Source organism: Hyperolius riggenbachi, chromosome 5 (assembly GCF_040937935.1).
Source record: "Hyperolius riggenbachi isolate aHypRig1 chromosome 5, aHypRig1.pri, whole genome shotgun sequence".
In the NCBI taxonomy this organism is placed as follows: domain Eukaryota; kingdom Metazoa; phylum Chordata; class Amphibia; order Anura; family Hyperoliidae; genus Hyperolius; species Hyperolius riggenbachi.
Genome location: NC_090650.1, coordinates 278,918,846 through 278,990,934, shown reverse-complemented (window position 1 = coordinate 278,990,934; position 72,089 = coordinate 278,918,846). Strand labels below are relative to the sequence as shown.

The 72,089-nt window shown below is 44.3% G+C and overlaps 1 long non-coding RNA gene across 1 annotated transcript; it reads right to left on the bottom strand.

Annotated features, from left to right (window-relative positions):
• Positions 1–13,581: 13,581 nt before the first annotated feature.
• Positions 13,582–67,561, bottom strand: LOC137517659 (uncharacterized). Its single transcript, XR_011020612.1, has 3 exons — positions 67,343–67,561; positions 38,396–38,591; positions 13,582–13,934 (listed from the first exon to the last, which is right to left on the bottom strand). It is a non-coding gene; the product is annotated as an uncharacterized lncRNA (long non-coding RNA).
• Positions 67,562–72,089: the final 4,528 nt, after the last annotated feature.

The following is a 72,089-nucleotide window of genomic DNA, read 5'->3' as shown; positions in this document are numbered from 1 at the left end:
AAAATATTTTTGAAAAACATGATGTTATCATCAGGAGATTTCTTCAGTACCATTGGAATTATGTGATTCTGTGCACCTGTGTGAATGTACATTACACATCTTTTTAGCTTATAGAAAGTATTTTAGCAAATCAATAGCAGTAGAACACTTTCTATTCTATAGGGATCAGGGTGTTTGAATCTTATAAGCATCTTTAATAACAATATTTTAAGCAAGATACAGAGAGAGGAAAAGAGAAAGCGAGAGGGAGAGAAAGAACAGTAAGAGAGCAAGCGAGTGTGTGCCCGCGCCCACGTGCATGTGTGTGCATCTGTGTAAAATTTAATCGATCAGTTAAAATAAGCTTGCCATTGACTGATAATGTTACTTTAGAAGATCTTGTCCACTGCTACCTGGTTAGCAATTCAAATTAATAATTGGGTTTTATTATTATTTTATTGCACCAAGTTAGGCATAAAAGAAATGTTTTGGATATGCATTGAAAGGAGGGAGACAGGGAGATGGGTCACTCATGCATTAACTCATAATATGAGTTCTCTAGCTCACAATCATTATGAATAAATCCCATGGTGTATGCATAATTAATGTGTAAACATTGCTTTCAAGGAGTTATTTAGCTGTAGATTTAAATACATATTTGAGAAGCAAACAGCAATGTCTACCAGAGCGTGAAATGACAGGTTTGCAAATGACATGAACATGTTTTCAGAGAAATTTCTCCAATACTGAGTTAAGCCCAGTCCTTAAGGTATATTACTTTGAATGTCCATGAATTTCTGCCAGATCTACTTCTCATCCAGCTTTATTCTCAGCAGGATTGTTGTGGGCATTGATTTGAGTCAGAAATTCTCTGAGTAGACCCCAAGGCCTCTGTCTCATCAAAGAGGGGGAATCTAGGTAAAATGTGCAATTGTCTGACCTTACATTGTGATTGGGAAATAGCAGAAGCTACAGAAACCTTAGGAAGGAACAATATTTCTTCTTAACCATCAAGTCAATAATGAAACTGAAATTCAACTCCCCTGTTACCAATACTACCCAAGCAAGTATGATCAAAATATTTCAAAGCAATGAGTTATTTTTACCTAGTCTTTGATGAACGACCTTCAGCTAATCTTTAAAAAGCTCAAGAAATGTTTGGTACACAATGGTAATTGGAATATTATGCCATTACTCTTATTTTCACAGGTATTAGTCATTATAAACTGCCTTCAAGAATAATAATACATTAAAGTTTCTGAAGTCTGATGGGGAAAAAATATTGCTTTTATTTATGCGATTGTACAAGCCATAGAATTATAACTTTCACCAGGTCGGCACGCCAGCAGTGATTGTTATTGTGAATACCATGGCAGAATTATTTTAAAGGGAGTGCTGACACGCCTACAGCAAGTGTTATTAGAAAAGCATTATTGACACACCTTTAACAGACATTCATTAACAATCCCGAAACGTACAGGAGAATAGATTCTATAATAATGTCCACACTACTGTATATCCTCAACTAAACTAATTTCTGAGTCTTTCAATGCTCTTGTTTTTCCCATTGGACTAAATATTAGGAATCATAGAACTACAGAGATCACTTCCTGTATAGGGCAGCGCTCTTATTGGATACAGTAGCTGCCCTTTACAACATGTCACTGCTAATCTGCGGTGTGTGAATTATGCCTGGAGTAAATAGGAGCATGTGGATTTTCTGCAGGACGGGGCCAGGACCGGTGGCAGCGGCGAGGTAAAGCAACTATGTCCCAGAGACGTCAATATTTCAGTAATGAAATGCTATTTCTTCTCCTGAAATATGTGATTACAGATCAAGTAACCTTTTCTAGTAGTAGATGATGAAGATTCCATGTCAGTTTGTGGATCTTCTAAAAATAGTAATAGGGCCTACCTTAAAACTAACATGTAGGCAGTTAAACTTCTATCAAACAAGCTACTTTAAGTAATACAGGTCTTGGGAAAGTGGACCCACTGTGTCACTAGTTTGGTCTGACCTGGGCAGGCACCCTGTGCAGATTAGCAGCCGATTAGCAGCTGATTAGCAGCCTGGGTAGATTGCTAGTGTAGTTCCTGTATTAATCAAAATATTAAATACATTGTTGTCTATATACTGTAAGAACCTGTAGTGAGAGGAATATGGAGGCTGCCATCTTTCCTGACCTCTATGCTAATGGTCTGACTCTGTTACTTTAAGCCTCAGGCCCAAAATGAACATGCAGATCAGATGCTTTAGCTCTGGTCTGACACCACTGGCTGCATGCTTGATGCAGGTGTGTGACTCAAAAACAACTAAAGCCAAAAGTTCAGCATGACAGCCGGGTAACTGGCATTGTTTTTTTCCTACAAGTTCCTTTTCAAGAATCCACTGTCCTTTCATGTCATACATATGTGTTTGATGCAGGGGCATGGCTGCAAAACTTTTAGGGGGCCCTCCTTCTCACATTCAGACCTCCCATCCTCTGGTACCCTATGAGGAGGAGGGCCCCAAACTTCTGCCTTCCTCAAGGTCTGATTTTCACTGCACGTTGCCCATGTCATGCAGAAGATCCAGAGGTAGGCAGAGACCAGAGAAGACAGTGACACCTAGTGGCTGCAGCAGGAGTGCTAAAGAGTCCCAATGGTGGTACAGGCAAGCCCCCGGAATCACTACTGCCACAGCGATCTGTGGGTATGACAGCAGCAGTGTAGCACGGGAGGAGAGCGCATGGGCTGCTATCCTGTAGTTACACCACTGCTTTCATTTTTGGTCCTGCGCCAGACTATTTATCAGGTTTATTGCATAAACTAAAATTAAAGCTGATAAGTATAACACTGTTCCTCAAATCTGTACAAATATCTTGTTCTTTCTGTTGTAAAACTTAGGCATTTTCAAAACACCCAGGCCTATGCAATATGCATGCGATTTCTGAAGGTAGTGAACTTTTGTACTAAAAGCCTCTTGCTGAGAATAAAACATATCATGCTCAAGCTATTTTGTAAATGCTGGGGCAAGTGGGCAGTTCAAAGCTTGCGCTGACCTTAGAAGCCTTTATGATCTCACTAATTGGAAGCGGCTAACAGGAAGATCTGATAAAACAGAATGATTGCCAGGGTGAGCAAATGAGCATTGAAGCTGCCAAAGATTCCACAGGAAACAAGATCGCTCAGCACAAACTTGTATGCACTCAAACTCTGCAAAAACTATTATAGAGAGGAAAGAAAATATTGTTTTGTGATAAATGACATCCCTGTCCCAGATTATCATATGACTGTTTACTTTTGCAGTCATTCCTATGTATGTTACAGGACAGGACATTTAAGTGAACCTGGCACAAAACCAGAACACCCTTAAAGTGTTTAAAATAGTCTGATAAGTTTATTGTTACTTGTTTAATTTTTTTTTTTTCAAGAGTAGTCTCATCAAATGTACCTGTTTACACCATACTGGATGCTGCTGTCTTGACTACAGCAAAAAAAGTATTTCTCAAAATAGCAGACAGCTGCAGAGAGCGTGTACTTATAGATGAAATATGTGAAAGAGAGCATTACAAAGGATTATGGCTGCTGGAAAGGGAAAGGGGGGATAATAAAGTAAAAAAATAAAAAAATGGTATTATTCCCTTTGAATAATGAACAAATATCAAGGGTGAATTTTGCAGTGCTTTAAATAAGACTACTAGTTAAAGCAAGTTTGTTTGTTTTAAATACATTATTCCCTTGATTATAACTCACTTTGAAAGATCATTAAATATCACTTTATATGTCACTGATATGTTAACGATCAGGGTTTTAATTACACTTAAAGTGGACCTGAACTCTTGTACAGGAGAGAAGGAAAACAGAGAGAAATGCACCCTGTATGTATTTATAGAGTTTAGCCTGTCTAATTCCCTCTCTTCTGGGACTAATCACAACTGTAATTTGATCACTCAGTCTCAGCAGAGCAGCTAATTTGTAAACACAGGATGGTAACCCTATGTCTGCTTCCATGAAAGCAGGAAGTAGACACTGCAGATTTATTGCAGGATTTGTATCAGCTGTAACAAAGAAGCGTTTTTCTTTAAAGGTTATTATGCTGTTCCTTATCTTTTAGAGTAGAGAGGAAGTTCTGAGTTCAGGTGTGCTTTAACCACTGTATAAGTACATTACCACTTTGGGCCTTTAAATGTTTGGAAACACCAGTTACTAAACATGCAAATGTATATACATGATGTTCTCATCTCCAGTTGACTGTGGGAGATAAAGAAGGTTGTAAAACTCTAAAATACAGGCTTAAGCAATACACTTTCTAATTCGATATTGGGTATTAACTGGAGAAATAAAAAAAAAAAATGTATTGGTATTCCAAAAACCAAGGACTGCTATAATTTAATATATTAACCTTCCTGGCAGTAACCTCAAGTCAGGCTCAGGGTGGAAAAAGCTATGTGTCTTCCAGTCCTTGCAGGCTATGGGTCCCTAGGGTGAGAACATTGTTTGTCATGAAGACAGATGGCGATCTCACTTTAAGGTTACAGCGCCAACTGGAGGACGGAGGGAGAATTTAAGCGCTGGATCCCAGGAAAAATTGCACAGCTTTTAGACCTTAAGACCCCAAGATCCGGAAATAATCATACTGCCAGGGAGGTTACATTTTAAAGTACATGTCCCTATATACATATTATAATAGAGCAAAAAGAAGTGGCTGTGGCGAGTGCACTGCATACATATGCCATGAACAACATACAATTAATGGTGCAACATCCGGAATCAATGTAGAGATTCATTCAGTAACGCAAAGAGAGAAAAAGCAATTCTAGGAGCAACTCATCCAGTATAAAATTTCAGCTTTTAATCATCTTCATTTAAAAAACATGACAACGGCATAAAAATATTGCATGTGAAAAGCAATGATACTTATCAGGTCACTGCAGTGGCATAGAGGTGCGGAGGTGTAGTCGACGGCCGTTTCGCCCCAAAATCAGGGCTTTCTCGACACCGAGCACCCCATAACTGTGGCAAGCAGGGCCTTATACCATGGGTCCCGCCCCCTCAATTACATCCACACCTGAGCGATCTGCCTGCCGGTAGTGTCTCCAACCAATCATATGCACGGAACATGCTGGGTGGAACCACACTCACCTGTATTGATCTGCTGTCCGTGAGCCAGCCAATCAGCTGGCTAGAGAGGCATTCACGCTTGCAGAAGCGCGGCAACGAGGCGCATAGTCAATAACATGACCATCCCCGTCGGGCCAGTGCGTCTCACCATATTTCCGGTTCCGCCTAGTTGGAGCGCATTTGCGTTCCACATGCTGCCCACCGAGTTACGTCAGTTAATGCGTCCAAAGGGTCGCATACATATACGTACTTAATGAAGGTTGCCACTAGCATCACCTAGTGGTGAAATAGCTAACTGATGCAAGGGGAATTAGGCTAGGAACACCACAATAACCACATAGGGACATACAAACATGAAAGTATAACACCACAATATCTGTTTAAAAAATACAAACAATCATCCTAGAAAGGCTAAATGTGAGGTCATACAGAACATTCAATTACCACTTTAGCTGCAACATGATGATGAAAAATTAAAATGTTTTGTTATTTAAACATGACAGGCTGTATCCATGGTCTATAAAAAACACACTTAACACCCCATGGTACATAACACTTTGCTGTGCATCCCCAATGCCAAAAAGGCTACATGGGGGTGGCATGGGGGGACCGCCACCACGCCAGGGGCGGCGGTGGACTACATCCACCCGCCGACTCCGGGACCGCAACTGAAGATCCTCCAGACCATAGGGTAAATAAACTTCCATCACATGACAACTCACAAAAGCATATACATTTGCACAAAAATGAAGAGGAGTTAATGAAAACATACTATATATTTTTTCTACATCTATATGGGGTGTCTCAATTTGCGACTGACCCGGGGGACATCTCCCGGGAAAAACGTCACCTTTTATCATAGAATCACCCCTCACAGTCATACTACATAGCTAATCCTATTGTAACGATCGGTGTAACACAGAGAGGATCTGATTACCGGTGATCTGCAGTATCACCGAGAATGCAGATATATACCCGATTATTGATGATCTGCAGTATCACCGATAATCAGATATATCTCTAACCTCTGGACACCTGAGTAATATGAGTGTTTGGTGCAACCGTATACTTTGAGGAGAGCACCCGCGTAGAGGGTGCTGGGCAGTACTAGATACTGCTCAGAGAACAGGTTCCTTCCACTGGTCCCCAAGGGGCGGAGCCAGACGGAGAGTGGGAAGGATGAGAAACTGAGTGACACCAAGGTGAAATGTCACTGACAGTACTGGGAACTATCTCCCAACAGGGAAGATAGTTCTCGAGGTCGGACAGGCCAGGTCGTTAACACACAGACTGATAAAGTACAGAGACAGGAGACAGAAGCGGAATCCTAAGACTAGCAGAGTTTGGCAACAGAGTATCAGATATAGCGAAGTACCTAATCAGAGATCAGAAGAGTGGTCAGGAAAGCAGAAGGTCATAACAAATAATCAACAATGCCTAGACTTGGGTGTGAGCTCCTAGATCATCAACACCCCGGAACTGGTCTAGATAATAACACAGATAATAACACAGATAATAACAGGATTCCTAGACTAAGGTGTGAGCTCCTTGGTCATCAACACCTTGGAAACTGATCTAGATAATAACACAGATACTGACAGAAGGTCTGAGTGCTACCACGTAGTGATCGCAACGCCAGACACCAGAGAAATGACCAGCACCCAGTATATATACACAAGCGCTCTCCGGCGCCACCCCTAAGTGCTGGACCAATGAAAACTGCTGGAATTGTCAACCTCCCGGCTTGGTCAGCTGACACCCTTCTGACTGTCATAAAGGCTCTGCCTCTCCGCGCGCGCGTCCTCCTGAACCTGTGTGGACTATCAGTCCTAGCCACACCAGACATGTGTTGTACTGTTTCTGCTGTGTTGGATGCGGAACCAGCCGCACCGCTGTCCAAGCATGCGGCAGTTCTTCCGCGTTCAGCAGTACTGTCAGAACTATGCCTATGTGTGCCAACATCCGCGTCTGACGCGGAATCCGCTGCCCTGTTCACAAAGCATGCGGCGGTTTCCTCACGCTCCGTCATGCCAGTGGATGCAGACCCACGCGTGCAACCTGCCGCGTTGGACGTGGAATCAGCCGCCTTGCTCTGAGTACTCACGGCGGCTTTTCCGCGTTTTCTCACACCTATAATGGGGAACAAATATCCATTAAAGAATGGCAGTCAGCAGACTCAAAAAATTGTCATACAACAGGGCCACATCAATTAGACCCTACGATGACCAATATCATTGTACTGCATAAATACACAACTGCCAGGTGGGACAAGAAAGAAACAGTGAAAAAACAACAATACACAAACCTTTTTTCCTTTTATTTCCCCCAGGTAGCCTCAAGAAGTGACCCACAATGGAGGATAAACCTCCCAGGGTACTCCATTATCATAGTGCCACCTATTACAAAAAAAAATGGCCATATCTAATTTTCATTGAAGCCCATAGGGCCTTCTGTTTGTAGTCTCATTATCCACTTGCTTTCAATTTGTAAGAGTAGCCGGTCGTGATCTAAACTTCCCCTAGAGTTTGCTACTACTTTGTCCACTGCAAAAAACTTCAGACAGCCTGCATCTGCATTATGTTTTTCTCTGACATGGTCAATCAATCTTTTTGCTCCCCTCCCATTCCTGATGGATTTGTAATGCTCCAAGAACCTCTCCTTTATGGCCCTCATGGTTTTTCCTAAGTAAATTAGATTGCATGGACAACTTATTGCATATACGACCATTTCTGTTGAACAGTTGAAAAAATGTTTACTCCTATATAGTCTGTTCATATGTGTGAAACTTTTTCCACTCTTCACATATCTACAATAGATGCACTTGGTACAGGGGTATGTACCCACAACTTTAGACTGATTTAACCAAGTCCTTTTTTGAGATGACTTGAAATCACTCTGTACCAGCTCATCCCGTAAGTTCTTGCACCTCGTGTAGGATATGCAGGGGAACTCCGCACACTTATCTCTTAGCATAGGGTCAGTCTGTAAGAGACCCCATGTTTTTTCTTATTGAATCTGCAATAATATCTTCCATTGATGAATGTGAAAAATGCATAAAAAAACCTTTTTCTTCTTTTTCTGACTGGGTTGCAAGAGGGCCGACCTATCTACACTATGTACCCGATTTAAAGCCGTTGTTAAAGAGACACTGAAGCGAAAAAAAAAATATGATATTATGATTTGTATTTGTAGTACAGCTAAGAAATAAAACATTAAGATCAGATACATCAGTCTAATTGTTTCCAGTACAGGAAGAGTTAAGAAACTCCAGTTGTTATCTCTATGCAAACAAGCCATTAACTCTCCGACTAAGTCGTAGTGTGGAGAGGGCTGTTATCTGACTTTTATTATCTCAACTGTAAGTGAACTGTTTACTTTTTCTCTGCTAGAGGAGAGGTCATTACTTCATAGACTGCTCTGAAAGACTCATTTTGAATGCTGAGTGTTGTGTAATCTGCACATAATATAGAATGATGCAATGTTAGAAAAAACACTATATACCTGAAAATAAAAGTATGAGAATATTTTCTTTGCTGCTAATCTTTTAGTAATTATTCATAGTACACAACCAATTCACTATATCATATTTTTTTTTTCGCTTCAGTGTCTCTTTAATACTTGGTCCTCACATCCTCTCCGAGAAAACCTGTTTTTGACCTCAGTTATCTGTTTTATCCCCTCCAATGGATTTGAATTATTCCGTTTCATCCGCACCATCTGGCTATACAGCAGACTGTCCTTCAATTTTCTGGGGCGGAAACTTTCATCATGCAAAACCATATCAGAGGCCATGTTCTTTCTAAAGGTTTTCGTAGTTATTCGGTTAGCAATAGAGTTGGGCCGAACCTCCGATTTTAGGTTCGCGAACCTGGTTCGCGAACTTCCGCGGAAGGATCGGTTCGCGTTAAAGTTCGCGAACCGCAATAGACTTCAATGGGGATGCGAACTTTGAAAAAAAAAATTATTATGCTGGCCACAAAAGTGATGGAAAAGATGTTTCAAGGGGTCTAACACCTGGAGGGGGGCATGGCGGAGTGGGATACATGCCAAAAGTCCCGGGGAAAAATCTGGATTTGACGCAAAGCAGCGTTTTAAGGGCAGAAATCACATGGAATGCTAAATGACAGGCCTAAAGTGCTTTCAAACATCTTGCATGTGTATACATCAATCAGGTAGTGTAATTAAGGTACTGCTTCACACTGACACACCAAACTCACCGTGTAACGCACCGCAAACAGCTGTTTGTGTAGTGACGGCCGTGCTGGACTGGTGCGCACCATGGCGAGAGTATACAGTGGCGGGTTCACAGAACAGGTGTGCAGTGGCAGGTTCACTGAACACAACAGGTATGCAGTGGCGGGTTCACAGAACAGGTATGCAGTGGTGGGTTCACAGCACAGGTATGCAGTGGTGGGTTCAATGAACAGGTATACAGTGGCGGGTCCACTGAACAGAACAGGTATGCAGTGGCAGGTTCACTGAACAGGTATGCAGTGGTGGGTTCACAGCACAGGTATGCAGTGGTGGGTTCACAGAACAGGTATGCAGTGGTGGGTTCACAGAACAGGTATGCAGTGGTGGGTTCAATGAACAGGTATACAGTGGCGTGTCCACTGAACAGAACAGGTATGCAGTGGCAGGTTCACTGAACAGGTATGCAGTGGTGGGTTCACAGCACAGGTATGCAGTGGTGGGTTCACAGAACAGGTATGCAGTGGTGGGTTCACAGCACAGGTATGCAGTGGTGGGTTTAATGAACAGGTATTCAGTGGCGGGTCCACTGAACAGAACAGGTATGCAGTGGCAGGTTCACTGAACAGGTATGCAGTGGTGGGTTCACAGCACAGGTATGCAGTGGTGGGTTCACTGAACAGGTATGCAGTGGTGGGTTCACAGCACAGGTATGCAGTGGTGGGTTCACAGCACAGGTATGCAGTGGTGGGTTCACAGCACAGGTATGCAGTGGTGGGTTCACAGCACAGGTATGCAGTGGTGGGTTCACAGAACAGGTATGCAGCCAGACAGGAACAAGTTAAGCCTAACTAATCTTTCCCTGAGAGACAGTCTGCAGCAGCTCGCCCTACTCTCACTAACGCAGGCAGCACACGAGTGACCGTAATGGCCGCCGCTGCCTGCCTGGGTGGGGCTCCAGGGGCTAGTGTAGCCTAATTGGCTACACTGGGCCTGCTGACTGTGATGTAGAGGGTCAAAGTTGACCCTCCATGTGCATTATGGGGCGAACCGAACTTCCGCAAAGGTTCGCCTGCGGGACGCGAACGCGAACCACTGAAGTTCGCATGGAACCGTTCGCAGGCGAACCGTTCGGCCCAACTCTAGTTAGCAACAATTTCAATTTTCAAATCTAAAAACTCCAGGTTGTTACCGCCCCAATTTGAGGTTAGGTGGAGATTAATATCATTTTGATTCAGGATGGATATCCAATTCTCGAATTCATCTCGCTCACCTGCCCAGATGATTAAAATGTCGTCAACGGACCCGAGCGGCAACTCCCCCCCATCCCGGAATTTTTTTTTCTAATTCCCAGCGCCCCATGAAGAGGTTGGCATAGGTGGGGGCCACAGGGGTCCCCATCGCAGTGCCAACCTCCTGATGGTACCACTGGCCGTCGAAGAGGAAGGAGTTGCTGGTTAGGACCGCCTCCAGGCCAGACAGGACAAACTTATTCTCCTCTGGATTCTCCTGGAGCAGAGGCAGAAAGGACTGCACAGCCTTCAAGCCATCTTTATGGCGTATCCTACTGTACAACGAGGTGACGTCCACACTGGCCAACTGGAAATGATCTTCCAATTCTATTTCTTCAAGTTTATTAAGTACTTGCGTAGAATCAAGAACAAAAGAAGGTAGGGCATCCACTAAAGGTTTTAATTTGTAGTCCAAGAACCGCGACAGGTTCTCGAAAACTGAGCCAATAGCTGAACAGATTGGTCGAACCTGGAGGGCAGGATAAATTCTTATATACTTTTGGTATACAATACTATATTGGTTTCCTGGGATTAGGCGGAATCAATTTATTGGCAGAATTCCAGCTCATCACTCCTTCCTCCACAGCATCCCTCAAGATTGATTTTAGTTTACTAAGGTGTTTCTCAGTTGGGTCGCCTCTAAGTTTACTATATGTTACTCCGTCTTCCAGTTGGCTCATACATTCATTTATATACATAGATATTGGCCAAAGTACAATGTTGCCCACTTTATCAGAGGGTTTTATTATCACTTCCCTCTGTGCGTTCAACCATTTGAGTGATTTTTTCTCCTCCTCAGTGAGATTGGGCTGTGCTTTTGGATAGACCAAGGCCCTTACATCCTGCCTCACTTTGTTATAGAAGAGTTCCAATGCAGAACCTGGAGTAAATTGCTAAATCTAGATTTTGGCCCGATATGTGACGGAACCTCTAACCCTTTCTGGGACCACACCTCTTTGTCCACCCCTTCAATCTCGCACATGTCCCTAATCCAGTTTGTTCTTCAATGGAAAATTCCTCACTTAGAATCATCGGGACAGCTATCTTCTCAGGGAGCACTGGGTCCTTATACAGGCCCAACTTCTTTTGGGATTCAAAGTACCTATGGCATGCAATCTTGCACACATTTTTAAACCATTTAATTTCAAATTCCACCTCATCAAATTCCACTCCACACTAGGGCAGAAATTTAAACACTTCTTGAGGAGTGAAATGCAAGATTGATTCAATTGCAGTTCAGATAAATTGATGATGTTTAAACTCTGTTGTTGTGTCGTCTCTGTGACCGTCTCAACTCCTTCTGATCCCATGTAATTTGGCTCTTTTTCAAGATACCTTTGCCCCTTCCTCTGCCTGTTGGGCCTTCTATGCCTCCTACTACGCCTTGTGTGTCTTCGTCCCCCAAAGGGGAGTCCTCATCAGAACAAGATCTGTTGTCAGGGCTGGTAGTAGGACTGCCGCACCAGGCTGATTGGGGAGAACTGTCCCCCGATTCAGGATTGGGTTTCCTAGGGTTCTTTTTCGGATTTTCCAGATTTTTAAGGGGCGAAAAGACTGTGGTCCTCAAGTGGTTAAGTCAGTTACCTACCACACACCGAGACCTGGGTTCAATTCCCAGCCAATGTGAGTGGCTTTTGACATGCTACAAATCCTTAAGCTTGCTAATTTTTCTCTTGGATTGATCATAATGGTACATGCTAGGCTGGCTTCAGCATGTAGTGTGTTGGTGGTGGTATAGTGGTTAAATCAGTTACCTACCACACACTGAGACCTGAGTTTAATTCCCAGCCATGGTATGTAAGCTGGCTTTTGAAATACTACAATTCCCTGTAAGATGAGACCCTCCTCCCTCTGCGAGGAGGGAGGGAGGAAAATAGATAGGTGAGGAAATAAATTTGAATTCCGTAAAATTCTGCGGAATTAAAAAAAATTCCGCGGAATTCCGTTTTAGAGCTATAGCAATTCCGTTCCGACCGGCGGAATCGGAATTGGCCCAATTCCGGCCGGAATCGCGGAATTTAGAATTCCGCGGAATCCAGCGAGCATCCCTATTTAAGAGATGCTCCAAACTACTGCTTTACTTTTTGTTTTTGTGGCTATACCAGTTATGAATGTGAAGAGTATCAGTGGCGTAGCTAAGGAGCTGTAGGCCCTGATGCAAGTTTTGCATTGCCTCCCCCCCCCCCCCCCCAAGCACTCTATACATAACAATTAATACAGCGCACCACAACCTGCCAATGGCAACTACAGTGTCAGAGGTGCAAGAAGGGGATGGGGAACAGTTTGTTAATGATTACCACTGTTCAATGTATCTATAGAAGTGATTATTATGAGCACAGGACCAATAGAGAGCTAATACTGTGTTTGAGGGGTGGGCCCCTCTGGCCCAAGGGCTTCGATGCGGTCGCTACCTTTGCATCCCCTATTGCCATGCCCCTGAAGAGCATGATATCCACACTTGTTTTATGACCCTTGCAAGATGAGTCCCCAGGCTGTGAGGGTCACAAGGAGAAGACAAGGGAAAGGTTGTGAATGTTGGGTGCCGGGGGGGCATCAAAGCTTTGCTGGAGGGCTCCATGACTTATAGTTATGCCCCTCCCTCAAGTAACTAAATAGCAGTTCAAATCCAGGCTTTTCTATATTTGGTGCACCAGCCTAGGAAGAAGCTAAGAATCCCTCCGTGAAACGGTCGTTAGGCCATGCACGACAGGCGCCCACTGCACCCTTCACAATCCCAGCACAGCAGCATCTTGTACACACAGATAAGTGTCAATTTACTGTGCACTTGTTTGATTTCATGCAGCATTTTGGCCTGAACGGTCGGCAGTATGCTGTCTGAATCACTGCTATTAAATTGCATAGTGCCGAATCTCTGTTTCTGTTTGTGCTTTTTTTCTATATTTGCCTGTCCAAACTGGAAGATAATAGTGAAGATACATGTACCCAATAGTGCATTGCTATACAATTAAATAAATAAAAAAAAAACCATTATATTTCCACAAGGTTCATCCATCAGACTCTGCATTTATTATTTATTGTCACATTGCATATTTTTTTTGCTGGGTCTGAAGTGTCCCAAAACATTTCAACAATTACTGGCAAATTTCTATAGTTCCAACTCCACAACTGGAAATCAAACATTTGTTATGTTTATGGCTCTCTTGAAAATAATATTGTGTTAATCATTCTAACATTTAGGTAATTGGGGGCCAATTCTGAAGAGGCTCCAGCAGTGTTTAATAATTATATGGTTGATTTGTTTAGCCTCCAGTCTCTATGTAATAATCAGACTTTGTTGACAACGAGTTTCTTTTCTGTTCCAGCAGACATGTGTCGATGAAATCTGGGCAATAATTCACTCCTATCTTCCTAAAGAGTTTTCAGGAAAAAATTATCTGTTAGACATGATCTTTTTTTTTTTTTTTTTTTAAATGTTCATATAAGAAATATACATTGAGCATCCAAAGCATCTCAGCAAAATAACTTTACTGAATTCCAATATTATGTCCACTGAATGAGACTGCTAGTGCATGTGAAATGTTTTGCGTTTGACCATATTTACCTGCTGTTATTGCAACAGATGTGTGCTGGTAGATTCTTTTACGTTTACCTACAGGGCCTGATGTACTAAGGTTCTCCAGGACTGAAGAACCCTAGATGGCAGGGAAGAACCTATGTGATCTGCATTATAGACTAGAGTTGCAACCATTGACAGGATCATAACAGTGTAAGTTAAAGTGAATATTGCTAATAAATAATTGAAGTTGTGGGTGTGTGATGTGGTCACCAGTGATGTTTGGATTTGCTGAATTCCAAATCCAACTAAATTTTGACATTTTGCACAGAAATCAAAATAAATTCCAAAATTTGTGGTTTTCGAGTTTGCATTGCGAAATTGTTATATTTAGAATGTTTTTGCTTTTACTAAACATTTTTTATGAGTAGTGCAAATTTGCATAAGTATGTTCACAATAGGTTGCAATTTCGCTTAGGCCTGGGACCCACAAAAGCAGTTTTGGCCACGTTTTTGGACCACTGACAATTGTATTTCAAAAATGCTTTGCTGATGAAGGTGAATAACGGTGAACCCACTAGAGCAATTGCAATTTGAGCTAATCACAATGGCAGAACATGCAGAATTTTGTGAATTCTAATCAATGTAAAGAATTTGAGCACCAAAATTGCTTCTGAAATCACTAACAAAATACTAGCAAAAAGTGTTTGCAATGCGCAATTCCTATTGGGTCCCTGGAATTACAACATTTTGCTTTTTTGCATAGAATTTTTGCATTATTTGCATAGAGGTTTTACATTCATGTCCCTTGAGCATGCTTAGTGGGGATGAGCAATGAAATTCATGGAATTCTGAATTTCTCAGTAGACATTATTCCTTATTTATGTAAAAAAACCTTTTATACATTACGTGAATGTAATTTAGTGGAGCGTTCAGAATTTACGAGTCAGAATTCCATGAATTGCGACTTTTAACTTTAGTTAGCAAAATTTGTAATTTGGACTCGTAATTCTGTGAAATTCATGTGTTTACCCCTGGCAAGTCACATGTACACACCGCAATAACTTTAAATTAAAGCCCACGTAGATTTGTTGCAAACGTTTCTTAGTGCTGGTGTGTACATCGGTCTTTGTATAGTCTGCTGTGATATTTGGAGAATTATAAGGACGTTTGGAGGAGACAGTGGTGACACTTTTTCTGGCGTACGTTAAAAAAGGGCGTCGGGAAAAAAGGGCGCAGGGTTTTAAACGATAAGCATGAATAACCTTTAAAAAAAATGTGCTATATTTATATATATATTAAAAATAATGTTTTATAAAGTTATAAATCATTAAATAATGTGTATAAAATCGGCAATTGTAAAAACGTTAATCTTCCCTGTTTAAAAAGTGAAATGTATAATAACGTTTTATAAAAGATTATAAAGAATTTTACTAAAGCTATACCTAACCCTACTCTCATACAGAACCCTCCCTGTACCTACCCCTAACCTCTAGACCCCCCTGGTGGTGCCTAAACCTAATACCCCCCGGTGGTACCTAAACCTAAGACCCCCCAGGTGGTGCCTAACCCTAAGACCCCCCTGGTGGTGCCTAAACCTAAGACCCCCCTGGTGGTGCCTAAACCTAAGACCCCCCTGGGGGTGCCTAACCCTAAGACCCCCCTGGTGGTGCCTAAACCTAAGACCCCCCTGGTGGTGCCTAAACCTAAGACCCCCCTGTGATAAGCATTAATAACGTTTGAAAAAAATATTGTGCTGTTTTTCGTTTAAAAATAATGTTTTAAAAAAGATTGTACTGTTTTCCGTTTAAAAATAATGTTTAAAAAATTATAAATCATTAAATAATGTGTAATCATGAGAAGCAGTTATAAAACAGTAAAAGTCTCCGGGCGCCGCTTGTAAAATTTTTCTCCGGCGCCCTTTTTTCCTGTTGGGCGCCCATTAAACGATACTTATTATGGGAGTGAATGGCGGCGCCCTTTTTGTCCACTTGCTTCTTTCTGTGCCTTTAGGCTCATGTACTGTAAATATACTCCTACCTAAACCTACTGTGTTGCATATAACTGTTTGGAATGAGAGTTTGCGTGGAAGTCTTCAAAAGACACTCTCTACAATGCCACAAATACCCTTTTATGCTGACTGCTTTTTGTCTGTTGAGGTACCAAAAGTGTCTTTAAAGCGGAATATAACCCTGCATTTCAACTTTGCTCTAAAACATTATTTACAGTATATTATATGCAACCAGCATTTTTTTTTTACTAGACCAGCATTGGAAGGGTTACACAGGGCTTTAAAGTCCCTAGAGATTTCTGCAACCAAATCCGAACTCGAGTTAGATACTTTTTGTTTACAAATATGTGTTTATTATGACTCATCTCTCTCACTGAGAAGGAGCTTGGAGGACAGCCAAAGAGATGTATCTATTGATAAACAGTTACACACTAACTAAATAGAATGTAACCATCTGAATGTCTGCACGGAACTTAAAACCTCTGTGTTTAACCCTTCCAATGCTGGTCTAGTAAAAAAAAAAATGCTTTTTGCATATAATATGCTGTAAATAATGTTTTAGAGCAAAGTTGAAATGCAGGGTTATATTCCGCTTTAAATATTATATTATGGCTCAGTGCTAGGCAACCAAGAGCATGTACACCAACACAGTGGATAAGATTTATCAAAGCATTACTGACAGTTTTTTCTTCTTAAACAGTTCTAATCAACAGGGGGAACTGTTCTACATGATAATAAGAAAATTCTTAAACCCTACTTAATAGCAGCAGTTTAGTGTGAATTTCTAGACCTGCACCACAGTTAGGAAAAGTGCAAATCCTTCTCTAAACTGCAGCAGATTGAGAAGTGCTTAATAGCACTTCTACAGATTGTGCAACGTGCAGGCTAGACATGATTTGTGAAGTGCTCCTCCCACCTTCTGATTCCTGTGAAGCTGTTCTGTCCTTAACCCTTCCAGTGCTGGGCATTGATTCCCTAAGCTTGATTTTTTTTCAGCTCTAATACATTTATATTATGGGCTTGATTCACAAAAGAGTGCTAACTGATAGCACGGCCGTTTTTCACGCAAATTTTCACGTGATCGCAAATTTTTGTGCGAACTATAACATTTTCGCATGCAAACGATAGCAGTTTGTGCGCACAAATTCGCGTTTATGCACGTAAATGTTATCATTTTGCGTGAAAATTCACGATCGCGCGAAACGTGAAAATTTGCGTTAACAGTTAGCACTCTATTGTGAATCAAGCCCAATATATTTCTCCTATTTTAGAACAGTTTAAGAAGGGAAGTGCAATAGCTAGTGCTTTCTTAAGATGTCTGAGACCGTTCTGCACAAATTTCTAAAAACCTACCGATATTTTGTCTCAGACACTCTTGATAAATGAACGCCACTGTTTTTTATGTTTAGAAGGGCAATTTCAGTTTACTTTTTCCTACATTGATTTTCATACTTCTTGCATGCAATGTCGACGGTGCAGGAATAATAGCAATGGATCTGATCTCCATTGCTGCCCTACTATTATCACTGGACCAGTATGAAAATATAACTTTTGTAAATGATTGTTTTATTCTTAGACAAATATTATGATGAATCTCTTCTCATGTTTTGCAAGTGATTTATTAATACATTCATTTTTCTTCTAAAAAATGAAAATGTTAGGTCCCTGAGGCATGATTCACTTTATGAATAGATTTTATTACATATCTCCTCTTGAACTAGTTCCATCTTTTCTTGTTTTGTTTTTTTTCCCTCTGCCAAGAAAATTGCAGCCACGAAAATTCACATTTTGTCAGCTACATCTGTCAGGTGAGTGTTATGATCCGTAAGTACAACTTATGCTGCCCATAGATGGACCCATTTTTTTACTTGTATAAAAGTCGGATTATATCTTAAAGTGAACCCGAGGTGAGATTTATATGGAGGCAGCCATATTGATTTCCTTTTTAAGCAATACCAGTTGGGCAGAGCTTGGACGCACGCTGCTTGTTGCTGGATGTAGATACACACAGGAGTGTGTCACCGGCAGCAAGAGATATTTTTACATGCACTTGATCAAGTTTCTATCTTGTATGTAGTTATGCAGCAGCGTTTTATACTATTAAAGTACGTTTTAACTTTTTACACTATGGAACATTTTGTATTGGTCCCAGGATACTTATGAGAGGAAGCAATGGCTGCCAGTATCCGCTATAGTTAAAGTATCCTGCGGGTAAGCAGGCATTTTAAGGGGGGTGACTGGCTCCTATCGACTATCCTTGGTGACGGCACCTCAATGCTGTGTGATGTTGCACTAAGGGTGTGTGTTGTGCATACATTATATACTGTATTTTTTGGACTATAAGACTCACTTTTTCTCCCCAAAAAGTTGGGAAAAAAGTCACTGTATCTTATAGTCCAAATGCAGGGAGTTCCTGACTTGTAAACACCTGCCAATACACACCTTCAACCCGCTGCAATGTCGGGGACTCCCTGTACAGTGCCCATGCAGAGGAAGACACAGAGGGGCATTGAGGAGGACACAAGGGTGATACAAAGCGGCATCAAGGAGGACACAAGGAGGACAGAGGTAGACACATGGGGGGCAGAGGAGGACACAGGGAGACACAAGAGGTACAAGGGGGCATGAGGTACAAAGGGGGAATAATCCACAAGATGCCCCTTCTGTTATGATCGCTTCTGCAGCGTTTTCTGCTGACTGCAGTGGTATTGCAAACCAAGCAGTTCTAATGTCATTACATGCATTTGCTTGCATAGTTTGGTTTGCACTTAAACTAGTTGCTGATTCCATCTGCAGTCGCTCTGAAGTTAATGACAGTTTAATATGCTTTTGTGTAAACAAACATTGTCTGCTGCAGTGGAGGGGCGGTCCCTTTCCTGCAGGCTGCATATCATTGTCTGCCTTTTCCTGCTATCAGCCTGTGATTAATTACCATTCACTTGTGTGGGAATCTGCAGGTCTGCTCCCATTGGATGACCTCAGTATAAAGAACTGCTTCCTGCAATGCCTCATGGGCTATCATAGTTTCAGACTATCTGTTACTCTGCTCGTGCCCCACCTCGTTCCTGGTCCGTGTGGACTGCGCTGACTCCTGCGAAGGGGTCAGCGAGTCCTCCTAGTTCTGCTCTTGTTCTAGAAATTGCTACTTGCTTGTCTTGTGTCATATATTGGTTCATCGCCAATATATACGCATACTTGCGCATTTTGTTATTTTCCTTGTATTCGTGTTACGTTAATATATCAGTGTCGCTGATATATACGTACACGAACTGTTTATTTCCTATGTTCAGTTAGTCAGTTTTCCAGCACGTTTTGGTAGTTTGCGCGTATCGTGAACACCCGTGCTGAGCTAGTTATCCTGTTCCTGGTCCTGTTTGTGGATTGCGTTCATCTCTGCGAAGAGATAACGAATCCTTCTGAATCCTGTTCCTGGTCCTGTTTGTGGATTGCGTTCATCTCTGCGAAGAGATAGCGAATCCTTCTGAGTCCTGTTCCCTGTATTACTTCAGTCTTAGTCAGAGTTCCTGCTTATGTCATATATCGGTTCATTGCCAATATATACATATGTTAGTCAGACGTTACGAATAGTTTCATTGATAGCTGTAATTGTAATACGCTAGGAAAACATACTTATTGTATATTTATCTGTGTTACGTTCATCTATCTCGATCCTGCTATTTCCTGTCTCTCCTGTCCTGTCTTTGTGAGGCACGCCATCGCCGCAACGCATTGGCTGCCTCATTCCAGTCTGTCTGGTTTTGGACGCTTGCTGTCGCTAAGTAATCGCTAGCTAGCAAGCGTTCATTCTGTCTACCTGTCCTGATCTCCTCAGTCCTGGTTTATGCGCTCAGCGCTACTTTGCGCTGAGACGTTATTACGAAAGTGTTTGTGGCTGTTCAGATCTGCACCGGCTCTGTGCACCACAATCTCCTATTGGAGTCAGTCCTCTCCTCCACTAAACTGGGGATATCCTGATTCCTTGTGCTGGTGTGTGTACCTCCTTCACGTCAGCTTATGTGTTGTATGCTGACTGTGGAGATTACACCCCCAAGCTTAACATTATGATAGCCCCATTACCAATCCCCATTGTGGGGGGGGTTCCCAGCAAAAATGACACTGTTTGTTATGGTTCCTGTACCTTTAAGAAATTTGAGAAGCTCAATTCTGAAACAGAAAATGATTTTTTTTCTGAATGTGCCAGGTTCCTGGCCAATCCTGAGCTCCAGGCTACTCCTGTTTCAACGTGGGCCCCCCAGCTAGTTTATGTTTTATTTAAGGGAAGATTGTTTCAGTGGGCCTACGATGTCTTGGATCATACCAATTTAAAAGAAAGACCACTGGAATTTCTAGCGTTTGTGATCCATAACTGGCTGCGCAAAACCGATTTGCCTAGCCCTTTTGATAAGCTCCTGGCAGCTTGTCAATCAGCTGCTCCTTCTACTGCCTACAAAAATAATCAGCAAGCAGATAATTGTTCTGATAACTTTTCTTCTGCTAAGGCAGCAGGGTCTAAAGCCAAACGTAAACGCTCCAAAAGAAAAGCGTTACAATCAGCGGAGTCGTTGCCCTTGGCGACTGCGCATCAGATCTGTAATGAGACTCCGCCAGTAGTAGATAATGAAATTCAGTCACCATTCAGGGGAGTCAAATGGACCTATGAAACTACTAATGAACTTTCATTGCTAGCCAGGGAAAATAAAAGTTCTTGTTTAAATGAATTATCTGAATATGATTATGAAGATATATTACAGAGTATTGAACAGATCAATTTATTCGTGCAGCAAGGGAAATTTGCATACACTACAGTTCAATACTTGCTACAGGTATTGGAGATCCTTAGGAATAAGAAATCGGCCAATCACCTGCTAAATAACCCAATGTATGTTTCTGCCACTAACACATTTGCAAACTATGATCAGCCGGAATGCTCAGCTGTTAAATATGCATGGGATCCTCCATTTGAGAAAGGAGAGATGGAAGCCCTGGTCTATGAATGGAAGAAAGATGCAAGTTCATTTTGTCAGTTTTACAGTGCAAAGAGTGAATTAGTATTGAATGCATGCATTCAGTCTGCCTATAACCTAATAAAAACCGGTGTGTGTGGGTATGACTTTGTGGCTCCATTGATCGATGTGTGGAGAATGATTCTGGACGATTTTTATGCGATTCAATCAGTTGATACCAGGGAAGACACACTGTCTAGTGGAGATTGTTCCACTTCCTCAGTTCCTGAGGACTCGCCTGCTTCAGCACCTTTGGCTGATTCAGCGAGTGATTCAGAGCTCCTTTTGTGTGAAATTGAAGTTCCTGTAATTCCACCCTGTACCATGGATAACTCAGTGTTACTTCCCAGTAAGACAGAAATTACTAATACTTCCTTAATCTTGCCATGCACAAATTTCTCAGCAGAGGACCCAGAGGTCCTGCTGACTTCTGAGTCCAGCTTAGCCAGTACTCATGAGTCTTTGTTCAGTGAAACAGACACCAGAAAAATCTTGCCTGTCTCTGCAAATACTTCTGCAGAAATTACCTGTGTTAATAAAGTTCAACTCCTGTCTGATCCAGCAGATGCCAATAGATGCACTACATCAGTTTCTGAGTCCCAGCAATCCTGTCCAGAAATCTCAGAACCCCAACATCTGAATTTTCCAATTTCACAATTGAATGGTGATTTAGATGCGCAAACATTGTGTTTTGATCTTCCTGTTTCTACACCTCACTCTAGTCTCATGAATAACTCACAGCGTCTGCTATGTGAGTCCGAAATCGCAGAATTATTACCGTGTTCAGAAAATGTTCCAGTGAACTTGCCCTGTACCATGAATTGTGCAGTAGATCTCTCCAATGAAACTCAGGTCACAGAATCATTATGCTGTCCAGCAGGTGCTTCCATGGTTTTGCCCTGCAGTGTGGACTGTTCGGTGATCCTGTCCAGTGAAGCTGTGGTCACAGAGTCTTATGCTTCACCCAGTACTTGGGATACTTCAAACCCTCTAGCAGAACAGTCTGAGGCACTGCTTACCTCAGTTGGTGTTACAGTAATATTCACTTGTCTAGCAGCTGTTTTGGAATTACAGTCTGCTCTAATAAAACTTGATGAATTTCTGCCCAGCGAAGCAGAAGCCATTGAAATATTGTCCTCGTCAGCAAGTGTGTCAGATACCTTGCCCTGTACACAGTCTGATTTAACCAATGTTGTTGAGTCCCTCTCCAGTGTTGTAACAGCCGAGGAACTCCAGCCCTGTCCTCTGAATGTTTCAAAAGTCTTGCCCTGTAACATGGATAATTCTGACTCGCTGGAAAAAATAATAGAAATCTCAGAATTTCAGTCCGGGTTAATGAGTGTTTCTGAAACCCAGCCCTGTATCCTGGAAAATTCTGGTTCTCTGGCCGGTGTGGCAGAAGTTCCTGAGTCCCCTTCCTGTCCAGTGAGTTACTCAGTTTTGCCTAGTTCAGTGGGGATTGCTGCACTACTGACTTGTTTTGCAGCCCTTCATGAGCTCCAATCCAGTGTATTTGATGAGTCTCTGTCTAGTCCAGAAGAAGTTATGGGAACCCTGTCTAGTTCGGTGCATACATCAGAAGATTTGTCCTGTCTTGTAAATGCCCCTGAACATGATTTGTTAATAACTTTGCTGGAATCAGAGACATCTAAGTCTAATCCTGCATTTTTTAGTGACAATCCAGTAACTGTGAAGTCTAGTCATGATGATTTTTTTTTGCCCAGTCCTGGTTTCGGTCCTACCTTGACTGACTTTGAGGTTTGCAGTTCCTTGACATGCCCAGAAGTCTCTCTTGTGCCAGTGTGCCCAGATGTGCTTCGTATGCCAGAATGCCCAAGTGTGTCTGTGTTGGCGTGCTCACACGCTTCCCTAGTGGAGACATGTTCTGATGTTGCCGGTTGGCCTGCATGCCCGGAGATGGTTCTGGTCCCTAAAAACCCTGATCTTGATGTTTGTCCTTGTGACCCTGACTCTAGAGTTGCCCTGGGTTCCATAGGGGTTCTTGATGGTTCTCCATGTGAACCTAAGGGGCGTTCTGACCTGTGGGGATCTCTTTGGAGCTTCCAAGTGTTCTGGGAGATCTCTGAGGAAACTTGTCCTGGTACCTTGGACTGGTTCAACGGTGGGTTTTGTGTTGGTGGGGACAGTTCCGGTGGGCATTGTAAAGGCTTTGGCGTTTTTGGACAGTCCCGAGAAGGCGGTGGGTATCGCTCAGAGAGTTTCTGGGGGCTTTTCTCTGGAAGTCGTGGTTCTGATGGGTATCACACTGAGGCTTGTAGTACTGACGGGCATGGTTCGGTAGGTTCTGGTTCCAATTGGTCTAGTTCTGGTGAGACTGATTCGGGAATTTGGTTTTTTCGGACGGATCCGACCTTCATGAATTTTCAGTCAGATCAGTTTGCTGGATTTCCCACTTCTGATTTTTTGGTTTGGGTGGTTCAGGAGAAATATGTCAGTTTTCATAGGCGTCCAGAGGCCGCGTTTAAGGGAGGGGGTACTGTTATGATCGCTTCTGCAGCGTTTTCTGCTGACTGCAGTGGTATTGCAAACCAAGCAGTTCTAATGTCATTACATGCATTTGCTTGCATAGTTTGGTTTGCACTTAAACTAGTTGCTGATTCCATCTGCAGTCGCTCTGAAGTTAATGACAGTTTAATATGCTTTTGTGTAAACAAACATTGTCTGCTGCAGTGGAGGGGCGGTCCCTTTCCTGCAGGCTGCATATCATTGTCTGCCTTTTCCTGCTATCAGCCTGTGATTAATTACCATTCACTTGTGTGGGAATCTGCAGGTCTGCTCCCATTGGATGACCTCAGTATAAAGAACTGCTTCCTGCAATGCCTCATGGGCTATCATAGTTTCAGACTATCTGTTACTCTGCTCGTGCCCCACCTCGTTCCTGGTCCGTGTGGACTGCGCTGACTCCTGCGAAGGGGTCAGCGAGTCCTCCTAGTTCTGCTCTTGTTCTAGAAATTGCTACTTGCTTGTCTTGTGTCATATATTGGTTCATCGCCAATATATACGCATACTTGCGCATTTTGTTATTTTCCTTGTATTCGTGTTACGTTAATATATCAGTGTCGCTGATATATACGTACACGAACTGTTTATTTCCTATGTTCAGTTAGTCAGTTTTCCAGCACGTTTTGGTAGTTTGCGCGTATCGTGAACACCCGTGCTGAGCTAGTTATCCTGTTCCTGGTCCTGTTTGTGGATTGCGTTCATCTCTGCGAAGAGATAACGAATCCTTCTGAATCCTGTTCCTGGTCCTGTTTGTGGATTGCGTTCATCTCTGCGAAGAGATAGCGAATCCTTCTGAGTCCTGTTCCCTGTATTACTTCAGTCTTAGTCAGAGTTCCTGCTTATGTCATATATCGGTTCATTGCCAATATATACATATGTTAGTCAGACGTTACGAATAGTTTCATTGATAGCTGTAATTGTAATACGCTAGGAAAACATACTTATTGTATATTTATCTGTGTTACGTTCATCTATCTCGATCCTGCTATTTCCTGTCTCTCCTGTCCTGTCTTTGTGAGGCACGCCATCGCCGCAACGCATTGGCTGCCTCATTCCAGTCTGTCTGGTTTTGGACGCTTGCTGTCGCTAAGTAATCGCTAGCTAGCAAGCGTTCATTCTGTCTACCTGTCCTGATCTCCTCAGTCCTGGTTTATGCGCTCAGCGCTACTTTGCGCTGAGACGTTATTACGAAAGTGTTTGTGGCTGTTCAGATCTGCACCGGCTCTGTGCACCACAATCTCCTATTGGAGTCAGTCCTCTCCTCCACTAAACTGGGGATATCCTGATTCCTTGTGCTGGTGTGTGTACCTCCTTCACGTCAGCTTATGTGTTGTATGCTGACTGTGGAGATTACACCCCCAAGCTTAACACCTTCATCATGGATGCACCAGGTTTAGTATATATTTTCCCCCCTTGTTTTTGTCCTCTAAACGCACCTAAAAAGATGTGTCTTATGGTCAGGAGCATCTTATAGTTCGGAAAATATGGTACTATGTTGAGTATTTATTCATGCTTCTCTGGGTCTATGACTGTTAAGAGCCAATTGGAAAAATAATCGTATTGAACTGTGTGGAACACAGCAGGATATATTGACAGTGTGAAATTGCCTACTACAGAGGATACTGCTGGCAGCCCAGGGAGTGACTATAGGTACCTTGGAACACTGAGCGCAGCTATACGTAGTTGATTTTAATACCAGTTACCTGGCTGTCCTGCTGATCCTCTGCCTCTAATACTTTCATCCATAGACCCTGAACAAGCATGCAGCACATCAGTTGTTAGTGACAATATTGTCAGAACTGACAAGTTTTTATGCATCAGTAGTGTCTGAATCTCACACATGAAACAAGCATGCAACAAATCCAGTCAAAATTCAGTTGTGATCTGATCTGCATGCTTGGTCAGGTTCCATGGCTAAAAGTATAAGAGGCAAAGAATCAGCAGGACAATGCAGAAAAATATGCATTGTTTAACCACTTAAATACCAGCGGTCTCTGCCCCCTTAAACTCTTGAGGACCGCAGTGTTAATCCCCCCAATGACCAGGCCATTTTTTTTAAATAGGCCACTGCAGCTTTAAGGCCAAGCAACACAGCACACAAGTGATTCCCCACCCCCCCCTTTTCTCCCCACCAACAGAGCTCTCTTTTTATTTATTTTATTATTTTTTTCAACAAATCGGCCTATTTTTAGTTTTATTTAACCTCCTGCCCCCAGCTGGCCAATCATGGCAATCGGCTGTCTTAGGCTTCTACCTATGAGAGCCAATCGCTCTTTAGTGTCCCAGGGGGACAGCCGTGTCACACGGCTGTCCCCAGTACAGCGCTGCTGCAGATCGCAGCACTGTACAATGTAATTAGATGGCGGTTTCACCGTCTAACAGTCTCCCGAGCTGCGATCGCCACTCGGAGACTGATGCGCGCAGCCTGCGCGCGATCTCCGGCACTGCAAGCCCCAAGGACCTTACGCCAATCGGCGTTAGGTGGTCCCGGGGCTGCCGCCGCGGCCACACCCACCGGCGTGACGCAGTCAGCATGCAGTTAAGGACCAGAGACCGCTGGTACAAGAAACAGCGGAATCCCGGCAAATCACCGCACATACCCACTGCAATCGCCTACACCGCCGCACGTCAGGATCCTGGGCCACCCACTCTGCCACTCTCTATGATGGCAGAGTTCTTTTCATTGGGTCCTAACCCTGCCTATCTATGTAAGCCAATGGGAGTGCCTTACATTGATAGACAGGGTCAGGAGCCAATGAAATTGGCTCCTGACCGGCTCACAGGGCTCTGCCATCATAGAGACGGCAGAGCAAGTAAGCTGCGGTGGGGAAACAGCGGCGAGATCATCGGGAGTGACAAAAGCGGCGAGAAAAACGGGCGGCGTCTAGGAAATCTAGATTTCAATCAGCACGGTCCTTAAGTAGTTAAAAAGAAATACATATGGCAGCCTCCATAGCCCCCTCACTTCAAGGCTAAGTTTTTACTCTGTCCACTTTTGATGGACCAGACAGTAGACTCAAAACAGATGAGTTGAAGACTGCAAAGATTTTTCTATGGGGTGGTTCACATTAAACCTGTTCCTTTTGAGTCTGTTAAGTCTTATTGTGGAAAAATCCAACTGCACACATTTTTTCAAACAGTGGATTCAGTTGCTAGGTGCCTTTTCTATAATGGCAGGGGATCCTGTGAAATACCCTATGCACTGTACAGTACATCTATCGGTAGAGATGTGGTACTTCTTCAGCATTGTGTAAATCCAGCCTTTAAAAAATGCCCCATAGTCAACCATGTAAACCTGGAAAACCACTATCCAGTTTCCCTTTGTTTGCTTTTTTTTGTCTGTCCACCCTACCCAATGGTAGACTTCTAGTAAATTAGAAAAACATAATAATGTTGAGCGTGGTAAGGTGATCAGAAGCTGATCATAGGCTGGGCTTTTCTATATCTTCCCTCCTTTCTGGAGATGGGACACTGCATCATCAGTGAAAAATGACTTCTGCAGGATCCTATGGGGGGAAAGGGGGAGGAAGTGTGTGCCCCTGAGGTCAGGGCACACAGAGGATGCAAGAGCTCTCCTGGTGGACCAGATGAAGAGCCCAGTCCATTATCATGAATATGGGAAAAAAAACATCTGAGCATGCACACAGCCATGGTGGCAGTTCAGGAATTCACAAATTGATTCCCAGGCATCACTATGCTGCCATCAATGACTCCAGTGCTCTACCTCTCCTATCTAATTCCACAAGAAATTCTAAGGGATAGTAAGTAAAAGTAGGCACTGTAATGTATGTTTTAGTTTAATTTTCAACACAACATATTTCATTAACCCTTTGCCTGCCAGTGGATTTGTCCTAAACGTGAACATCTACTGCCAAGCAGTTTTTAGACATGTTGCTCTCATTAGGTTTACTTAGGATTTTTGACAAGAAAACCTACATGAATTAGAACATATTACGTATTGCTTTTTCTGTAATGAATTGGGCTTGAACACTGAAACAAAATTTTGTACTTTTTTCTGAAGATGTAACAACATTTTTGAGTGAAATATGTAAAAAAAAAAAGTAAAATAAAAAATAAAATATTTTTCTGTTGTTTTTTTTTTTCAAAGAAGAATTACATTTACTGACAAAAATTTTACTGTTTGTAAAAGACTTGATTTTGCTGAATCCAACAATACCAGATATGTATTGGTATCCCACTTTTCCTCTCCTGGAATAGGTACGCCAATACAGTTAGATAGATATAGGTGCAGCCAATATAGGTAGCCTGGAATAGGTGCTACCAGTACAGGTAGCCAGATATAGGTGCAGCCAGTAAAGGTAGCCAGGAATAGATGCCCCCAGTACAAGTAGCCAGGTATAGTTGCAGCCAGTAGAGGTAGTAGGTATAGTTGCAGCCAGTAGAGGTAGTAGGTATAGGTGCTATCAGTAAAGGTAGCAGGTATAGGTGCCACTGTGGGGAGGGGGGATGACATCATCCTCCCTCCCTCCACATGGGGCCCCCTCTTGTGTACCCCTGCAAAGCTGTAGCGCAGCGGTGTGGTGTGTAATTAACTCACCTGCTCATTCTCCTGCTCATCGCTCCTTGCGATGTGTCCCTGCTGCCATCAGGCTCCTCTCTGGCTGCCCAATCTCTGTATGACACGCATAAGTATGCGTCATGCAGGAAAAAGGAAGAAGAGAAGAGACGGCTGCCGGCGGGGGACATGTGGCAAAGAGCGAATGATCATGTGGGTAATTACACACTAAGCGCTGCTCCAGCTCTGCAGCAATGCAGAGGAGAGGAGCCCATGTGGAGGGAGGAATGATGTTGGCCCCCCTCCCCACTGCTTCCTGGGGGACAAATTGCCAAATAACCTACTAGGTACTTTGATGGCAGTTGGGGCCCTTGCCTGCCAAAACGCAGCTAGTACGTGCTTGGCAGGGAAAGGGTTGAATCAAACACCTACATATGGGTGTATCTGGTCAATTCCTGGTTAAACCCGCACCTAGCCATTAGACCTGACACACAATAAAGGGTGAGGAGGGTATGTCTCCTATACTATGAAGTACAGGCATGCAAAAAGAAAAACGACTTACCATATTTGTTTAAAATGAGCACAGTAGAAACAATGTTAAGGCCTGTAAGAAATCATAAAATGCAATCTCACCCTAATAGGTACTGTGCCAAGCTTGGCACATATTTTCTTTAGTGACTATTTGCAGATAGAATTTTTGTGAGAGCTTATGGTGCTTAGGCATCTTAGGAAAAGTGTTACAGAAGAATGTGCTCTAATACCTACTGTGTATACCGTAGATGCATACATGAAAAAAAGGCATCTGGAGAAAAGGGCGCAGGCAGGCAGTGGTGTAACTACAAATCATGGAGCTCTCACACAGACAGAACATCTCTGCCGAAGCCTAACACAGAACTCTGCCTCTACCAATGCCCAACACAGAGCCGTTCCTCTACCTATGCCTAACACTTAACCCCCTTAATCATCCCCCCCCCCCAGTAGGGCCTAACCCTAAACATTCCCCCCCCCTCCCCCGGCAATGAGAGTAAAGTTGGTTGCAGGGAGTCTAAAATAGTGGGTGCCAAGTTTTCCTGCTGTGCAAAGCTGCAATTTACATAGTGCAAAGTCTCGGCATCCGCTATTTTGTGGGGGCCCTCTCTGCACCCAACTTTACTCTCATTGCTGCAAATCACAGCTTTTAGTGCCTACCCTACCCCGCCCCCCTAGTGTTGCCTTAACCACTACCCCAGTGGCGCCTAACCCTAACCTGCCCCTGGTGGTTCCTAAACCTTAACCCCCCTTCCCTGTAGAGCCACAATTGGCATAGCCAGCAGACTTGGTGCCCGCTATTTATCAGGCACTCCCCTACGCCCAAATCACAGCTTTTATAATATTGATGCACCACAGCTCCCAGTATGCCCGCCATAGAAGCACCACAGCTGACTCTGCCTGGAGGACAACCTGGGGCACCCCAAAATACTGTAGATCTGGGGCATGTGCCACTGATCTTTGGGACTAGCAAGGCCCCTGGTGTTACAGACCACTATACATGTGACTGTTTCTTCCTGACTCATCTGAGGGAACTTTAAGCAACCTATTTTATTGTTCCAGTGATTGGCTGGTGCAGGAACTAGTTTATTGGTATGTTTTATCATCTGCCTGCATTGCAGCCCCTGCAGATTCACAGGGCCAGCTTTCGGTGAGTGATTCCTTTTAGATTGTCAATTTCACATGGTCAGGCCTCCCAGGGCCTTATGCAATGCAGGTGTAGTTGGTACTGGAGACTGAAAGGTATATTGGCCTAACAATCTGTTCTGAGGTGTCAAGGCCTATCTGAAGAGGATCATTCATATACTGTATATCTAATAATCCAGCTTGTGCCATATTCCTGCTGCTGCTCTCCTGGGTGCAGCTTTCTCCTTTGTGAATAACAAATATTGTTTTATATAAGAGCTCCAACTGCCAGTCCTGCTGCTTAGATTAACACTGGCCAGTGTTTAGGGAAATTAACTTAAATGTTTATCTGAGTTTGATTTTAACAGACTGTTTATACATTTGTCATTTACAGTGCACTTAATAATCTACTGTGATGTTTGGGATTTGACATCTTTGGATTTTCTGGTGCTTTCTTGGGCCAAACCCTTCCCAGAGGCTTTGGAGGTGTCATTCTATATTGCATTCATTTGCAAGCAACTGTTGGTATTCCATTGTTGTCATAACTATGTGTTCAGATGCTATGACCTATCTGTTAGAACATATTGCTAAAAGGTAAATTGTTAATTTTATCCTAATTACTAGATCTCCGGATGCAATAAAATGTCTTATATTTTATATATTTTCTCATTATACTGCTAGTTTATGTGTATCACTGGAGGTTGTGGGTGTCACCAGAGTTGGACAAAGAGTAGGACCCATCTAACACAGCTACACCTATGGGTGCACTACACCCATTTGGGGGGCAATGAGAAGCTGGGGCACAATTTTGAGAGCACTAAACAGCTAGGGCACATCGTAGAAAGCACTATAAAGCTAGCTGATATGGTTATTTGTGTTTGCATTTTATCTGCGTTCATAATGTCACTTCTGGCATAAAACCTCACAGAGTATGATTATCATAAACAAACATTTTTAATCTTTTTGGAATGTTCATATTTCCCTGGATGCTCTTTAGAATGTATGGCTTTCCCATATAAGTTCAATAAAGGTTACTGTTTAATTAGCATTGCCATCCTACCCTGACCATTCATCATATATGTCCTTTTCCAGCTGACAGACAGAGACCAATATTAGATTTTTTTTTCCCTTTAACAGATTAATTCAAAATATGCCAAGTGTGGAATTTTCAGAGTTAGCTGCATTAAAGCCTTTCAAGAAAAATAGCACGCTGTGCTTTGCTTCACCACTGTCACGGCGCTAAATAAGTGAAATTAGTATTCCAAATAGAATTGGACAATCAGTATCTTTAATGAGAAATTGCTAGGTTCTAAAGGATTAATATGTTATTAAGTGCCGTATATCATTTCAGCAGCTAGGTTTGGTTTTTATTCCACTTCACAAGAAAATGCATGATTCTAAGGCTAACGTAAAGAGCGTGCCTTATGGAACAGAACAAAAGCGCTGGCGCGCTTATATCTCAACCCGAAGGCACCAATTTACTAAAATGGATTAAATATACTATTTATTCATAACCTCTTTGATCAAAAGAATATCCAATTTCCCATCCCTTTTTTTCTTTGAACTCAGAATAAGGAAAAAGTGATGTTTCATATGTGAAGGTTGTTAAGCAAGAGTCTAATGAAAAAGACGCAGTTTAAAATTATTTTCAAACATTAAAAAAAAGGTATCAAAGTGTGGAGAGGGAAATGTAATTGACCATACTGTGTATAAAAAAAAAAACCTCTCACAAACAAAAAAGATGAATATGAAATGTGACCTTTGTGATTTCATATTGATTCTATTAATAAGAAGGCCATAATGCCATCTAAATCCAGTCAGATATTAGATGAATGCTGGGTGAGGTATGTCATAGTGAAGGAGATTTCCCTCCTTTAATGTTTTTATAAATACAGAAATGTTTTTACAAAAAGGCACTTTCTCATTCTGCAGAAAACAGAGCACATTACATTTTGGAACACTTTAAGCTCCTTGTTAGATTGTGAGCTCCACAGAGGGACATTAAGGTCCCGTTCACATCACAAACGCGGATGGTCATGCGTACGGAACACAACGCATGCGAACGCACGCCATCCGCGTTTGTGTGCGTTGTGTGGCTGATCCCATCACTGAAAAGTGAATGGGACAGCCACGCGTTTTTGCAAAAAATGCGTGCAGCATGCGTCCTGGACCGCACCGGTCCGGAACGCATGCAGTGTGAACATCAGACAGTGCACTCTATGCACTGTCTGATGTCGTGAGTGTCGGCCACCGGCACGCGTTTCCAAAATGCGCCTAGAAACATGTGCAGTGTGAACGGGGCCTTAGCAACATGAGTTATTCAGTGTACTATGTAAAGCTCTGCAGAAAATCTCAGCACTATATACTGTACTATAGATAATATTAACCAGTTCCAGATTTCTGCTACGTATATATGTTACAGCCAGGACCCGAAGTTTGGCCAGAACTAGAAGTGGCCGGCCACTTCGGGTTCTGGCCGGCCAATGTGCGAACTGGCCGCTGCGCTGCGGCCAATGTGAGAAATGCAACAATTCCTGTAAGGTTAATGGGATGTTGTGGCCGCAGCGCAGCGGGCAAATGTATCACACATCTTACTTTATTCAATGACATTAAGCCGACCGGCTTTTTCTCTGCCTCTCTCCTCCCCCCCGCCTCTCTCTCTTCTTCTCTTATGGGCAGCCGGGCGGGGACACGCGTGTCCCTCCGGAGTCGTTCGTCGCGGCAGGGGAATCCTGCCGTTCTTGCAGAGCGGGTGCTGGCGGAAGCAATGTCTGCAGCCTCCCCGCTCTGCTCTCCTGCTGCGACGAACGACTCTCCTGGACACGCGTGTCCCCGCCCAGCTGCCCATAAGAGAAGGAAGAGAGAGAGGCGAGGGGAGGAGAGAGAGGCGGGGGGGGGAAGAGAGAAAGCGGGGAAAAAGCCGGTCGGCTTAATGTCATTGAATAAAGTAAGATGTGTGATACATTTGCCCGCTGCGCTGCGGCCACAACATCCCATTAACTTTACAGGAATTGTTGCATTTCTCACATTGGCCGCAGCGCAGCGGCCAGTTCGCACATTGGCCGGCCAGAACCCGAAGTGGCCGGCCACTTCTAGTTCTGGCCAAACTTCGGGTTCTGGCCGTAACATATATACGCCCCTGTGTTTACCTCTAGCAGATCAGGGGCGTATATTTACGCACTGTTTACTCACCGCCGCCAATCGCGATTCCAGCGCCGTTTCCGCCGCATCCACGTTCTTCTGTGTTCAGGGCATGAGAAGAATCCATTCTCAGCCCTGATCCCCGTGCCGATATGAATGGGAGAGAGAGTATCTCTCATTCATAACCCCAAGGAAACTGTTTCAAACAGTTTCGTTCCTATCTGCTGTAAACAGCAGACAGTGAGCTAAGTGTAGTGCCATCTTGTGGCCAAAAAGTAAAATACAACCATATACACCCCAATATACCATACTACACTCTTACATTCAGACAATTATTTAAATATTTATTATTGTTAAACCCCTTCCACCCCTAACCCATAGTTACCAAAATAAAACTTGTAAATAAAAAAAAAAAATACAACATAAAAAAAAAACCTACATAAATAGTTACCTTAGGGACTTTTTAAATATGTATGTTATGTCGATATATTAATGTTGCTTTTGTAAATAAAAGCCTATAATTATGTTTATAGTATAAGAAAAACACTAAATTGAAAAAATACACCTTTGTTTCCAAATAAAATATTATCGCCATACATTGTACTAGGGATGCAATTTAAGTGTTGTAATAAACGGGACAAATGGGCAAAAAAAATGTGACTGTTTTACCTACAATAGCACTTTTTTTTTTAAACCACAATGGCTGAAAACTAAGAAATGATGAATTTTTGCAATTTTTCTCTTCTTCTTCCCTGTAAAATGCATATATAATAAAATAATTCTTAGCAAAAAGTATTGCCCAAAGAAAGCCTAGTTTGTCCCGCAAAAAATAATATATAGATCGTTTCAGTGTGTTAAGTAGTCATAAAGTTATTGGCGAATGAATGGGAGGTGCATTATGTGAAAATTGCTCTGGTCTTGAAGTGGAAAAAACCTGTGGTAGGGAAGTGGTTAATAATAATGATACAAATCCATGGAGAAAAAAAGGAATCTCCATTCACAGGGGCACAAACAATGTCTTAAATGGACCCTGAACTGAGAGGCATATGGCGGTTACTATATCTATTTCCTTTTAAACGCTACCAGTTGCCTGGCAGTCTGATATTTCTGGCTCAGTAGTATCTGAATCACAAACCTGAAACAAACATGTGGCAAATTCAGTCAAACACCTGATCTGCATGCTTCTTCAGGATCTTTGGCTAAAAGTATTAGAGCAGAGGATCATCAGGAAAAACAGGTCATTTGCTCTGTTTCAAAGGAAATAAATATGTCAGCCTTCATATTGGGAGCAGGAAAAAAGGGCGCGGCTGAGGGTAGACAAAAAGGGCCCCGTCATAGACTTTAATGCAATTATCGTTAATACGGCGAAAAAAGCATGAAAAAAGGGCACTGCGAAAAATTTTGTTAATAAGATTATAACATTATAGTTTTTGAGGTAGTTATCATCTTAGAATTTTATAACGGTATATTTAATAAGTACAGATTTTATGCTTTCAAAGGTATTATCATTAATATATCTAAAAGGGTATTTCTGCAGAGGGAGTGGTTGGTGTTAGGCAACACCAAGGGGAATGGTTAAGGTTAGGCCCCACCTAGGCGGTGGTTAGTTTTAGGCAACATCGGGGGGGGGGAGGGGTGGTTAGTGTTAGGCACCACCAGGGGGGTGGTTAGGGTTAGGCACCATTTCTATTTAAACCTGCGTGCTGGCTGGCGGCGTCACCTGAGGAAGGCGAGGATTCGCTGAAACGCGTTGTGACGCTGCCAGCACGCTCTAGTTTCCTTGGTCAGCCACCCCAGTCCCTTCCATCTGGACCAAGCCCTCAGCAGGCCATGGAGGATGCAGCAGGCGGCTCCCCAGGTTTTCCAGGACAGGGCTTCGCCCTCATCTGATATGCTTGTATGCATCTAATTTCCGGTAAGTGCAATTGTGTTATGCGCATTTTAACTCATTAAAATTGGTTTTACAGTATTGAGCGCTCCTCCGCTTTCCATTTTTGCCACTAGGGGAGTGGTTAGTTTTAGGCACCACCAGGGGAGGATTCTGTGTGAGGGTAGCTTTGGGTTAAGCAGTATTGCCGAAAAACCTTACGACATTTAACGTTAATATTTATTTGTTATTATTAGGGATGCTCGGTAAATTCCGCGGAATTCTTAATTCCGGATGGAATTAGGTTAATTCCGATAGTCGGAACGGAATTGCTATACCTCTCAAATGGAATTCCGCGGAATTTTCCGGAATAACATACAAAATCTCTCTTCTCTCTCTCTTCTCTCTCTCTCCATAGCTGGGATTTGAACCCAGGACTGTAGTAGTAGGTATCTGTCTTACCCACTAGACCATTAACCACACTACATGGTAGTAGGTATCCGCCTTACCCCTAGACCATCAACCACACTACATGCTACACAGTAGCATCAATTCAATAGAAAAAGTTTCTATTGAATTGATCATAATGGTAGTATGGTACATGCTAGGCCAGCTTTAGCATGTAGTGTGGTTGATGGTCTAGTGGGTAAGACAGATACCTACTACACACTGTGTCCTTGGTTCAAATCCCAGCTATAGTATATATACATGCTTTTCAAAAAGTACAAATCCTTAATCATGCTACTTATTCTATTGAATTGATCATAATAGTAGTATGGTACATGCTAGGCCAGCTTTAGCATGTAGTGTGGTTGATGGTCTAGTGGGTAAGACAGATACCTACTACACACTGAGTCCTGGGTTCAAATCCCAGCTATGGTATATAAGCATGCTTTTCAAAATGTACAAATCCTTAATCATGCTACTTATTCTATTGAATTGATCATAATAGTAGTATGGTACATGCTAGGCCAGCTTTAGCATGTAGTGTGGTTGATGATCTAGTGGGTAAGACAGATACCTACTACACACTGAGTCCTGGGTTCAAATCCCAGCTATGGTATATAAGCTGCTTTGAAAATCTGCAATTCCCTACTGGAGAGAGAGAGAGCAACCCTAGTTATTATTTCTCGTTTATTTTTGCAACAGTAATTATCATTAATAAAGCTTGACAACGATGATTCTCGTTAGCAAATTTCATTAATACCTGGCATCAAATTCGTTAATATCCTGGGCCCTTTCTTCACGGCGCTCTTTTTTCATGCACGTTTCATATCCCTAATCAACTAATTTGTGATTTAAAGCTATCCCTATGTTGCTCGAAGAATTCTTGCCTCCACAATCCACATTTACTCCTTTTCATGTCTCCATTTTAGATACAGATCAGAGTTGAAAAACTGTTACAATTACCAAAAAGGAAAAAATAGAAAACCAGACCTCATATATGTTACGGGCAGATCCTGAAGTTGGCCACTTTGGGATCTGAAGCATCAAAGAGGTAGCTCAATGCTACAAACAAAGTGATTAGCAAGACCAGGCATTCAACCAGCTGACCTATATCCACTAAGGGTGTAAATCCAACAAGCAAAAGAAGACTGCTGGGTCTCGACCTGGATTTGGGGTGATTTATTGCAAATACCAAAGTGCAGACCACAATGTTTCAGCACTTGAGAAAGACCATACAGGTCGAAACGTCATGCTCTGCACTACTTTGGTACAATAAATTAGCCAATTGGTCCAAATCCAGGTTGAGGCCTAGCAGTCTTCTTTTGCACTTCGGGATCTGGCCAACCAATGTTAGAAATGGCTGGTCTACTACAGCCAATACTGAAAAACCTTGTTCCTTGTGGACTTAGGCTGGCCAGGATGCAACCTGTCCAAAGCTGGCCAGCCAAGTCCTGAAGAAAGGAGAGGAATTGCCTCTGCGGCAGGTACCTGCAATTTTCCAGGCTTCTCAACTCACCCTGTTGTCTTCTCACCTCTCCATGCTGCCCCCCCCCCCATCCCAACTTCTCTACTCTCCGTGTTCCTCTCACTCTGATAGGAAAAATGGAAGGGGGAGCCCTATAAAAAAGTTTTCATAGGGCAGCAAATACCTGCAAAACATGGGGCTGCAATAACAAGCCAAAGAGGCCACACACAGGTGCACTGCTGGGAGGGGCTGACCTTTGGAATTATATAGATTTCTGCCAGTGGCATAGTATCATTGGGCCCCATAGCAAAACTTTCATGGGGCCTTCAGATGTAGGCACTCTTGAGCAATGCCATCGGCCCCTGCCCTATGGATAAGAGTTAATTGGGCAATTTACATTCTCATGCAATAAAAACTGCATATAGTCCATGGGCACTGAGACAAAGTCAGATGGCCCATGAGATGATGAGATTGGACGTATTGGTTACAGCTGCCCTGTCCTATAAAAAACACACACTAGTTTTGGTTTGCTTTTTCTGAGAAGCATTGCCTGATGTGAATGATTAAGAATTTTTGACTTCCATGCAGTTGGAAAGGGTTATAAAAAGTATCTCCAAAAGCCATTTTGTTTATCACTCCATGGTAAGACAAGTTGTCTATAATGGAGAAAGTTCAGCACTGCTGCTACTCTCCCTAGGAGTGGCTGTCCTGGAAAGATGACTGCAAGAGTACAGCGCAGAATGCTCAATGAAGTGAAGAAGAATCCTAGAGTGTCAGCTAAAGACAAAAGCATATGCTAACGTCTCTGTTAGCGAATCAAATGATACATAAAACACATCAAAAGAATGGAGGTCATGGGAGGATACCAGAGCGGAAGCCAATGCTGTCCAAAAAAAAAAATGCTGCATGTTTAAAGTTTGCAAAAGAGCACCTGGATGTTCCACATTAGTACTGGCAAAATATACTGTGGATAGATGAAGCAAAAGTTGAATTGCCTGGAATGTGAGGAGAAAACAAGGCACAGCACACCAACATCAAAACCTCATCGTAACTGTGAAATATGGTGGTGGGGGCATGCTTTTCTGCATCAGGGCCTATACAGATTGCTATCATTGAAAGAAAAATAAATTCCCAAGTGTATCAAGCCATTTTGCAGGAGAACTTAAGGCCTTCTGTCCACCAGCTGAAGCTCAGCAGAAGATGGATGTTAACCAATATCACTCCAATAAGGAGAAAAGGACTGCGCTCCACAGCACTTAAACACTATACAAATTAACACCAATGTCACCCGTTTGTATTGGGGATCTGCAGACTTCACTCGAGTACACACTCTCCAGCAACGATCAAATCCACATAAGAAGTTGCGATCACAATCCTGCCCTCCCAATAGGAGTATAGAATTTCCCTGTAAAAAAATCGGGATATAGTGCAATATTGCCTGTTATGAACCACCCCGTGATTCACTTCATAAAGTTGTGCAATAAAGGACCTCCACTCAGGTATATAGGAAAGCAAGGGGGATCTTTGTACCCCCTTTGTGAGTCTTACTCACCAGATTCTTTCTTGATCTCTATGCATATAAGCCCTCCATCCTGGGCAGCAACATAAGACCTTCAGATATAAAACGGAACTCGCATAGTGTAAAAAAACTTTAAGATTTATTTCTAAAATGCTTAAAAAATATGCGTACCGGATTTCCAATCAAAAGAGCTTCTCTATGTGTGCCAGCACCGCCGCGGTTGGATCTCCGCTGCACGCCACAGTCCCCGCTCTGATTGCTTCCTCCTTCCGTCCTGCGTAGCTCCTTAAGCTCCGCCCTACGCGTTTCGTCATTCAACTCATCAGGGGCTGAAGATGGATGTTGCAACAGGACAACTACCCAAAGCCTAGAAGTAAATCAACAACAGAACGGCTTAAACAAAAGAAAATATGCCTTCTAGAGTGGCCCAGTCAAGAGTCCTGACCTCAACCCAAGTGAGATGTTGTGGCATGACCTCAAGAAAGCGGTTTACACCAGACATCCCAAGAATAATGCTGAATTTGAAACAGTTCTGTAAAGAGGAATGGTCAAAAACTACTTCTGACCATTTTGCACGTCTGATCTGCAACTACAGAAAATGTTTGGTTGCAGTTATTGCTGCAAAAGTAAGTTCAAAAAGTTAGTAAATCCAAGGGCTCACATACCTTTTCAACCTGCACTGTGAATTTTTACATGGTGTGATCAATTGAAACATGGAAACAGTTAATTCGTTTTGTGGTATTGGTTTAAGCAGACTGTGATTGTCTATTGTAACTTAGAGGAAGATCAGATCATATTGTATGACCAATTTGTGCAGAAATCCATTTAATTCCAAAGGGTTTACACACTTTTTACTGTATATATATATATATATATATATATATATACATATATATATATATATATATATATATATATATATGTGTGTGTGTGTGTGTGTTATTTATTTGACTGGATAGCTCATATAATCAGTTATACTGACAACATAAATATATACATGACTTTTACCTTTCATTACCTCAGACAAGTGATAGCAGGAAAGGGAATGAAATTATACAATGGTCTGGTCTTCTACCACAAAACATGTCAGGGCATAAACTGATGAACTGAAAATTACTTACTGACTTACTGGTGAAGTTCCTCAACTTTATGTTTCATTAACCTGTGCAATTATTGCATACCAAGGTACAATATCATCAGCTATATTTCTATGTGAACCAGTGGACAGTCCGTACCAGTGTTCTGTATATATTTATAGTGTCAGAATTAGAGCAAATTATGTTGCTCAAATTTAAAGAAACACTTTGAAAACACATCAGAACTTGCAGGAAAAAAATATACTGGATATCATATCTGTACTGATATAAACTGGGAATGAATGTATGCCACATAGTTTAAAAGTGCAGTATGGTGTTTTGGCGCTCCACTGTAACAATATCCACACTTCAAATCAAATTAGTTCATCAAGTCAGATCCTTGTGTCTTCCTTAATCCCACAATATCATCCAGGAGCAGAAATTCCGGCAAGAGCAGGGGCGCTGATCATCGCGGGAACGGCAGGGAGATGAGTGGATCCTCTTCTTTCCCCCCTACCGCCACAGCTGTCAAATTGATCACTACGATCCGACGGCGATCGCAGTGATCACGTGATCAGCAGCCGTGCGCAATGGCTGCTGATCACTGAGGGGAGATGGCAGCTGTCATATGACAGCTTAATCTCCCCTCTCCGGTGCGTACGATCGCGTCGGGACGGTTCGTTAGCGTGGACGTTGAATCAACGTCCAGTCAGAACGGTAGCACCAATTGATTCAACGTACTTGGTCCCCAAAAGGGCGCACTTCTCCTGCATAGACTTGCCCGATTGACGGAAGTGCAGGGACCCGGTATCGGAGCTACGGGAAGGCTGAGGATGGTGGCGTGGGAGTGATCGGAGCGTATGGGGCTGGTACACTCCAGCTCTGGTACACTTCAAACACTTAAACAACCAAGAAACAGCGAGAGACAGCTTGGGATAAGGTTTTACTGCAGGAAAGTTCAAAGGATCATTATTTCTGCTCTTTTTTATAGCTTAACCACTTAACGACCGCCTAACGCCGATAGGCGTCGGCAGGTCACAAGTGGTTTCCCATGGAAACTCGTTCGAGCGGCCGTTCCATGTCAGTTCATGGAGGGTGTCTCCGTGAACAGCCTGCGAGCCTCCGATCATGGCTCGCAGGCTAAATGTAAACACGCAGGGAAGAAATCCCCGCTGTTTACATCATACGGAGATCCCCGGCCTCTGATTGGCTGAAGCCTATCGTAGGCGGCGCAGGATGGATCGCCGTCCTGTGCCGCTCACAGAGTGAGGGAGAGGGAGGGAAGGAGAGGGAGGGTGGAAATCGCTGCGGAGGGGGGCTTTGGGGACCCCCCCTGCAAAACACAGATAGCCGGCGGCGATCAGACCCCCCCCCCCCTTCCCCAGCAGGACAACACTGGAGGTGGAAGTCTGGTAGCCCTGGCTGAAACCTGATCTGTGCTGTGGGCTGGAGAACCCACGCAGCACAGATCATTCAGAAAAGCCCTGGTCCTTAAGTGGTTAAAATACAGAGTGTGGTTTGTAAACTGCAAATATAGCAGAATGATGCAATGTTATAAAACAAAGCTATATAATTGAAAATAAAATATCAAAATGTTTTTGTTTGCTACTAATGTCCTATTCAGTATCTGTACTACACATATAATTCATTATATCATAAGGTTTTTTTGTTTGTTTTTTTTTTGCTTCAGGTTTTCTTCAGCTTCGATTTATTTATTCCTATTGTGTAAACACTTGCTGGTTTAATCTTATTATTAATAGCTTAAGATTTTAAACATTTTTTTTACAGTTAATTTTCTATTTGCTGCCGGTTTGCTCTCTTTACTTGACTTTAGTTCTGCCATAAACGATTTGTGATCTGTAAGTGCAGACAGTCTTATTCAAAGAGGCCAAGAGCATTAATCCATGGCAAGCATCAGAGTCCACACAGCAGTGACTTACCACCAAATGAATAAAATGAGATGGGTTACAATGAGTTGTTGCACATTGCACATCCAAGGCTCTGTTTGCTAGCTTATCAAATGAGAGGCTGATAATGAATTCATCATTGCTTAACTTAACTCAACATTTACTTGTTGGTAGCTTTCATTCATGTGTCATAGAGTAAATGTATGTTTTAATTCCCTACTGTTCATCCCTGTTTGCTCAACATATACCTAAAAACAAACACAGTAAATAAAAGCAAGCAAAAGGTTAACAATTATGATATATCATTAGATTGCAAATGGATGGCAGAAGATGAAAATGAAAAATAAAACAACATCAGCAGGTAGCATAGTAGAAATATAGACTGCTGTGAGTAAGAACAGCAGGAGTTTCTTAGCGCTACATATGGAGCCAAGTTTTGGTGATTGTAGAGATACCAAGAGAAATAGGGAAAAACATAGTAATTGATGAATGCGACCTTTGGGATGGAAGAAATGGACAATCCACAGTGCAGCTGTCGTGGAGAACAGGGGATGATAAAGGATGTTGACTGGCATGAATAATTAGAGCCTGCAATAGAAGAAAAGTGCAGAAAACAGCCATCTTATTTTATTTGGCTAAAGCCCAACATTCTCCAAACTAAATAGAATACAGTAGTTTTGTCAATATAGATCAATTGATTAGGCAGGCAGTCTCATCACATGTTTTCCTTCCTTCCAAAAGTACATCCAACCAGGTAACCATACCCAATTTCTTTTAAAACAAGTACAAACCAAGAGGAGAAAATTGAATTTTGTAGATTAGGAAGAGTATTTTTTGTTCCTTATTGTCTTCTTCCATGGTGCCATATACTCACTATAGGTCTACATCACAGTACTCAAAGGGCATGATGCCCAAACTAGTGGTAATATTGCCGTGCACAGACAGCGTACAGCACTATTACTGTTACTACCGGCAGTGTGAACCAGTGGTATTCAAGTAGCGTGAGCATTGCTACGGTAATGTGAATTACTAACGAGCATTACTGTAACAACACACGCACTACTCGAGTACTGCGAATAACAGCATAACTCACAGTACAGGTTCCCAGTAGAAACAGTAATATTGCTTTGTGATGTCTCTGCCCAGAAATGTTACTGCACTTTTGTGCATCAACCTCAATATCACTGAATTAATATCACCATGCCATTGAGCCAGCCTATCTTATGGTGCCCATACATGGTACAATTTTTTTCATCCAATTTTACCATTTCTATGTAGTAAAAGGGTAAATTAAGTGAATATACTGAAAGGGTAATTTAGGCAGTTCACACATACTGTATTACATAGTACATAGTAATGGTAAGATTGGATGAAAAAAATGGTACCATGTATGGGCACCATTAGAGAGGAGAGGAGCAGAGAGTGCAGTGCCAGCCACAGCATTCCAGGGCTGCCATAAGTACTCCTTGATGCTCACTGAAGTATTCAGCTGTTACTGCATTGGCTAAAGAAATAATAAGGGGGGGGGGGGTAGTCATAGTAATTGTCATTATAACTCTGGCTCTCTTTCACTTTGAAATTTACAGTGCAGGTCCATTTTAAAGAGTTCCAAGCCAATCAGGACAGGAGGAGGCCTGCCCACACAACAGATAGGTGACATAGCCCTTGCTCTCTTTTCCAGACATATTTCCCCTACCACTAACAGGATTGGGGGCTCTTTGTCCAAATCCCTGAGGCTGGTGTGCTACCTACTAAAGAGAGCAAAGTTTTGCAGTGCTATCCAATTTCACCGAAGCCTGAGTGATCAGATTAGCACCACTTCTCCAGATAAATGTGAACAGGGGCCTACTGAGATCACATACACATATGCCCACAGTTTAAAAGTCAAAGACCCGTCCATGGGCTAGATGGATGTCGCCTGATGGGGATCAGGAATTGATCCCTCGGGTGACATCGGTGGGCTGACACTGTACAGACAAGTGTATTCCAGTTTCAGAATAATTATCCTGCAGGGCTAACAATGCATTCTGCAAGAGGCCAAGGGCCGGTAGAGCGGTGCAGATGTAACATGACACAGTTGGCAGTCTGGCGGAGTGAGCAGGGAAAAGAAAGCTATCAGCCATCCCTCAGACGAGTTTATCCATCTGGTGAATTGCTGGCCAGGTGGAATTTGCAGCTGCTGTACACATGCCAGATTATCATCAGAGGTGGTTGTTTTCGGCCGTCTCATTCAACTTTAATTGAGCATGTGTGTGGGCCTTAAAGAGAACCTGAGGTGGGTTTTACAAATCCTATTAGCACGCAGAGGCTGGTTCTGCAAATAATACCCAGCCTCTGTTGCTATACTGTCTCCCCCAGCCCCCCCCCCCCCTCCCCCCTGCGCTCTGCTGTGAAACAGTATAGCAACAGAGGCTGGGCATTATATGCAGAACCAGCCTCTATGTGCTAATAGGATTCGTAAAACCCACCTCAGGTTCCCTTTAAGAGTCACTAAACCATAGGTGGAGTTTTAATATTTTTTTTAACAGGATCCCAGTATTTATCAATAACTTATTGCAGTATGGCACCTGTCTTATGATGGAAGGTCTTTTCCTGTGTTGCTTGCAGTCTTCATGTAGCTTGTAGAGTAGAATGTAAAATAGAAATTTGCCATTTTAAAACAGAAGGCATTTGTGATTATCCATTGAGTATATGAGATGTCCCACAATGCATCACTGCTGCATATCATCCCTTTTAAGAAGGCACATTTCTTTTTTACATAACATTTTAGTTAGAAGGCATTCTGGTCCTTTGTAGCCCCTAACACACTCCTAGGAGTTCTGGGTCACCACAAGCTTTCTGGGCAATCTGTAACTCAGAGTAGAATCCTTTTCAAGCAGATGCAGTTTGCTGGGCCGGCTTCCTATACTAACGGAAAGCATATAAGGCACACAGAACAATCATATGTTTGTACTAACAGCTCTGCATGGTTGTTTTATGATCCTTTTCTTCTTTTCTCTTTTTTTTTTCTATTTTCCTTTCATTTGCCTTTCATCAATTTTCCCAATTTGACACATTCTCCAAGTATAAGAGGAATCATAACCTTACAAAATGTTGGTAGAGAAATGCCAGAACGCTTTATAAAATATAACGTTGAATGCTTTTTTTTCATGAAAGACTGAGTATAAAAAAAAAAAAAACCTTAAGGGGAATTTATAATTGCAGACCACTGTGGCAAATACCTGAAATGTTGCCAGAGTTTTATGCACCACAGCTGTAAAATCCTGTTGGATAAGATTTGTCATCTGTATCCTTAGATGATTTGGGTCTTATTACAAGGCATGCTAACAGGGGGAAGTTTGTTTCAGATATTATGGGATAGCTGTATCAATTATGTTGGCATTTTAAGGTTTTATTATGCTGCAGAAAGATTGTTTACATATATATGTCTCCAATATATATAAAGATAAAAATTTATGAGCACTTTGAACACATTATACTTCACTAAAATGTTATTCCTGCTCTGTGTTGATACAAAACTTTCATGTGACATGCCAGGAAAAGTTAGCTAATCCACATTAACTTTCTTGTATGACATTAATGTTTTTCCTAAATTGTACTGTTAATTTGGAAACTTAATATCAATGGTCAGCAGTGATTTCTTCATTTTAGGTAAACTGATGTTTAAAATCAGCAAGTCTATGCCAGTTTCAGAATAATTATGCAGATAACCATTTCCACAAGAACAGCTTTTACCATTAGCAACTCAGGTTGCCACTGCACAAGGACCCCTGAACTCAAGGGGCCCCCGTGAGAAGGAGCGTATCTAGGAAATATAGAACCTATGGCAAACACTGGGATTGTGCCCTCCAGTCAGAGCCCTCTTTCCCCCCTAAGAATGGCATTCTGTGTTTTGCTTTGGCTCGCGATATTGCTGAAGTTACTTATTTGGAAATATCTCTTCTTATTTCCTCGCTGTCCTTTTTTCTAATACTAAGCCAAGTGTGCTCTACATACATAAATTAAGTAGCCTGGACAAATCTGATCTGAGGTCTGAGTGACGGGAAGGTTACATAGTTACATATAGTTATTTTGGTTGAAAAAAGACATACGTCCATCGAGTTCAACCATTATAAAGTACAACACCAGCCTGCTCCCTCACATATCCCTGTTGATCCAGAGGAAGGCGAAAAAACCCTTACAAGGCATGGTCCAATTAGCCCCTAAAGGGAAAAATTCCTTCCCGACTCCAGATGGCAATCAGATAAAATCCCTGGATCAACATCATTAGGCATTACCTAGTAATTGTAGCCATGGATGTCTTTCAACGCAAGGAATGCATCTAAGCCCCCTTTAAATGCAGGTATAGAGTTTGCCATAACGACTTCCTGTGGCAATGCATTCCACATCTTAATCACTCTTACTGTAAAGAACCCTTTCCTAAATAAATGGTTAAAACGTTTTTCCTCCATGCGCAGATCATGTCCTCTAGTCCTTTGAGAAGGCCTAGGGACAAAAAGCTCATCCGCCAAGGTATTATATTGCCCTCTGATGTATTTATACATGTTAATTAGATCCCCTCTAAGGCGTCTTTTCTCTAGACTAAATAAACCCAGTTTATCTAACCTTTCTCGATAAGTGAGACCTTCCATCCCACGCATCAATTTTGTTGCTCGTCTCTGCACCTGCTCTAAAACTGCAATATCTTTTTTGTAATGTGGTGCCCAGAACTGAATTCCATATTCCAGATGTGGCCTTACTAGAGAGTTAAACAGGGGCAATATTATGCTAGCATCTCGAGTTTTTATTTCCCTTTTAATGCATCCCAAAATTTTGTTAGCTTTAGCTGCAGCTGCTTGGCATTGAGTACGATTATTTAACTCAGTGCTGTCCAACTTCATGGGCATGGAGGGCCATTTTTTTTTCAGCCCCCATGGTGGAGGGCCGAAGGTTCTTGCTAGAGCCGCAGGCCCCCCCCCCCCCCCCCCCGGAAAAAATGCAATTAAAGGATAATTAGATTGGCAGCACTTTTCACAAAATGCAATTTAAAATAATGGTGAAGTTGTGTGGCGCGCGTAAACACGAGGGTTCCATTGAGCGGCGCGCGTGGCGCGCCGCGCCGAAAAATGGGTGTGGCCATGGACCAGAATGCGGGTGTGGCCACGGGTGGAGACAAATTTACATGAACTTAGCAATGTGGGACATTAGATTAGGATAGCGGTGGTGAACCTTTTGGAGGCCGAGTGTCCAAACTGCAACCCAAAAGTCACTTATCGCAAAGTGGCAACAGCAATTTAAACTACATACAAACGTTTTAACTCATACATGAACATTATGGAAAATCCAAGTTGAAAATAAACTGTGAAGATAAACAATTTCATCCATCCTACTCCTGAAAAATGTGTTTTTTTTTTTAGAACCTCCCAGTTTTATTTTTCGTTTTAAAAAGCTAAAAAAGTAGGTTTAATGCTATTGTCTCATGATGACGATTCAGCTTTTCCATAGTCTCACAGTTCGCAATCATGTGACCCCCAACAAGACAAATTCAGCAATCATGAGGCCCCCAACAAATCATGAGGCCCCCAACAAGACAAATTCAGCAATCATGATGCCCCCAACAAGACAAATTTAGCAATCATGAGGCCCCCAAAAAATCGTGATGCCCCCAACAATCATGTGGACCCCAACAAGACAAATTCAGCAATCATGAGGCCCCCAACACGACAAATTCAGCAGTCATGAGGCACATAAATAGACAGCATTTCACATAAATAAGCAGAATGCCCCTTTAGTGACAGGTGCCCCCCACTTAGATAGTGACAGGTGCCCCCCACTTAAATAGTGACAGGTGCCCCCCAGCTAGATAGTGACAGGTGCCCCCCAGTTAGATAGTGACAGGTGCCCCCCCAGTTAGTGACAGGTGCCCCCACCAGTAGCGAGCCCGTTACCTCTGGGGCTGGCCTCTCCTGTGTCCCCGCTGGCCTCTCCTGTGTCCCCGCTGGCCTCTCCGGTCTCCCCGCTGGCCTCTCCGGTGTCCCCGCTGGCCTCTCCGGTGTCCCCGCTGGATCAGACCTCACAGATCGCGGCGACTGAAGCAAGCAGAGCGCGCGCATGACACCCGCGCGGCAGAACGTCACATGCGGAAGTGACTAATGATTCACTTCCGCATGTGACGTACTCCGTGCGGGTACCATGCGCCCTCTGTTTACATCAGTCGCCGCGATCTGTGAGGTCTGATCTGTGAGGCAGCGGCAGCGGGGGGACATAGGAGAGGCAGCGGCAGCAGGGGGACATAGGAGGGGCCAGCGGCGACACCGGAGAGGCCAGCGGGGACACAGTAAGAGGGAGCAGGCATGGCGCCCATAGCGCAAGCCATGCCTGCATCCCAGGGAGACGAGCGGGCCGCAGCAGGTGGCCTGGCGGGCCGGATGCGGCCCGCGGGCCGCCAGTTGGACAGCACTGATTTAACTTGTTGTCAATGAGTACTCCTAAGTCCTTCTCCAAGTTTGATGTCCCCAACTGTATCCCATTTATTCTGTATGGTGCTAGACCATTAGTACGTCCAAAATGCATGACCTTACATTTGTCAACATTGAATTTCATCTGCCATGTATGTGCCCATATAGCCATCCTATCCAGATCCTGTTGCAATATGACACTATCTTCCTGAGAGTTGATGATTCTGCACAATTGTGTATCATCTGCAAAAATAGCAACATTGCTCACTACTGCATCTACTAGGTAATTAATAAATAAATTGAAGAGCACTGGACCCAGAACAGACCCCTGTGGGACCCCACTGCTAACAGTCTCCCATTTTGAGTACGATCCATTGACCACAACTCTTTGTTTTCTGTCCATTAGCCAGTTCCCTATCCATGAACACAGACTCTTCCCCAGTCCTTGCATCCTCAACTTTTGCACCAGACTTTTGTGGGGAACAGTGTCGAAGGCCTTTGCAAAGTCCAAGTATATCACATCTACAGCATTCCCAATATCCATATTAGCATTCACTACCTCATAAAAGCTGAGCATGTTAGTCAAACAGGACCTGTCTTTAGTAAACCCATGTTGATAAGATTATTTTCTACTATGAAGTCATGTATAGTATCTCTTAGTAACCCCTCAAATAGTTTGCATACAACTGATGTTAAACTTACAGGTCTATAATTTCCTGGATCAGATTTTTTGCCCTTCTTAAATAATGGGAAAACGTGGGCTGTACGCCAATCCACTGGGACTCTGCCAGTTGCAAGAGAGTAACAAAAGATAAGATAAAGGGGTTTATCTATAACTGAACCTAATTCCCTTAGGACCCGAGGATGCATGCCATCCGGGCCAGGTGCCTTGTCTATTTTTAATTTATTTAGTCTTGCCTTCACTTCTTCCTGCGTTAAGTATTTAATATTACAGTTAGAAGATTGAGACTCTTCTGCCTCTGTAGTTTGCAACAGTGCTGTTTCTTTTGTGAAGACAGAAGCAAAGAAAGCATTTAATAACTCTGCCTTACCTTGGTCATCCACCATTGAGTTCCCATCCTCATCCTTTAGGAGTCCTATACAGTCAACCTTTCTTTTTTTAGAGTTAATGTACTTGTAAAACTTTTTTGAGTTAGATTTGATATCCTTAGCGATTTGTTTTTCAGCTTCAATCTTTGCCTGCCTAATTTCTTTTTTACAATTTTTATTGCACTCCTTATAATTGCTTAGTGCAGCCTCGGTCCCCTCCTGTTTTAAGACCTTATAGGCATTCTTTTTCCTCTTCATTTTATCTTTAACCTTTCTATTCATCCATAGAGGCCTTTTTTTATTCCTAGACATTTTGTTTCCATATGGGATATACATACTACAGTATTGATTGAGTATAAGTTTAAAAGCTTGCCATTTCCCTTCAGTGTCTTCCCCTTGTAGTACATTATCCCAGTTCACCAAACTTAGTGCCTGCCTAATTTGAGTGAACTTTGCTTTTCTAAAATTCATAGTTTTAGTGGTCCCGCTGCCCCGTGGCCTATCAGTCACCAGATCAAACGTTATCATGTTGTGATCACTATTTCCCAAATGTTCTTGAACCTGCACATTTGATACATTATCTGGTCTATTAGAAATGATCAGATCCAGTAACGCATGCCCCCTAGTTGGTTCAGTTACCATTTGAGTCAAGTAATTGTCCTGTAGTGCTGCCAGAAATCTGCTGCTTTTACCAGAATGGGTAGCCTCAATACTCCAGTCAATGTCTGGAAAGTTGAAGTCGGCCATAATTATGACCTCATTTTTACCTGCAGCTTTTTCAATCTGCTGTAGTAATCGCAGTTCTGCAGCTTCATTAATAAGAGGTGGCCTGTAGCATACCCCAATAAGCAATTGGCAACTTTTATTTCCACCATGAATATTTACCCAAACGGACTCCACATCTTCGCAATCTTCCTCCATCTCATCGTTGAGGACAGCTGTAAGAGAATTCTTAACAAAGAGACAAACCCCTCCACCTTTTTTCCCTGTTCTATCCCTCCTAAACACATTGTATCCTTTTAAATTAGCTATCCAGTCATGGCTTTCATCCATCCATGTCTCGGTTATTCCCACAATGTCATAGCCTTTGTCATTCAGAATAAACTCTAGTTCGTCTATTTTATTTGCAAGGCTCCGAGCATTGGTTACCATGCACTTTATATTTTTACCACCACATTTACCAATTTTGTTTACATGAAATTGGCTACTTGAATTTTTACCAACCTCCTTAATCTTTACACTGTCCCCACCCCCCTCTCCACCCTCCATAATGATAGGTTCCCACTGTCTTTTTACCTCATCTTGTCTACGTATTGAGACTTTATCCTCCCGCCTCCCCCCAGATCCTAGTTTAAAATCTCCTCCAACCATTTAGCCATCTTCTCCCCCAATGCAGCTGCACCCTCCCCATTAAGGTGCAGCCCATCCCTGCTGTAGAACCTGTAGCCGACTGCAAAGTCTGCCCAGTTCTCCAGGAACCCAAACCCTTCCTTCCTACACCAATTTCTCAGCCACTTATTTAACTCCCTAAGCTCCCTCTGTCTCTCAGATGTAGCACGTTGGGTGTGGGGGCAGATATGGTGGTGCAGCACAGCTGCAGGCATGAAGTACAGCACAGGGGCAGGCATGGCACCCATGGCACGAGCCATGCCTGCACCCCTTTGGATATGGCTCTGCACATGAGGCTCTCTTCCATTTATTGCATTAACGCTTTGTCGGTGCTCTAGTGGTAATGATATGATCTATATGTGATTTAAATAGGGGTAACGTCCTCTGTTTAGTGTCAGTGACTGTCCTTTGAAATGAGGTTTTGATGACCTCTATCATATGTTACAGTAGGGGGGGGGCAATGTAAAATGTGTACAGGGTCCCATGGCTTTGTAACTGGGTTTTACCCAGGTGCTTGAAAGAGGTGGTCAATTAGATGCTTATTATTCCAAGTTGACTCAAAATCAAAAATATAAATGATAGAGAAATGAACATTCATTCAATGGGCAACAGCTCAACAGCTAGACATTCCTGAAGTCAGAAACTATACACTCCCTCCAATGTGGCGACATCTGTGGCATTGTGCTGAGTGATCAAACTGCACATTTCAGAGTGGTCTTTTATTGTGGCCAGTCTAAGGCACACCTTAGTGGTCTTTTATTGTGGCCAGTCTAAGGCACACCTGTGCAATACTCATGCTGTCTGCTGTATGACACACCCATGAGGTGGGATGGATTATCTCGGCATAGGAGAAGTGCTCACTAACACACAGATTTAGACAGATTTGAGAACAACATTTGAGAGTAGTGGGTCTTTTGTGTATGTAGAAAATGTTTTAGATCTTTGAGTTCAGCTCCTGCAAAATGGGAGCAAAACCGAAAGTGTTGCATTTATATTTTTGCTCAGACCACTGATTTATCAGCTTCAACCTTTTAGCAGATTTATATGAGATACCTCGTTTGAAGCTGCTTTTGCAGTGGCAGCCTCTGTCTGGATAACTCGGGATACTCTGGATACTGCGTGGGAGTAAGAAGCTAAATTTACCTGCTCTGGACAGCTTCTTCCCTTCCTCCACTGGTGGCTGTGAACTCTCAGCAGGTCTTCTGGTACTGATCACATCCGGTCACATGGCATGTGATCGAGATCCAGGAGAGTGTGTTGGTGGTGCAGCGCCACCCAGTGGTGGAAGAGGGTTGATGGAAGAGATGAAAGAGACTCTTCCATCACACCTCTTCCACCACAGGGTGACGTTGTACCACTGACACGGTCTCCTGAAACCTGATCACATGTCATACCATGCGATCGGAACCATGGAGACATCCTGGGAGTATGTTGCCACCGCCATGGACAGATATGGAGGAACAGCCGACTTGACAGATATGTATGTGAGCTCCCTGCCGCAACCCCTACCTTGTCGCCACACACTCTGCCGAGCCTGCCAGACTGGGGAAGGCACACTTCCCCAGTGGCAGAAAAGATTTGGCCCTGCAGCCAAGGTTAAGTGAGTGACCGTGGTCTCCTTTTTGCTGCCTTGGTGCAGGGACGGATCTGGGGGGGGGGGGGCAAGCGGATCTCTTGCCCCAGGCGCAGTTTGTTGAATTCTTAAAAAGGCGGCAAAATTTGGATGGGGAATGGCAGTTTAGGCGCCAAAACCTGACCTTGCCCCAGGCGCAACTTGGGGCAACTTGGTCTAGATCCGTCCCTGCCTTGGTGTCATGTAAAAAAGTGTGTGTCATTATTAATGAAATGTTCATCTTGATATTTTGTTCAATTGAACTCAATGCATTTAAGGGGTCCATGCCAGAGCCTTTAATTTTTATATATTCCTTTCTTTAATCAGACAGGTGCTTTGATAACATTTTGGGGACTGTCAGATAAGTCTCCACATTGTACATTGTCACAGTTAAACTCTGTGTCTGGTGTATAATAATAAAACATCTACAGTATATGTCTAAAGACTATGATTTTAATTCAAGAGTTTATATGTTTTAAGATGATTAATTATTAATAAAACATTGATATTTTTAATATATGTATCTTGTATGATCAATTATATGCCTTGGCCATCCCTTAATGGGCTTGTATTATTTTAAACCTCATTTAAACCCCATCTGCTTGCAATTGGTGTCTCTACACAAGTTCCTCTATGTCCTTTGGCTCCTACCTTATAACATTAATAAACTATGCTAAACTAAATGCAGGGATTAAGAAGAGGACATCTCACATTAAAACAGTCTGCGCTGGAAAACTGCTAGCATCTACACTTCTTAAATCTGGAAAAGTACTGCAGACTCATAAAAACAGCCTCATGCTTGTGGTCTGGCATGTCTTACATGGATATTCTACAGTTTTGCTCAGAATATAAGCAAACTTCTATATTTAGTTTTAAACTCGGAAGGTAAACTAGTTCAATGCCTTATATAAGCACCCAATTATAAACTAAATATACATGGTTAAGCCAATTTTGATATTTATACACATGTTGCTGGAAAGAAAGGATTCAGCATGTAATAACTATATTTAATGTTCATTGGGTTTCCTTCAAAAATATGGATGGCTTGTTACAAAAATTATGTTGCAAGTGGAAAAGAATGCTGCATGTAAAAATACTTTTTCTACCACTAGTAGTAAGCAAATGTGGGAAAGATTTATACCAACTAGACACACCTAAGGAACAGAAGTGACCTGTCTTTGAACCAGACTTTAAAAGGAAAAGCAAGAGGTTATATAAGGATAACTGTGTTTTTAGAGACAAGAAATGAAATAATTTCTACAAAATCTGCAACAAAAGAAGATCTGGTCTTCAGTATAAAATACCTTCCTGAATAGTATCAGAAGGATGGACAGTATTTTTTTTCCAGTAAGGTACAATTTTTTTTTAAGTAACAAATCATTTTTTTCATTTTGTCGAAAAAAGAATTCTGAGAAGCCCTATCCATTTAAAATATTTTACAAAGTCTTTCCTCGGCTAATCTAGTTTACTCTCTGCATGTGAATAGAAACACAGCTTCTCTAATCGATTCTTGGCTGAAAATACCAGATTAAAGTTTCAGCCTGCTGCAACTGTCCAGGTGTGCAAAACAGAACAACATTACTTCCTGTTCTCAGCAGTGAACCAGTGTTGATCGGATACCTCATTATCCTATTCGAGTTTGGTCAACAGGGGCAACGCTGTCAGGGCCGCTGAAGGACCCCATGTAGTCAGCCACCATGCGGGTCAAGCGCTGTCTGTGACTGGACAAGGATGCTGCTGCAGACACCTCCTCTCTAGTCCCTGGCAGCTCTACACTCATGTAGAGCTCTTGGGTCAGAGACAGCAGGTCTGTGGTGCGCGTGCACTTGCTGCTGGTGGATGCAGGCACCTGCTGCTGCCTCTGTGCTGGCTGGACAGTGGGGATGGATGGCTGAGGGAAGGCTTCCTCCAAGCGCTCAACAAGGGACAGCTGCAAATCCCTCATTTGTTGCGCATGGTCTCCTCCTGCAGGCAGGAACTGGCTGAGCTTCCCCTTCAGACGTCGGTCCAGCATCATGCAGATCCAGATGTCCTCCCTCTGCTTCATCTGGGTGACCCTTGGGTCCTTGCGCAGGCGCCTCAGCATGTGCGCTGCCATTGGGAAGAGTCTGGCCACGTCTGCTGGCACATCATCGGCAGCCCCAGAGCCCACAGTGCTGTCCTTCTCATCCTCTGCCTCCTCCACCTCAACCTCTCTTCACCCCCGCACCAGTCCAGCTGCGCTCTGCTGCTCCCCCTCATCAGCAGCAAGGTCAGGGACCTCCACCAACTCCAAGCCCTCCTCCTCAGAGGTGGCCTGTGAAGCTGCCTGCAGCTCCTGCTGGTCCAAGGCTGCCAATCCCTCTTCCAGCAGTGCATACAGGGCCCTGTCCAGCACACACACCATGGGGACCCACTCACACACCATTGCATGGTCCCTGCTTACCATGTTGGAGGCCTGCAGGAAGGGTGCCAGCACTGAGCACACCTGCTGCATGTGCCCCCAGTCCTCCGTGGAGATGATGGACGGGAGGTTGGTGGCGGCACGCCCAGTTGCAGTGATGGCGGCAACTGTTGCTCGTGCAACGTACTGGCTGACAGCCTGCCTCTGTTCAACCAAACGCTCCAACATCGCCAGGGTGGAGTTCCAGCGAGTTGGAACATCGATCATGAGCCGGTGTTGTGGCAGGTGCAGCTCCTTCTGCACCTCTTCCAGGCTTGCTACGGCTGCAGGCGAGTGCCGGAAATGACGCACAACCTTCCTTGCCGCCTCAAGGAGTCGGCCCATCCCCTGGTAGGTCCGCAGGAACTTTTGGACTACCAGGTTCAGGACGTGCGCCAGGCAGGGGATGTGGGTCAGGTCTCCCCTGCTGATTGCAGCAACCAGGTTTGCCCCATTGTCGGACACCACCTCTCCGACTCTGAGGCCTCTGGGGGTCAGCCAATTCCTCTCCTGCTCTCAGAGTTTGGCCAGGACATGGTTCGCTGTCAGTTTGGTCTTTCCCAGGCTGACCAATTCCAGCAGCGCTTGGCAGTGGCGGGGCTTCACGCTGCTGCTGAGGCGGGGGGATTGGGCTGGTGTGCCGGAGGATGGAAGTGGATCAGAGGAACCTACTGCAATTCCGCTGACCTTACATGGTGGCACCACCCACTGCGTTGTTGCTGCTGCTGCTCTGACAGTGCCCGATGCTGCTCCCCCCTCCTCACCCCCTTAAACCAAGCTGACCCAATGCGCGGTGAAGGACAGATAGCGGCCTGTCCCAAACCGGCTGCTCCATGAGTCCATGGTGACGTGGACCTGTTGACCCACCGCGTGATCCAACCCTCTCCCGACATTGGCCATCACAGAGCGGTGAACTGCAGGGATGGCCGTGCGTGCAAAAAAATGTCGGCTGGGGATTGGCCAATCGGGGGCTGCACACATCAGGAGCGCACGCATGTCGCTCCCCTCCTGCACAAGGGAATAAGGCAGGAGTTGGGAGCACATGGCCCGTGCCAGCAAGCCGTTCAGCTGACGCACGCGACGGTTGCTGGGAGGCAGAACCCTGACCACCCCCTGGAAGGTGTCGCTGAGCAGGGTCTGGTGACACCTTTTGCTGGCACGGGAATCACTGGAGGGAGCAGAGGAGGCCACTGAGGACTGGCTGCCAGAACAGGCCTCAGTGTCGGCGGCAGGAGTTGCAGAGGGAGGAGGAGCAGTGCATTTCTGACGCACTCCTGCTGGTGCTGCTGGAGGAGGTGGAGGAGGGCGGGTGGCTGCTGCCGACGGCTTTGCAGTGGTGGCGGGTCTGCCACTGCCAGCTTCCTTCAACTTCATGAACTTCTCATGCTCATGAAAGTGTTTCCCTGCCAGATGGTTCACCAGAGAGGTGGTGCCGTACGGAGAGGGCTCCTTTCCTCTCCTGAGCTGCTTGCGGCACTGGTTGCAGGTGGCATACTTGCACTCCACATATGGCAGGGTGAAATAATTCCAAATTGGGGAGGTGAAGTTGCCCCTTCGGCTGGAAGGTGCTGCTGCCGCTGGTCTCCCTGTGGTGGTTGGGGGGGGTTCTTGGTGCGGCTGGTGGCACTGGCAGAACTCTCCGCCTCCGGATCAGCACGCTGTTTGGCCTGCATACCACGCACACTTCTGATCCTGCCTATGCCTGCGATGCTGATCCTTCTAGCAAGGCCCTCAGACGCATCCTCCTCCTCCTCAGAGCTGATGACATCCCCAGGATCTGCCACCCAGTCTCTGTCCTTCACCCTGTCATCATCATCCTCCCCCTCTGCAAACATGTCCTGCTGGGATGAACCCACAAACTCCCCTTCTGCATGCATGGGCTGAGGGACAGTCACCACTAGCTGACTGTCCAAAGCATCATCCCCCAAAGTGCCCATCAGTATTTCTTCCTCCTCCAATTCTGCCGCAACAGCACTCCATAGCCCCGCTGTGCTTGGGGATAAGAAGGTGCTGAGTGACAGGATGCTGGTGCTGCCCGCTGGGGCTGGAGAACTGCACTCCTCCTCCTCCTCCCCAGGCAGTGCTGGGCGGCTGCTGCTGCTCTTGCGAACAGAAGTGGTGGCAGGGGTGGAGGACTCGGTTCCAGAGCTAATGGTGGCCTGCTCATCCACCATCAGTTCCACCACAGAGTCTGCGTCCTTCTCCTCAATAGGATGGCTACGACCTGGCGGTGGGAGGAACATCTGCGCCACACGCTGCTGCTGTGTCTCTGCAGCGTGACTCCCAGCTGTTGGGCGGCCGAGGCGTCCACGGCCAGTGGCTAATGGTGGAATAGCCACTGGTGCAGACGCAGAACTGCGCATGGTGGTGGTGGTGGCGCGGCTGCCACGACCTCCTCTCTTGGCGATGCCCTTGCTGCCCTTGCTGCCCTTGCCCAAACCGCGGCTGCCAGTGCCAGACATCGTATATTTTTAATATTATACAAATGAAAAAAAAAGTTATGTATGTAAAGGCGGGTGGGACAAGTGGGGTACTTTAATGGGGTGGGACAGGTGGTGGTGGGTGTGTGAGGTGAAGGACAGGTGCACTCTACAGCAGAGATTGGTGTAGCGCTAACGAGAAAGTGCGCAGTGCGCACACAAAGACCCTAGCTGACGCTGACTGACGGTGTCCCTATACACAGACTACAGTACAGTACAATTCAGCGAATACACAATACAAGTAATATAAACAATAGGACGGGTGTAGCACTAACGAGAGGGTGCGGACAGCGCAGACGTGCACTGCGCACACAAAGACCCTAGGTAATGCGGTGACGGACGGTCCCTATACACAGACTAGAGTACACTACAGTACTAACTAAACAATAGAAGAATCTATCTAAACAATAGAACAGGTGTGACTAGATTACAGAGAGCAGATACAGGACAGGTATAGCAGTAAAGCTGGGCCTTGCTAACTACAAAATAGTACAATAATCTATCTAACACAGAAGTAGTACAGTAAAGTAGGACAGGTGAGAGCACAGGTAACTAGCGACTAGAGCACAGAGCAGGGCAGGCTGCCTTGCCTAGGCACAGGGCCTAGCTGCTGCAGCTGCAGCAGCACCAGTGACAGTCTCCCTCCCTAGTCCCTAATCACACAAACTAAACTGTCTAAAATACAATCTATCTACAATACAAAGCAATACAGGTGAATATCAAGTGTTGGAGTGTAAAAACGCTTGGTGTATTGAACAATAAATGCACTACTTGCACAGACAAAAAGCACTGGAGCAGTCTCTCAGTACAGTCAGTCAGTAAGTCGCAAGCAGGACGAGTGAGGCAACATGGCGCCCGCTATTTATAGAGGGGGGCTTGACCAAGCTCCCCCTCTGTGATTGGCTGCAGTCAGAGGGCTGGGAGCCCTCTGATTCACTTGTGAGGACTCGAGGTGACGTCTGACGTGACGCTATCCGAGCTGATGATGCTATCCGAGCTCGGATAGCTAGGATATCTCCGGATAGCTGCTTGCTATCCGAGTGCGCTCGGATAGCGCAGCTCGGATAGCTAATACTATTCGAGCTCGGTATTCGAGCTCGAATAGTGAAAAAAGAGCTAGGATATCCCAGTATCTCGGATATCCTAGCTCGGATGAGCATCACTACTGAGTGTACCACTCAAGGAGGAAGGTGGGAATCTGGAAGCAGTATGTACCCCAAAGAGAACACTCAGTGGTCTACCGGTGCCATATTTGAAGAACAAAATGCAAATGAAGCCATTGGTTTGAGCACTAGTGCTAAATTTCAGCTACACACATCAAAATAATGCGGAATTTCAGATTGGCAATGCTGTTCTCATTGGCCCCTATCCATGGTTCTTGATGAAATACACCTTCCCAACGCCTAACTGTAACTAACCTGTTTGGCAAAAACCTCTTTGTGAGCCTCAACTTTACCCTCCTCCACCAGAAACTCCATTCTGCCAAACCTTCCTTCCTCCCTAAAGCCCTAAGTTTCAGCATCAGAATTTAGCATCAGAGCCTAGTGGCAAAACCACTGCCATGAAGCTGGAGGCGGTGCAGCTGGTGCCCACAACAATGTAAAGGTGAATAAGGGAGTATGTTATCACTCACACAATTGTTTTATATTTGGTGCAGCTGTTTCACATAAATTACTGACTTTCCCTGCTCAACATGTCCCAGCTCTTTACTTCCCACCCCAAATTTTGTCCCACCATCCCAGTAATAGTAGTATCTCCCAATAGCTCTACCTACATCATTGTGCTCTTTATAAGTGTTCTGTTTATGATAGGGTTTCCATTATTATATTACCCCTAATATTCTCTTTTGTTATAGTGCTCACCATGGAGCTATTTTTATTATTAAGCCTCACATTATTTCCCTTTATGATGCTGCCCCTTCTTGTGCTCCCTTTATTTGGTTACATTTCTATAGTGCTTTCCTAAGTGTCACACTACAATGCTTCACCTTTCCCTCATACTGCTAACCTTTTGATAGTATTGTAAGATGACCCGAGGGGAGGGCCCACAGATACAGAGGGTACACAATGCCACACAGACACAGACAATGGTTCTTGCCCGGCCAGCAATAAAGTTTAATTATAAATTATATATGCTCAGCGCAGAGTCCAAAAACAAAAGACGAGTCTTCAACAAAGGATAAAAGCAGGCAAATCTCCACCACAATAAATATTGGGTTCACGGCACAGCTCTGCAATCATGAATACCCAAAAAGGAAAGAGGCTTACCAGCTGGTGACAACCCACATTATAAGGTTGTATCAACGCTTTGGTAGGACATCAGGAAGCAACAGTCTGTCCAGGATCCACCAATTCAGCAATGATTCCTCTCACAAATGGATATCAGTAAACATCATAAAAAACAAACAAACGGCAACTCTAAGTGTAAACCGTTTAATATAGAGTTTTCATATTAAAAACAGCTTAAAAATAGCATAAAAATAGCATAAAAACAAAACTTACATACGGGGCCCATGCAATGGGAACCCCGAGAAAGTTGCACGCGTGTATGGGTCAGCAGTAAAGGACAGTATGAAGGTGCCGCCTGTCTCCTTCCCGACCGGTTTCGCAAACTAGCGTCATCAGGGGATTAAGGATACAAGCGGCTGGCACCAAATATATAAACTTTTACAATAAAGAAAGGGGTGGGGCTATGAACACCAACAGTCAAGACCCCTCCAATAGAGTATAGATCAGACTCTACTAGGAGAGTGACTATAACCCAGATCAATACACATTGAAAACAATGGGATATAAGATTAGAAGCTTGAAGTCTCCAGTGGCTAGACAGCGCAGTGGTCAAGGGCCCTGTCTCCGACACAGGAATCCCAGGTTCAAGTCCTGGCAGCCAACCCAGTTTTTTTTTTTTTTTTTTACTATAGTATGCAATACATACTGGCATATATAAAACCAGAAAGTGCACATTATAGAAGGTGAATAAGTGAAAAATTATCTAGACAGAGCCAGATAGATATTAAGTGAAAGCCAAGGTCCGAGAATACAGAACTGAATAGTGAATAAATGGCCGGCATAGGGAACTTACAAAGAGGAAAAACATAGTCCTCCTAATAGGATAGACAAACAGCGCATAGCTGCATTGCACGTCATCTACAACGCCTAAGCGGCAGAACGACATACATGTATAAAGTTGATGCAAAAAAAAAAAAAAAATTATAAAATGCGTCATTAGTAACGCTAGGGCGGCAGAGTGCCACATATGCGTAAAATTCATGCGGCAATGCGTGTAAAGTGCACAAACCCAATTTATGCAGGGATACATTTGGACTATATAAAACCGTGTGTAAAACGTATGCATAAAACGTATGAAATATATGAGATTATGCATGCGCCATTATTAATCGTGAAAGAAATGTAATAATCAACGCTATCACGTGAATGAGAGGTACACCGAGAACATAAAAGGACTCATACGTACCAATGAAAAATAGTGCACATGCCCACGTGACAGGGGGATGTGTAAAGAGAAGTAGAATACTAGTGAGCTCCTTATAGGAATGTGCATAATATTTCGCGCATAGACGCGTTGAATAAATAAGAATGTACGAGAAGGAAACAAGAGTGAGAGAAAGAAAGGTCCCATTAACCAATGCCGAAAAAAATTGCCAGTGAGACAATTCCCCCATCTAAACTTTTTCGGGAAATATATACAGTACATATATATACACATATACATAGTCGAGGGAATACCACACCAGATATGCCAGTAAGTATAGCAAAAGGTTATACAAGTGACCTTAAAAATAATATTAAGCAAGTAGGCCAAGCAGACCGACACACATGTACAATCACAGAGTAAAAGTATCAAAAATTATAAACAGTCATAAAAATTATGAATTATTAATAAAACAATTTACGTCCAGTTCAACATTCAGCCCATCTGGGCGTAGTGTTCGCAGTTTGAAAATCCATTCGGTTTCTAGTCGTGAGACATCTCTAACCCGATTTTGGCCTCTCCAGTTTTTCTTAATGCTATCTATAACGCAGTATTTCAAAAGGGAAGGGTCCTTATGATGTGTGGTAGCAAAATGTTTGGGTACTGGATGTCCCATAGATCCCTTACTGATCAGGTAGATGTGTTCCCCCAGTCTTTCCTTAAAGGATCTGGTAGTTCTACCCACATATTTTAGACCGCAAGGGCATTCCAATAGATAAACCGTTAAAGTGCTATCACAGGTGAATAACTGCTTAATTTCAAAGGGCCGTGAGGTAGCGTTCCCCGAAAAGGTGTGAATTCTGCGTGGCATGGACTTGCATGCTTTACATCCTTTACACTTACCACATCTATAAAAACCCTTAAGTGGTACTACACTGGAAGGGCTTATTTTGGGTGGATCAATATGGCTATGCACAAGACAATCACGCAAATTTGGCGCTCTCCTAAATATAATCTCAGGATTGTCCGTAAGCAATGGACCAATCACTGGATCGCCTTTCAAGAGATGCCAATGTTTGCGCAAAATCTTTTTGATATCTCTGTGTTGGAAACTATATTGAGTGAGAAATTTAACACCACAATTGTCTCTCAAACTAACAGCCTTGGTCCCTCTATTAATAGGCCTGTCTTTCTCACCAATTTGGTCTCTAACAACCTTTAAGTCTGCCTGACCATATCCCTTGGCCTCAAACCTAGTGATCAACAGATCACTTTGCAAAACATAATCTGAGGGCAGGGTGCAATTTCTCCGAATCCTGGTAAATTGGCTCCTGGGAACTCCTTTTAACCAGGGGAAATAGTGACAGCTGGTAACAGGGATAAAACTATTTCTGTCGGTATCCTTAAAATAGGTCTTTGTAATAAATCTATCAGATTCCAAACGAATGGTCAGATCGAGAAAATGTATTTCCTCAGAACTACAAACGCAATTAAAGACCAGATTATCGCAATAAAGTTTACTGAATAGTAGTAAAGAATAAATAGCTGGGCATGTATAAACAGTCAGATAACAAAAGAATAAATCACAGAGTGACAGTAATACTGTCTACTCTAAAACAACTATCTCTCACTAAATATTCTCCCGCAGTCCACGAAGCAGCCTGGCTGCATCTGAATGTTCCTGCGTGGTCTTTGTCTTCGGGGTGCACTCTTAAAGAGGAACTCCAGTGAAAATAAGGTAATAAAAAAAGTGCTTCATTTTTACAATAATTATGTATAAATGATTTAGTCAGTGTTTGCCCATTGTAATCTTTCCTCTCCCTGATTTACATTCTGACATTTATCACATGGTGACATTTTTACTGTTGGCAGGTGATGTAGCTGCTGCATGCTTTTTTGGCAGTTGTAAACAGTTATTTCCCACAATGCAACAAGGTTCACAGACAGGAAACTGCCAGGGGTACCACGGTCCTCACGTTTTTTTATGGGAGGGGTTTCACCACAATATCAGTCATACAGCGCCCCCTGATGGTCTGTTTGTGAAAAGGAATACATTTCTCATGTAAAAGGGGGTATCAGCTACTGATTGGGATAAAGTTCAATTCTTGGTTGGAGTTTCTCTTTAACCACTTGAGGACCACAGTCTTTCTACCCCTTAAGGACCGGCCACTTTTTTTCCATTCAGACCACTGCAGCTTTCACGGTTTATTGCTCGCTCATACAACCTACCACCTAAATGAATTTTGGCTCCTTTTCTTGTCACTAATAAAGCTTTCTTTTGGTGCTATTTGATTGCTCCTGCGATTTTTACTTTTTATTATATTCATCAAAAAAGACATGAATTTTGGCAAAAAAATGATTTTTTTAACTTTCTGTGCTGACAATTTTCAAATAAAGTAAAATTTCTGTATACATGCAGCGCGAAAAATGTGGACAAACATGTTTTTGATAAAAAAAAAACCATTCAGTGTATATTTATTGGTTTGGGTAAAAGTTATAGCGTTTACAAACTATGGTGCAAAAAGTGAATTTTGCCATTTTCAAGCATCTATGACTTTTCTGACCCCCTGTCATGTTTCATGAGGGGCTAGAATTCCAGGATAGTATAAATACCCCCCAAATGACCCCATTTTGGAAAGAAGACATCCCAAAGTATTCACTGAGAGGCATAGTGAGTTCATAGAAGATATTATTTTTTGTCACAAGTAAGCGGAAAAATGACACTTTGTGACAAAAAAAAAGAAAAAAAAAAGAATCCATTTCTTCTAACTTGCGACAAAAAAAAATGAAATCTGCCACGGACTCACCATGCCCCTCTCTGAATACCTTGAAGTGTCTACTTTCCAAAATGGGGTCATTTGTGGGGTGTGTTTACTGTCCTCGCATTTTGGGGGGTGCTAATTTGTAAGCACCCCTGTAAAGCCTAAAGGTACTCATTGGACTTTGGGCCCTTTAGCGCAGTTAGGGTGCAAAAAAGTGCCACACATGTGGTATCGCCGTACTCGGGAGAAGTAGTACAATGTGTTTTGGGGTGTATTTTTACACATACCCATGCTGGGTGGGAGAAATAACTCTGTAAATGGACAATTGTGTGTAAAAAAATCAAAAGATTGTCATTTACAGAGGTATTTCTCCCACCCAGCATGGGTATGTGTAAAAATACACCCCAAAACACATTGTACTACTTCTCCCGAGTATGGCAATACCACATGTGTGGCACTTTTTTGCACCCTAACTGCGCTAAAGGGCCCAAAGTCCAATGAGTACCTTTAGGATTTCACAGGTCATTTTGCGAAATTTGATTTCCAGACTACTCCTCACGGTTTAGGGCCCCTAAAATGCCAGTTCAGTATAGGAACCCCACAAATGACCCCATTTTAGAAAGAAGACACCCCAAGGTATTCCGTTAGGAGTATGGTGAGTTCATAGAAGATTTTATTTTTTGTCACAAGTTAGTGGAAAATGACACTTTGTGAAAAAAACAATAAAAATCAATTTTCCGCTAACTTTTGACAAAAAATAAAATCTTCTATGAACTCACCATACTCCTAACGGAATACCTTTGGGTGTCTTCTTTCTAGAATGGGGTCATTTGTGGGGTTACTATACTGCCCTGGCATTTTAGGGGCCCTAAACCGTGAGGAGTAGTCTTGAAACCAAATGTCGCAAAATGACCTGTGAAATCCTAAAGGTACTCATTGGACTTTGGGCCCCTTAGCGTACTTAGGGTGTAAAAAAGTGCCACACATGTGGTACCGCCGTACTCAGGAGAAGTAGTATAATGTGTTTTGGGGTGTATTTTTACACATACCCATGCTAAGTGGGAGAAATATCTCTGTAAATGACAATTGTTTGATTTGTTTTACACACAATTGACCATTTACATAGAAATTTCTCCCACCCAGCATGGGTATGTGTAAAAATACACCCCAAAACACATTATACTACTTTTCCTGAGTACGGCGGTACCACATGTGTGACACTTTTTTGCAGCCTAGGTGCGCTAAGGGGCCCAACGTCCTATTCACGGGTCATTTTGAGGCATTTGTTTTCTAGACTACTCCTCGCGGTTTAGGGCCCCTAAAATGCCAGGGCAATATAGGAACCCCACAAGTGACCCCATTTTAGAAAGAAGACACCCCAAGGTATTCCGTTAGGTGTATGGCGAGTTCATAGAAGATTTTATTTTTTGTCACAATAAAAATCAATTTCCGCTAACTTTTGACAAAAAATAAAATCTTCTATGAACTCGTCATACACCTAACAGAATACCTTGGGGTGTCTTTTTTTCTAAAATGGGGTCACTTGTGGGGTTCCTATACCGCCCTGGCATTTTACGGGCCCAAAACCGTGAGTAGTCTGGAAACCAAATGTCTCAAAATGACTGTTCAGGGGTATAAGCATCTGCAAATTTTGATGACAGGTGGTCTATGAGGGGGCGAATTTTGTGGAACCGGTCATAAGCAGGGTGGCCTTTTAGATGACAGGTTGTATTGGGCCTGATCTGATGGATAGGAGTGCTAGGGGGGTGACAGGAGGTGATTGATGGGTGTCTCAGGGGGTGGTTAGAGGGGAAAATAGATGCAATCAATGCACTGGGGAGGTGATCGGAAGGGGTTCTGAGGGGGATCTGAGGCTTTGGCCGAGTGATCAGGAGCCCACACGGGGCAAATTAGGGCCTGATCTGATGGGTAGGTGTGCTAGGGGGTGACAGGAGGTGATTGATGGGTGTCTCAAGGTGTGATTAGAGGGGGGAATAGATGCAAGCAATGCACTGGCGAGGTGATCAGGGCTGGGGTCTGAGGGCATTCTGAGGGTGTGGGCGGGTGATTGAGTGCCCTAGGGGCAGATAGGGGTCTAATCTGATAGGTAGCAGTGACAGGGGGTGATTGATGGGTAATTAGTGGGTGTTTAGGGTAGAGAACAGATGTGAACACTGCACTTGGGAGGTGATCGGACGTCGGATCTGCGGGCGATCTATTGGTGTGGGTGGGTGATCAGATTGCCCGCAAGGGGCAGGTTAGGGGCTGATTGATGGGTGGCAGTGACAGCGGGTGATTGATGGGTGGCAGTGACAGGGGGTGATTGATGGGTGATTGATAGGTGATTGACAGGTGATCAGTGGGTTATTACAGGGAAGGACAGATGTAAATAATGCCCTGGCGAATTGATAAGGGGGGGTCTGAGGGCAATCTGAGTGTGTAGGCGGGTGATTGGGTGCCCGCAAGGGCAAGGAGCAGATTAGGGTCTGATCTGATGGGTAACAGTGACAGGTGGTGATAGGGGGTGATTGATGGGTAATTAGTGGGTGTTTAGAGGAGAGAATAGATGGAAACACTGCGCTTGGGTGGTGATCTGTGGGTTATTACAGGGAAGGACAGATGTAAATAATGCCCTGGCGAATTGATAAGGGGGGGGGTCTGAGGGCAATCTGAGCGTGTAGGCGGGTGATTGGGTGCCCGCAAGGGGCAGATTAGGGTCTGATCTGATGGGTAACAGTGACAGGTGGTGATAGGGGGTGATTGATGGGTGATTGATGGGTAATTAGTGAGTGTTTAGAGGAGAGAATAGATGGAAACACTGCGCTTGGGTGGTGATCTGATGTCGGATCTGCGGGCGATCTATTGGTGTGGGTGGGTGATCAGTTTGCCCGCAAGGGGCAGGTTAGGGGCTGATTGTTGGGTGGCAGTGACAGGGGGTGATTGATGGGTGATAGGTGATTGGCAGGTGATTGACAGGTGATCAGTGGGTTATTACAGGGAAGGACAGATGTAATTAATGCACTGGTGAATTGATAAGGGGGGGGGGGTCTGAGGGCAATCTGAGCGTGTGGGCGGGTGATTGGGTGCCCGCAAGGGGCAGCTTAGGGTCTGATCTGATAGGTAACAGTGACAGGTGGTGATAGGGGGTGATTGATGGGTGATTGATGGGTAATTAGTGGGTGTTTAGAGAAGATAACAGATGTAAACAATACATTTGGGAGGTAATCTGACGGCGGGTTTGCGGGCGATCTAATGGTGTGGGTGGGTGATCAGATTGCCCGCAAGGGGCAGGTTAGGGGCTGATTGATGGGTGGCAGTGACAGGGGGTGACAGGGGGTGATTGATGGGTGATAGGTGATTGGCAGGTGATTGACAGGTGATCAGTGGGTTATTACAGGGAAGAACAGATGTAATTAATGCACTGGCGAATTGATAAGGGGGGGTCAGATGGCAATCTGAGCGTGTTGGCGGGTGATTGGGTGCCCGCAAGGGGCAGATTAGGGTCTGATCTGATAGGTAAAAGTGACAGGTGGTGATAGGGGGTGATTGATGGGTGATTGATGGGTAATTAGTGGGTGTTTAGAGGAGAGAATAGATGTAAACAAGGGATTTGGGAGGTGATCTGATGTCGGATCTGCGGGCGATCTATTGGTGTGGGTGGGTGATCAGATTGCCCGCAGGGGCAGGTTAGGGGCTGATTGTTGGGTGGCAGTGACAGGGGGTGATTGATGGGTGATTGATGGGTGATTGACGGGTGATTGACAGGTTATCAGGGAAGATAGATGCATACAGTACACAGGGGGGGGGGGTCTGGGGGGGGGGGTCTGGGGAGAATCTGAGGGGTGGGGGGGGGTGATCAGGAGGGGGCAGGGGGCAGGGGGGGGGGATAAAAAAAAAATAGCGTTGACAGATAGTGACAGGGAGTGATTGATGGGTTATTGGGGGGGTGATTGGGTGCAAACAGGGGTCTGGGGGGTGGGCAGAGGGGGGTCTGAGGGGTGCTGTGGGCGATCAGTGGGCGGGGGGGGGGCAGATCAGTGTGTTTGGGTGCAGACTAGGGTGGCTGCAGCCTGCCCTGGTGGTCCCTCGGACACTGGGACCACCAGGGCAGGAGGCAGCCTGTATAATACACTTTGTATACATTACAAAGTGTATTATACACTTTGTAGCGGCGATCGCGGGGTTAACATCCCGCCGGCGCTTCCGTATGGCCGGCGGGATGTTACGGCGGGTGGGCGGAGCCAGTTGCCGGGGGAAGCGCGCGTCATCAATGACGCGATCGCTCCCCCGGCATGCCTAAAGGACGCGCCGCCTGAAGGCGTATTGCGGTCCTTTAGGCGTCCACTTTGCCGCCGCCCATGGGCTGTGGGCGGTCGGCAAGTGGTTAAGTATTGCACAATAATATTTATGATCCACAAGTAATATGTCCGTCTCTTTACACAAGGCTTCCCTATTTGTAGTTCCAAGCCAAGCGAAGTATGTCTCTAGCAATGTACTGTAATGTATAAAATGTCACTGGTGTGCGCTATGATGCAGCAAAGCTGCACTTACAGTTCCTTGGGTACTTTGAGCAGGCGTTCAGTGCTTCCTTCTGGATCCACAGGAAACCCCCGGGTAATTCACTGGAAAAATGTTCTTAGGTGCTGTAGTAAAGTCCTCTCTGTGTTCCACAAGTTCCTCTCAGGCTCCTCAGAGATGTATTCTGCAATCCTATGCAGTCAGCAGGACACCAGGTTCTCCAGCTCTTCACAGCAGCCACTGGCAAAAACAGCTCTCACTTCCTGTTGCCCCCGGCAACCCCTCCTATTTTGATCATTTGTGATGCATTAATCTAATTTGTTCATGCAGCCACAAACCTGTAATTACAATTCACTAGCACACCTGTGGGGTTCAGATTACTACCATAAATTAGCCTTAATCACATTTTGAAAGGTGAAAGAATATATTACATTACATTTTCTTTACTATACACTGCATTGTAACTTATTCCTTATCCTTTGCTTCCATGTACTAACTGAAGTGAATAGTGCAGGTGCATTAATACAGATACATTGCAGAACATGGCTCCATACCCTTACAGTATGACCATAGTTTTGACTTTATTGTAGTATCCCCATTATAACAGTGCTCTCTGGAGTGATCATATTATTAAAATGCCCCTCATTATGCAAAGTGTATACCACTTTTTGGGCTCAAACCCACTAGCAGCCTTTTCTAAGAGCTAATGATTTGAAAAAGCTCTTGCTAATGCAATGCTATGGGGGATTTTTACAAAATCACATCACTCAAGTGGGATCACACCCATAGCGTTACATTAGCAAGAGCTTTTCAAATCACAAAGTGCCCAGAAAAGCGATCCTAGTGGGTTCCAGACCTCATACTGCTCCCATAGTGCCAAAATTATTGTGTCTGCCATAGTGTTAACTGTATTGTTGTTCACCAATTATGTTAGTGCCTCCATAGTGCATATATTTTTATAGTGCCTATCCCCTCCCTCATAGTGCTGTTTTATTATTGTGCTCCATTTATTGTAGTGCCCCTATTATTATAGTATTTCCAATATGCCTGTCGTTGCCTAAGTTGAGATGGTCAATGACACCCTAATAACTGCCTACACGGAAATGTTAATGCTAATTGTATGTATCTTAATACTGGGCCAGCTAAATGGACACTAACTGATTTTGATTTCCCCAATTCCAGGCTGTGTAGTATGTACACTTTACATTTAATTACAGCGACCAGACATCCCACTTTACCCTGGACACATCCTGGATTCTGGGTCCCCTGTCCTGGCCTGAAATTTGTCCTGGGAAACATCGCAGGTTGGACGGCGGACGTCCCGGCCGTGGGACGTCTGGTCATCAATGGCCACATGCGTGCCCAGCCTACTCCTCCCTCCTCGTCCTGCCTCCGCTCCCTCCATCTTCTATCTTCCCTCCTCCAACTACCGATGCGACATCCACCCTCTGTCCTCCACCCTCAAGACAAGCCATGCGGCTGCCCAGCCCCGTCCCCAACGTCATAACTTGGCCTCTGCTTTTACACAAGACATGCAGTGAGCCGAGTCAGCCATGAGGGACAAGGTGAGCTTCCCTCCTGCCCCACGACAGGTCACAGTGACAGGCAGCAGGACACAGGTACCACTTTACTATGGGGGCTGAGACATTGAATTCCCCCCCACCCCCACCCCACTGAGTATATAGTCACATCACGGACTGTCCTTGGCGGAGCTCACAATCTAATCCCCACCATAGACATAGTCTAATGTGCTACAATATTATTATATATGTGTATAATACAGGCGCCTGATGATTGAAAGGTGGCTCACTTCCATCCCCAATGGCTCCTTCTCTCCTTCCCTAAACAGGTTCCTGAGCAGAGTGTAAATGAGAGGTTACTCACCTGGTTCTCGGCATCAGTGGCGTCCCTACCATAGTGCGCAGGGGGGCGGGGCGCACCGGGTGTCAGACACCCAGGGGGGTGTCACCACGACCCCCCACAGCAGCACAGCAGGAGGGAGAAGCAGGGCTAAAAGGAGGGGCAGTGGGGGCAGCGGTGGGGAGGGGGGAAATATCCCCCCCCTCCCTCACCTGGGACCCCTCCTTCTGCCTCTCTCCCCCTCCAGAATAACGGCGACAAGTGTGGGGCGGCCGGAGGCATATGAACAATTACTCACCTGATTTCCGCGTTCCAAGCGTGGAGCGCACAGTCATGACGTCACAGGTCTCCGTCTTCAATGCCGCCCACTGTGCTTCCTGATTAGCGGAAGCACAGTGGGTGGCATTGGAGGCGGAGACCTGTAACGTCATGACGCTGGGAACGCGGAGATTAGGTGAGTAATTGTCTATACGCCTCCGGCCGCCCTGCACTTGTCGCAGCTATTCTGGAGGGGGAGAGAGAGGCAGAAGGAGGGGTCCCAGGTGAGGGAGGGGGGGATATTTCCCCCCTCCCCACCGCTGCCCCCACTGCCCCTTCTTCTAGCGCTGCTTCCCCCCCTCCTGGGTATCTTTACTGGGGGGAACTGTACTAGCTATACTGGGGGCAGCTATAATGGGGACAGCTATACTGGGGGCAACTAAACTAGCTATACTGGGGGCAACTAAACTAGCTATACTGGGGGCAACTAAACTAGCTATACTGGGGCAACTAAACCAGCTATACTGGGGGCAACTAAACTAGCTATACTGGAGGCAACTATACTAACTTCATTGGGGGCAACTAGTTTCACTGGGGGCAGCTATACTGGGGGAAACTACTAGCTATACTGGGGCAACTATACTAGCTAATACTTTAAATTACAGTTAGCTCCGCCCTCATCCGGTCATGACCACGCCCATTTTTGCCGCGAAGCACGCCGCAGGTTGTGGCCACGCCCATTTTTTTTTTGGGGGGGGGGTCTTTTAATACCCAGCACCGGGTGCCAAATGCCCTAGGTACGCCACTGCTCGGCATTCCACTGATGAGATCTCCCTTCAGTCAGGTGCACCTCTAGCTACTTAATACGGAGGGTACCACTGACTACCTTATACTATATGACACCTGTAGCTACCTACACCAGGCAGGGGAAGTAGGGGAGAGATGACAGCTGGGCCAGCCAGCACAATTGTGTCGCAGTTTAGCAGGGTTTTCTTAGGTCTATGGAGGGCAAGATCTAAGGTGCCTATAAGCTCCTGTGATGTAAATCCGGGCCTGAGGAGACGTGAGGATTGGAATGGCATACACCACTCTCCTTTTTTTGTTCCTTTATTGTCAGAAACATTGTTTATAAAGCAGATGAAAGTAAAGACATTGTCTGAAGGTGCCTGCATATACTTAACAGTCTGGTTACTAATATATTATGAGCCCTATGCAGATATGCACGAGTGGGTAGGCTCAACGAATCTGTATGTGTATATACATTACTATTGAGAGGGAAGGGGCATCAGACCTTCTTCAGCATCTTTCCTGGCGGGGAGTAGAAAAGCAGTTGGCAGATAACAATTTAACATAAGCAAAAGCAATACTTATACTAAAGCTGGCCACTAACGGTCCAATTTCTAGCGAAAAATCGTTAGAGCGATCAGAAATTCTGATCGGATTGGTTGTAAATAATCTCCATTGGTGGACATGGTGGTCATGATAGATAGGAAGCAATGATTGGTTAGTTGATGATGTAGTGAACGATTTTTCGTCCGATCAGAATTTCTGATCGCTCGAACGATTTTTCACTAGAAATTGGACCGTTAGTGGCCAGCTTAAGGTAAAAGGACAGATGACTCAAGCCAACTTGTTCTGGAGGACTGGAGGACAGGGGCGTAACAATCGCTAAAGCAACCCTAGCGTTGCTATGGGGCCCCTACCTCACAAGGGGCCCGCAGAAGGATGTCCCGCTAGGTGCTTGGGGGATCGCAGCATGAGGGGAGAGCTTAGTGGCATGTCAGTGGGGAGGGGGGATGCCCCCCCCCCCTCCCTCACCTCGGGCTCTCCCCTCTGCGCTCCCCTCCAGCATTGAATAAACATTGTATGCAGGTGGCGGGGCAGCAGCAGATACATACCTTCCGTGCACTCCCATGCGGATGGTTCTCCCTCTAGTGTCTGACGTGACTTCCTGTTTATACCGGAAGTCGCGTCAGAAGCTAGAGAGAGGAGCATCCGTGGAGCGCACGGATGGTATGTATCTGCCGCCGCTGCCCCGCCGCCTGCATACAATGTTTATTCAAAGCTGGAGGGGAGCGCAGAGGGGAGAGCCCAAGGTGAGGGAGGGGGGCCCTTCCCTCCTCACCACCGACGTGCCACCAAGCTCTCCCCTCATGCTGCGACACCTCCAGCCCTCAAAAACGGCCCTGAGCGGGCTCGGGGGGGAGGGGCGGCCTAACCTGGGGGGTGCTGCCTGTCACTCACTACCTAACCTGGGAGTCCCTGTCACTCACAACCTAACGTGGGGGTCCCTGTCACTCACAACCTAACCTTTGGGGCGCCTGTCACTTACTACTTAACTGGCGGGCGCCTGTCACTCACAACCTAACCTGGGGGTCCCTGTCACTCACAACCTAACCTGGAGGTGTTGGGGGCCTCATGATTGCAGAATTTGTCTTGTTGGGGGCCTCACGATTGCTGAATTTGTCATGTTGGGGGCCTCATTTTTGCTGAATTTGTCTAGATAGGGGCCTCATGATTGCTGTATTTGTCTTGTTGGGGGTCACATGATTGCTGAATTTGTCTTGTTGGGGGCCTCATGATTTGTTGGGGCCTCATGATTGCTGACTTTGTCTTGTTGGGGGCCTCACGATTGCTGAATTTGTCATGTTTGGGGCCTCAT